The sequence below is a fragment of the Oncorhynchus masou genome, chromosome 2 (assembly GCF_036934945.1).
Source record: "Oncorhynchus masou masou isolate Uvic2021 chromosome 2, UVic_Omas_1.1, whole genome shotgun sequence".
Classification (NCBI taxonomy): Eukaryota; Metazoa; Chordata; class Actinopteri; order Salmoniformes; family Salmonidae; genus Oncorhynchus; species Oncorhynchus masou.
In genome coordinates this window covers 9,317,900-9,389,988 of record NC_088213.1, presented here as the reverse complement: position 1 = coordinate 9,389,988, position 72,089 = coordinate 9,317,900, and the positions used below count along the sequence as shown (strand labels likewise).

The 72,089-nt window shown below is 46.2% G+C and overlaps 1 protein-coding gene and 1 pseudogene across 1 annotated transcript; both read right to left on the bottom strand.

Moving 5' to 3' along the window:
• LOC135555014 (high affinity cAMP-specific and IBMX-insensitive 3',5'-cyclic phosphodiesterase 8A-like) overlaps positions 1 to 15,044 on the bottom strand; it is a 164,622-nt pseudogene extending 149,578 nt beyond the window's left edge.
• A 42,459-nt stretch (positions 15,045 to 57,503) lies between these two features.
• Positions 57,504 to 69,564, bottom strand: LOC135555004 (glycine amidinotransferase, mitochondrial-like). Its single transcript, XM_064987382.1, is given in 10 exon segments — positions 57,504 to 57,815; positions 58,268 to 58,388; positions 58,562 to 58,625; positions 59,273 to 59,393; positions 59,395 to 59,435; positions 61,597 to 61,734; positions 66,754 to 66,944; positions 67,115 to 67,310; positions 67,553 to 67,774; positions 69,141 to 69,564. Coding segments are annotated over 10 exon segments (1,275 nt in total). The 5' UTR covers positions 69,210 to 69,564; the 3' UTR covers positions 57,504 to 57,703.
• Between the last annotated feature and the right edge of the window lie 2,525 nt (positions 69,565 to 72,089).

Genomic DNA, 72,089 nt, shown 5'->3' with positions numbered 1-72,089 from the left:
GGCTCGGCAGGCAAATAGAAAAAGTAGCCCGTAAAAGATTAAGTAAATTATCGGAAAATAACACTGATCCGCGTTTGGTGTGTTTACAGTGTTAGTTTCATCAGCTGTTGTATAATATATAAAACATAGGGGGACGACAAAACATTTGACAGCATGGACCTTTAAAAGAATCCTGTAAGAGTCTGCTGACTTCCACAGGCTTCAAGCTTCCTTTTACGAGGCCCTTTCCTCAGTAATACAGGTACGACTGAAGCAGGTGTTAAACATGGGCCCTTTCCTCAGTAATACAGGTGCGATTGAAGCAGGTGTTAAACATGGGCCCTTTCCTCAGTAATACAGGTACGATTGAAGCAGGTGTTAAACATGGGCCCTTTCCTCAGTAATACAGGTGCGATTGAAGCAGGTGTTAAACATGGTCCCTTTACTCAGTAATACAGGTACGACTGAAGCAGGTGTTAAACATGGGCCCTTTCCTCAGTAATACAGGTACGATTGAAGCAGGTGTTAAACATGGGCCCTTTCCTCAGTAATATAGGTACGATTGAAGCAGGTGTTAAACATGGGCCCTTTCCTCAGTAATACAGGTGCGATTGAAGCAGGTGTTAAACATGGGCCCTTTCCTCGGTAATACAGGTACGATTGAAGCAGGTGTTAAACATGGGCCCTTTCCTCAGTAATACAGGTACGATTGAAGCAGGTGTTAAACATGGGCCCTTTCCTCAGTAATACAGGTACGATTGAAGCAGGTGTTAAACATGGGCCCTTTACTCAGTAATACAGGTGCGATTGAAGCAGGTGTTAAACATGGGCCCTTTCCTCAGTAATACAGGTGCGATTGAAGCAGGTGTTAAACATGGCCCCTTTCCTCAGTAATACAGGTGCGATTGAAGCAGGTGTTAAACATGGGCCCTTTCCTCAGTAATACAGGTACGATTGAAGCAGGTGTTAAACATGGGCCCTTTCCTCAGTAATATAGGTACGATTGAAGCAGGTGTTAAACATGGGCCCTTTCCTCAGTAATACAGGTGCGATTGAAGCAGGTGTTAAACATGGGCCCTTTCCTCGGTAATACAGGTGCGATTGAAGCAGGTGTTAAACATGGGCCCTTTCCTCAGTAATACAGGTACGATTGAAGCAGGTGTTAAACATGGGCCCTTTCCTCAGTAATACAGGTGCGATTGAAGCAGGTGTTAAACATGGTCCCTTTCCTCAGTAATACAGGTGCGATTGAAGCAGGTGTTAAACATGGTCCCTTTACTCAGTAATACAGGTGCGATTGAAGCAGGTGTTAAACATGGGCCCTTTCCTCAGTAATACAGGTACGATTGAAGCAGGTGTTAAACATGGTCCCTTTCCTCAGTAATACAGGTGCGATTGAAGCAGGTGTTAAACATGGTCCCTTTCCTCAGTAATACAGGTACGATTGAAGCAGGTGTTAAACATGGTCCCTTTCCTCAGTAATACAGGTGCGATTGAAGCAGGTGTTAAACATGGTCCCTTTCCTCAGTAATACAGGTACGATTGAAGCAGGTGTTAAACATGGGCCCTTTCCTCAGTAATACAGGTACGATTGAAGCAGGTGTTAAACATGGGCCCTTTCCTCAGTAATACAGGTACGATTGAAGCAGGTGTGAAACATGGTCCCTTTACTCAGTAATACAGGTACGATTGAAGCAGGTGTGAAACATGGTCCCTTTACTCAGTAATACAGGTACGATTGAAGCAGGTGTGAAACATGGTCCCTTTACTCAGTAATACAGGTGCGATTGAAGCAGGTGTTAAACATGGTCCCTTTCCTCAGTAATACAGGTACGATTGAAGCAGGTGTTAAACATGGTCCCTTTCCTCAGTAATACAGGTGCGATTGAAGCAGGTGTTAAACATGGGCCCTTTCCTCAGTAATACAGGTACGATTGAAGCAGGTGTTAAACATGGGCCCTTTCCTCAGTAATACAGGTACGATTGAAGCAGGTGTTAAACATGGCCCCTTTACTCAGTAATACAGGTACGATTGAAGCAGGTGTGAAACATGGTCCCTTTACTCAGTAATACAGGTACGATTGAAGCAGGTGTTAAACATGGGCCCTTTCCTCAGTAATACAGGTACGATTGAAGCAGGTGTGAAACATGGTCCCTTTACTCAGTAATACAGGTACGATTGAAGCAGGTGTTAAACATGGCCCCTTTCCTCAGTAATACAGGTGCGATTGAAGCAGGTGTTAAACATGGCCCCTTTACTCAGTAATACAGGTACGATTGAAGCAGGTGTGAAACATGGTCCCTTTACTCAGTAATACAGGTACGATTGAAGCAGGTGTTAAACATGGTCCCTTTCCTCAGTAATGCAGGTGCGATTGAAGCAGGTGTTAAACATGGCCCCTTTACTCAGTAATACAGGTACGATTGAAGCAGGTGTGAAACATGGTCCCTTTACTCAGTAATACAGGTGCGATTGAAGCAGGTGTTAAACATGGTCCCTTTCCTCAGTAATACAGGTACGATTGAAGCAGGTGTTAAACATGGTCCCTTTCCTCAGTAATACAGGTACGATTGAAGCAGGTGTTAAACATGGTCCCTTTCCTCAGTAATACAGGTACGATTGATGCAGGTGTTAAACATGGTCCCTTTACTCAGTAATACAGGTGCGACTGAAGCAGGTGTTAAACATGGCCCCTTTACTCAGTAATACAGGCGGCAGGGTAGCCTAGTGGTTAGAGCGTTGGACTAGTAACCGGAAGGTTGCAAGTTCAAACCCCCGAGCTGTCATTCTGCCCCTGAACAGGCAGTTAACCCACTGTTCCTCGGCCGTCATTGAAAATAAGAATTTGTTCTTAACTGACTTGTATTTCTACTGGCCCGGACATTAATGTATTGGGGTCATGCAGGGCCTACAGGTTGACATGCTGTCTCTCTATATATAGAGTGAGGAGGAGTCTACCATGTATAGAAGAGACTTCCCCATTCAGTTTCTGTATTCAGGGTTCAATCAAACATCGTTTTAAGCCTTGTTATACTATTGATAGTTACAGCTGACTATGGTCTATGGACTATAGAGGAGGTCTATCGTAGACTTCAAGACTGACTATGAAGATGTGAACTCTAGTCAGGTCTCTAGACTAGACCAACTCTTTCAGTTGATGGCACCAGTATGATTTGGTCACACCAATAATGGCCTTGCCTCTGCTTTCCATCCAGAACCAGGCTAATAAATGACTAGCCATCTTTTAAATTAGCATTCCTTTACAGGGCTTTTGACATTCAGGTACATTTGCCAGTGGAAAGCGGGTGATGAACTCATCATTTAAAATGTTGCCATCTTTAATTTGTACCCTTCATAAACAAATAGTTACAATTTAATTTGACAATGTCATATTTACATTGATTGTTGGGAGGGGGGATTTTTTTTTCTCAAAAAAGGTTGTTATTGTTAGTGATTTTGAACAGTCACTAAAGGAGTAGGGCCCTATAAAATCTGTCACTAAAGGAGTAGGGCCCTATAAAATCTGTTACTAAAGGTGCAGGGCCCTATAAAATCTGTCACTAAAGGTGCAGGGCCCTATAAAATCCGTCACTAAAGGAGTAGGGCCCTAAAAAATCTGTCACTGAAGGAGTAGGGCCCTAAAAAATATGTTACTAAAGGTGCAGGGCCCTATAAAATCTGTTACTAAAGGAGTAGGGCCCTATAAAATCAGTTACTAAAGGAGTAGGGCCCTAAAAAATCTGTTACTAAAGGTGCAGGGCCCTATAAAATCTGTTACTAAAGGAGTAGGGCCCTATAAAATCAGTTACTAAAGGTGCAGGGCCCTATAAAATCAGTTACTAAAGGTGCAGGGCCCTATAAAATCAGTTACTAAAGGTGCAGGGCCCTATAAAATCAGTTACTAAAGGTGCAGGGCCCTATAAAATCTGTCACTAAAGGTGCAGGGCCCTATAAAATCTGTTACTAAAGGAGTAGGGCCCTATAAAATCAGTTACTAAAGGTGCAGGGCCCTATAAAATCTGTCACTAAAGGTGCAGGGCCCTATAAAATCAGTTACTAAAGGTGCAGGGCCCTATAAAATCTGTCACTAAAGGTGCAGGGCCCTATAAAATCTGTTACTAAAGGAGTAGGGCCCTATAAAATCATTTAAAATCCCTTTTCCACGTTTCATTTTTCACAGTTTCTTAGTTCCTAGTATCAACTTTTTACTCAAAAATTTTTTTTTTTAATAGAACATCCATCTAGTTTTTCAAAGTCCACAACCATGCTTAAAGCACATCAGGAGACTACATCTGGGAAATAAATCAATAATAATTGGACGGTGTACTTGCTCTGTTAAAAACGGTGTACTTGCTCTGACCCTCTCTGGTGCCATTTTCTAAATGACGCATAATATTGTATATTACCCTCACAAAGTACAATTCAGTTTCAAAACGAAATCCTACAAACACATACGTAGTACTGTTAGAAAGGTAAGAGCTGAGGGGTTCTGATAAAGGTTGCAGAAACAATGTGACTTATGGAAATAAGGTATTTCTATTTGCTATTGTTTTTTTTATACATTTGCACAAATATTTTTTTGTTTTTTTTTGTTGACTTTGTTATTACAGGGTAGTGTGTAGATTGATGAGAATTTTTTTATTGTTTAATCCATTTTAGAATAAGGATGTAACGTAACAAAATACGAAAAAAGTCAAAAGGTTTTTGAATAATTTCCGAATGCACTGGAGGCCGACTTTGGAGTCGATATTTAAAATTGGGCAAATTTTTTGGGGGAAAGCTTTTATCAATTTTCACACAACAGTGCATGATGACTGAATTGCGTGTCACAAAAAAGATTCAAACAGGACTTCGGACCAACTTTTTGAATATCTGGGTTGCATACCCATTGCTGTTCGAATAAATCTTGATAATAAAAAAGCTCAAATGTGAACCAGAGACTAACGTGACCCAAGCAACAAATGTAAAAAAAAAATTGGTGTTGTACTGTCAAGTCATGGGGTCGCAAATGCAAGTGTTTTGGTCGCAGTTTTGAGCCCCGATAGAACAGGTTCAAGGAAAGAAAGAGAGCGAGACGAACACCGTGCAACTGGACAGGATATAGACCTTTAATCGCTGATCATCACCCAGCTTTCCAGCTAGCCAAGTGGCAGGGCTGCTTTGTTGTTGTTGGTTGTTTGTTTTTTTTTAATTCAGGAGTGGGCCTTTAGAGGGGAAAAGGAGAGGCCTGGCACGTACTGAGAACCACAAGAGGATTCAGAGCTGTATTGCTTATCATTTACCTCAGCCGTTCAAACCATATCCGTGCCCCAATAGGCACCCTATTCCCTATTTAGTGCACTACTTTTGACAAGGCCCCATAGTGCTCTGGTCAAACGTAGTGCACTACATAGGGTGCCATGTAGGACTGAAGCCATGACTGGGGAGGAGTTTACGCTCCTAGGCCCCAACATAGCCTAACAAGTTTCTCTGTCAGCTGCTCACAAGTCACAATGTCTACAGGGTCCCCCCCTGGAGTTTCTCCCTCCTGACCATGTGAGACCTGCAGGAAACACTCCAGACCCGACTCGTGACTGTGCTCTGTGCCTACAGAAAACCTACAAGCCTTTCATGTTGGGACGAGTCTTACCTTAGGCTAAAGGCACTTGATAGTGTACAGATCAATACATTCATTGTTAACTACGTGATCACGCTTAGTGCACGGTGTTTTGTCGCCTGTGAGCCCTGTGCACCCTGCTTCTTTAAAACACAAAGTTCCTAGAAGCAGTCAGAAGTGTACACGGGAAGCCCCACAGTTAAAGGGATAGTACGACATTTTGGCAATAAACATTTTTAAAAAGCTAGCATGCTAGCTGTTCCTGTAAACTTCCAGTCATTGTGCTAACACTAGTTAGCAATGGCTCCAGAAACTACCTTCAACTTCCATGAGTTAATCCCCCTTTCTACTTACCCAGTCAGATTAAAACTTCAAAAATCCCTTTAATATTACAACGGCTGCATAATGCAAGAATACGCCTGGATGTCACAGGGGGACTGGGGTGGTTCTGCCGTCTGGTCTGACTGGGGTGGTTCTGCCGTCTGACTGGGGTGGTTCTGCCGTCTGACTGGGGTGGTTCTGCCATCTGACTGGGGTGGTTCTGCCGTCTGACTGGGGTGGTTCTGCCGTCTGACTGGGGTGGTTCTGCCGTCTGACTGGGGTGGTTCTGCCGTCTGACTGGGGTGGTTCTGCAGTCTGGTCTGACTGGGGTGGTTCTGCCGTCTGACTGGGGTGGTTCTGCCGTCTGGTCTGACTGGGGTGGTTCTGCCGTCTGGTCTGACTGGGGTGGTTCTGCCGTCTGACTGGGGTGGTTCTGCCATTCTGACTGGGGTGGTTCTGCCGTCTGACTGGGGTGGTTCTGCAGTCTGGTCTGACTGGGGTGGTTCTGCCGTCTGACTGGGGTGGTTCTGCAGTCTGGTCTGACTGGGGTGGTTCTGCCGTCTGACTGGGGTGGTTCTGCCGTCTGGTCTGACTGGGGTGGTTCTGCCGTCTCGTCTGACTGGGGTGGTTCTGCCGTCTCGTCTGACTGGGGTGGTTCTGCCGTCTCGTCTGACTGGGGTGGTTCTGCCGTCTCGTCTGACTGGGTGGTTCTGCCGTCTCGTCTGACTGGGGTGGTTCTGCCGTCTCGTCTGACTGGGGTGGTTCTGCCGTCTCGTCTGACTGGGTGGTTCTGCCGTCTCGTCTGACTGGGTGGTTCTGCCGTCTGACTGGGGTGGTTCTGCCGTCTGGTCTGACTGGGGTGGTTCTGCCGTCTGGTCTGACTGGGGTGGTTCTGCCGTCTGACTGGGGTGGTTCTGCCGTCTGACTGGGGTGGTTCTGCCGTCTGACTGGGGTGGTTCTGCCGTCTGACTGGGGTGGTTCTGCCGTCTGACTGGGGTGGTTCTACTGTCTGACTGGGTGGTTCTGCTGTCTGGTCTGGTCTGATGACCTGGGTCTTCTTCACTAGTCACCAAGCTTCAAGTTCCGTTCAGTTGCAAAGCGTTTAGCTACGGTGCGCACTAATGAACAGCACCCAGGCCTGGGTGGGAGGGCTAGAGAGGCAGGCAGGGAGAGTTGTGCCTGGGACATGGTGCACTTCAGGTCCTCTGAACGATCACAAAGAAGATGTATAAAGTAGCACACTGTGTCCCACAGGAGGTTGGTGTCACCTTAATCAGGGAGGACGGGCTCGTGGTAATGACTGGAGCGGAATCAGTGGAACGGTATCAAACACCTGTTTGGTGCCGTTCCATTTCCTCTGTTCCATGACATTATTATGATATATAGTCATATTATCACACATAAAAATAAAGATAAACATATAACATTATTACACCACTACATATCTACAAAACAAAATGTATAATATCACCATATAATATCACATATGATATCACCATACAACAATATATATTTTTTAAATTTTACCTTTATTTAACCAGGCAAGTCAGTTAAGAACAAATTCTTATTTTCAATGACGGCCTAGGAACAGTGGGTTAACTGCCTGTTCAGGGGCAGTACGACAGATTTGTACCTTGTCAGCTCGGGGGTTTGAACTCGCAACCTTCTGGTTACTAGTCCAACGCTCTAACCACTAGGCTACCCTGCCTCCCTACGTACTGCCCAGTACTAGGTCAGGCCTCCCTACGTACTGCCCAGTAGTAGGTCAGGCCTCCCTAATATGACAACGTACTACAGTATACGTGTGTGTAGAGTGCGTTTGCTAGCGTTTGTCTGTACTAGCACTAGAGGCATTGTACGTTAGAGTGTTATTATAGCATTCATCCACAGGAGGTTGGTGGCACCTTAATCAGGGAGGACGGGCTCGTGGTAATGACTGGAGCGGAATCAGTGGAACGGTATCAAACACATCAGAACACATGGTTTCCATATGGTTGATGCCATTCGCTACGTTCCAACTGCTGTGCTCATGTTCATGTGCAGAGCACATGGGACCGCTTGAAATGGCCCAGTGACGTCCGGGTTTGGCCGATGAAGGCCGTCATTGTAAATAAACTTGTAAAAAAGAATTTGTTCTTACCTAACTTGCCTAGTTCAATGAAGTTTAAATAAAATAATTAAATATGATCAATGCCATTATTCTCTGGTGTTAAAACTGTCTGTATGTCTGCTGCTGTGGTTGTGTCCCCGGTATTACATACGGCCCAGTACCAGGTCAGGCCTCCCTACGTACAGCCCAGTACCAGGTCAGGCCTCCCTACGTACGGCCCGGTACCAGGTCAGGCCTCCCTACGTACGGCCCGGTACCAGGTCAGGCCTCCCTACGTACGGCCCGGTACCAGGTCAGGCCTCCCTACGTACTGCCCGGTACCAGGTCAGGCCTCCCTACGTACTGCCCGGTACCAGGTCAGGCCTCCCTACGTACGGCCCGGTACCAGGTCAGGCCTCCCTACGTACGGCCCGGTACCAGGTCAGGCCTCCCTACGTACGGCCCGGTACCAGGTCAGGCCTCCCTACGTACGGCCCGGTACCAGGTCAGGCCTCCCCACGTACGGCCCGGTACCAGGTCAGGCCTCCCTACGTACGGCCCGGTACCAGGTCAGGCCTCCCTACGTACGGCCCGGTACCAGGTCAGGCCTCCCTACGTACTGCCCGGTACCAGGTCAGGCCTCCCTACGTACGGCCCGGTACCAGGTCAGGCCTCCCTACGTACGGCCCGGTACCAGGTCAGGCCTCCCTACGTACGGCCCGGTACCAGGTCAGGCCTCCCTACGTACGGCCCGGTACCAGGTCAGGCCTCCCTACGTACGGCCCGGTACCAGGTCAGGCCTCCTACGTACGGCCCGGTACCAGGTCAGGCCTCCCTACGTACGGCCCGGTACCAGGTCAGGCCTCCCTACGTACGGCCCGGTACCAGGTCAGGCCTCCCTACGTACGGCCCGGTACCAGGTCAGGCCTCCCTACGTACGGCCCGGTACCAGGTCAGGCCTCCCTACGTACGGCCCGGTACCAGGTCAGGCCTCCCTACGTACGGCCCGGTACCAGGTCAGGCCTCCCTACGTACTGCCCGGTACCAGGTCAGGCCTCCCTACGTACTGCCCGGTACCAGGTCAGGCCTCCCTACGTACTGCCCGGTACCAGGTCAGGCCTCCCTACGTACTGCCCGGTACCAGGTCAGGCCTCCCTACGTACTGCCCGGTACCAGGTCAGGCCTCCCTACGTACTTCCCGGTACCAGGTCAGGCCTCCCTACGTACGGCCCGGTACCAGGTCAGGCCTCCCTACGTACTGCCCGGTACCAGGTCAGGCCTCCCTACGTACTGCCCGGTACCAGGTCAGGCCTCCCTACGTACTGCCCGGTACCAGGTCAGGCCTCCCTACGTACTGCCCGGTACCAGGTCAGGCCTCCCTACGTACTTCCCGGTACCAGGTCAGGCCTCCCTACGTACTGCCCGGTACCAGGTCAGGCCTCCCTACGTACTGCCCGGTACCAGGTCAGGCCTCCCTACGTACTGCCCGGTACCAGGTCAGGCCTCCCTACGTACTGCCCGGTACCAGGTCAGGCCTCCCTACGTACGGCCCGGTACCAGGTCAGGCCTCCCTACGTACGGCCCGGTACCAGGTCAGGCCTCCCTACGTACTGCCCGGTACCAGGTCAGGCCTCCCTACGTACTGCCCGGTACCAGGTCAGGCCTCCCTACGTACTGCCCGGTACCAGGTCAGGCCTCCCTACGTACGGCCCGGTACCAGGTCAGGCCTCCTACGTACTGCCCGGTACCAGGTCAGGCCTCCCTACGTACTGCCCGGTACCAGGTCAGGCATCCCTACGTACGTCCCGGTACCAGGTCAGGCCTCCCTACGTACTGCCCGGTACCAGGTCAGGCCTCCCTACGTACTGCCCGGTACCAGGTCAGGCCTCCCTACGTACTGCCCGGTACCAGGTCAGGCCTCCCTACGTACGGCCCGGTACCAGGTCAGGCCTCCCTAGGTACTGCCCGGTACCAGGTCAGGCCTCCCTAGGTACGGCCCGGTACCAGGTCAGGCCTCCCTAGGTACGGCCCGGTACCAGGTCAGGCCTCCCTAGGTACGGCACGGTACCAGGTCAGGCCTGCCTCCCTACGTACGGCCCGGTACCAGGTCAGGCCTGCCTCCCTACGTACGGCCCGGTACCAGGTCAGGCATCCCTAGGTACGGCCCGGTACCAGGTCAGGCCTCCCTACGTACTGCCCGGTACCAGGTCAGGCCTCCCTACGTACGGCCCGGTACCAGGTCAGGCCTCCCTACGTACTGCCCGGTACCAGGTCAGGCCTCCCCTACGTACTGCCCGGTACCAGGTCAGGCCTCCCTACGTACTGCCCGGTACCAGGTCAGGCGTCCCTAGGTACGGCCCGGTACCAGGTCAGGCGTCCCTAGGTACTGCCCGGTACCAGGTCAGGCCTCCCTAGGTACGGCCCGGTACCAGGTCAGGCGTCCCTACGTACGGCCCGGTACCAGGTCAGGCCTCCCTAGGTACGGCCCGGTACCAGGTCAGGCCTGCCTCCCTACGTACGGCCCGGTACCAGGTCAGGCCTGCCTCCCTACGTACGGCCCGGTACCAGGTCAGGCCTGCCTCCCTACGTACGGCCCGGTACCAGGTCAGGCCTCCCTCCCTACGTACGGCCAAGTACCAGGTCAGGCCTCCCTCCCTACGTACGGCCCAGTACCAGGTCAGGCCTCCCCATGTACGATATACTATCACTGTATATTTATACTGTATATCCACTGGTCCTCCCACGATATACTATCACTGTATATTTATACTGTATATCCACTGGTCCTCCCACGATATACTATCACTGTATATTTACACTGTATATCCACTGGTCCTCCCACGATATACTATCACTGTATATTTATACTGTATATCCACTGGTCCTCCCACGATATACTATCACTGTATATTTATACTGTATATCCACTGGTCCTCCCACGATATACTATCACTGTATATTTATACTGTATATCCACTGGTCCTCCCACGATATACTATCACTGTATATTTATACTGTATACCCACTGGTGCTGAACTCCTCTGGTGTTGATGTTTTAACTGTGACTGCCTCCACGCGTGCTGCCTCCACGCGTGCTGCCTCCACGCGTGCTGCCTCCACGCGTGCTGCCTCCACGCGTGCTGCCTCCACGGCAGCCACGCGTGGTCTGCCTCCACGCGTGCTGCCTCCACGCGTGCTGCCTCCACGCGTGCTGCCTCCACGCGTGCTGCCTCCACGCGTGCTGCCTCCACGCGTGCTGCCTCCACACGAGCTGCCTCCACACGTGCTGTGGTTGGACATACTGCCTCCACACGTGCTGCCTCCACACGTGCTGCCTCCACACGTGCTGCCTCCACACGTGCTGCCTCCACACGTGCTGTGGTTGGACATACTGCCTCCACACGTGCTGCCTCCACACGTGCTGCCTCCACACGTGCTGCCTCCACACGTGCTGTGGTTGGACAGGTCTACATACTGCCTCTACACCTGCTGTGGTTGAACAGGTCTACATACTGCCTCTACACCTGCTGTGGTTGGACAGGCCTACATACTGCCTCTACACCCGCTGTGATTGGACAGGCCTACATACTGCCTCTACACCCGCTGTGATTGGACAGGCCTACATACTGCTGTGGTTGGACAGGCCTACATACTGCTGTGATTGGACAGGCCTACATACTGCTGTGGTTGGACAGGCCTACATACTGCTGTGGTTGGACAGGCCTACATACTGCTGTGGTTGGACAGGCCTACATACTGCTGTGGTTGGACAGGCCTACATACTGCTGTGATTGGACAGGTCTACATACTGCTGTGATTGGACAGGTCTACATACTGCTGTGATTGGACAGGTCTACATACTGCTGTGATTGGACAGGCCTACATACTGCTGTGGTTGGACAGGTCTACATACTGCTGTGATTGGACAGGCCTACATACTGCTGTGGTTGGACAGGCCTACATACTGCCTCTACACCTGCTGTGGTTGGACAGGCCTACATACTGCCTCTACACCTGCTGTGATTGAACAGGCCTACATACTGCTGTGGTTGGACAGGCCTACACACTGCCTCTACACCTGCTGTGGTTGGACAGGTCTACATACTGCCTCTACACCTGCTGTGGTTGAACAGGTCTACATACTGCCTCTACACCTGCTGTGGTTGGACAGGCCTACATACTGCTGTGGTTGGACAGGCCTACATACTGTTGTGATTGGACAGGCCTACATACTGCTGTGGTTGGACAGGCCTACATACTGTACTATATGCTAGATAAAAGATGACATTGTGACGTGATTAAAGTCCATGACGTGATTTTGATCACATTAAATGACATGTCTGTATCAACATTGTGAGTTGGATGTACTCTATGCCCAGATCAAACTGTGTTTGGGCAGAAATGTCCTGCTAGATTTCAATCAGTACCACATTAGATGACATGTCACTGTTTGTTGGTTTTATGGCCCAACAGACCGATGACGTGGCTTTACCATCCTGGACGTGTAGTAAACAACATGAATGTCAGAGTGAATACGTTCTACACTACAGCTCCAACAGCCACGTCCACATGCATTAACGTGAATGAACACGACGGTCCAATGATGACATCAGGGAATATTCAATCAAACCACGGCCACGTTCACTGTATCTTCATTTACACAACTACAATACTGCCAAGCACTGTGCGCTCGCTCGCACACACACACTGTATCGTCATTTACACACACACACACTGTATCGTCATTTACACACACACACACTATCGTCATTTACACACACACACACACACACTGTATCTTCATTTACACACACACACTGTATCTTCATTTACACACACACACACACAGGAAGTGTAGGTGTCCTACATTTGACAGGAGTCCCACCTGTTCATTTTTACAGAGTTCAAATAACATTCTGCTATTTTATTTTTAAAAATTATACGTTTAAATACTGTAGGCCCAATATGCGTCAGTATGCAACTGTACAAATTCTGTACTGCTTGTTAGATTGAATTTCAACTACTCCCACACACAGAGTTGGCTGGATATGCAATAACCACAAGCTGTAAACAAATGCCATCTATTCATGAGAGAAAATAGCCGGGGAAACTGTGACGTGGTTGGAGATGTATGTCCTCCACGCTGCCTGCCTGGCTAGGGCTTATGTCCTCCACGCTGCCTGCCTGGCTAGGCCTTATGTCCTCCACGCTGCCTGCCTGGCTAGGCCTTATGTCCTCCACGCTGCCTGCCTGGCTAGGCCTTATGTCCTCCACGCTGCCTGCCTGGCTAGGCCTTATGTCCTCCACGCTGCCTGCCTGGCTAGGCCTTATGTCCTCCACGCTGCCTGCCTGGCTAGGCCTTATGTCCTCCACGCTGCCTGCCTGGCTAGGCCTTATGTCCTCCACGCTGCCTGCCTGGCTAGGCCTTATGTCCTCCACGCTGCCTGCCTGGCTAGGCCTTATGTCCTCCACGCTGCCTGCCTGGCTAGGCCTTATGTCCTCCACGCTGCCTGCCTGGCTAGGCCTTATGTCCTCCACGCTGCCTGCCTGGCTAGGCCTTATGTCCTCCACGCTGCCTGCCTGGCTAGGCCTTATGTCCTCCACGCTGCCTGCCTGGCTAGGCCTTACGTCCTCCACGCTGCCTGCCTGGCTGGCTAGGCCTTACGTCCTCCACGCTGCCTGCCTGGCTAGGCCTTATGCCCTCCACGCTGCCTGCCTGGCTAGGCCTTATGTCCTCCACACTGCCTGCCTGGCTAGACCTTATTGTCTATATAGTGTTATGGAAGACTGAACAATACTCTCTGTATGACCCCCCCACGACCTGCTCTGTGTGGAGGGAGGGGGGCGTGGGTCACCGAGGTCATACATTTGGACTGACGCCTAATCCACTTCTCCTTCTCCGAAAGTAAAAGAAGACAGAAGAGGAGGTTGATGCTGAACATTACAAGGTTTGATGGCCATATTAATGCCGTACAGCACCCGTTTCAACATCCTCACATCACTCAATCATAAATACATTGGATGGTCAGGCCTCGCTACGTACTGCCCAGTGTAGAAGGAAGTATGTGACATTCAGACATAACACATAAGGAGAAACTCTGTCTGTGTGTGTGTGTGTGTGTGTGTGTGTGTGTGTGTGTGTGTGTGTGTGTGTGTGTGTGTGTGTCTGTATGTGTATCTGTGAGTGTGTGTCTGTGAGTGTGTGTCTGTGAGTGTGTGTCTGTGTGTCAATCATAAATACATTGGATGGTCAGGCCTCGCTACGTACTGCCCAGTGTAGAAGGAAGTATGTGACATTCAGACATAACACATAAGGAGAAACTCTGTGTGTGTGTGTGTGTGTGTGTGTGTGTGTGTGTGTGTGTGTGTGTGTGTGTGTGTGTGTGTGTGTGTGTGTGTGTGTCTGTATGTGTATCTGTGAGTGTGTGTCTGTGAGTGTGTGTCTGTGTGTCAATCATAAATACATTGGATGGTCAGGCCTCCCTACGTACTGCCCAGTGTAGAAGGAAGTATGTGACATTCAGACCATAACACATAAGGAGAAACTCTGTGTGTGTGTGTGTGTGTGTGTGTGTGTGTGTGTGTGTGTGTGTGTGTGTGTGTGTGTGTGTGTGTGTGTGTGTGTGTGTGTGTGTGTGTGTGTGTGTGTGTGTGTGAGTGTGTGTGTCTGTGAGTGTGTGTCTGTGAGTGTGTGTCTGTGTGTGTGTGTGGCTCTTCTCCAAGAAGAGTGGCCTGTGTGTGTCTCACCTTGATAGTGCTGGGTTTGATCAGAAGTCCTGGGGCAGGAGTGGCATTGGTCTGCTGGGAATCGTCTGATTCCTTTCCACTTTGATAGACCACCCTATCGGAGATATGAATGCTTGAAGCACAGCCCATGCTTCAACCCCACTTCAGACAATCCCTCTCGCTCAAGTGCTTTACCAATACCTGGACGACTGTCATTCGGTATCCCTCCACTGATATCTTCTGGGGGGGTCTTTTTCTCCCTCTTGATAAATCGTAATGCTAAACGCTCTCTCCGGTTTCCCTAACACTAAGCATGAATAATAGATGTTCCTTCCCCCCACCCACCCACCCCCCTAACCAGGAAACAGATTTCCTCTCTCTGCTTTTTAATTTTTTTTACATGAAGAAATTTGGAGAGATTTTCTACACGCGTCGTTTTATTATTGCTAACACGAATCCCGTTATTATAGAACGCCGCTGTTCTGTGGTTCTATTCCAGGGCCGATTTATCCTTCATGACACCGCTTCCCCGCCTCGGATTCGTACATCACTTGCTCTCTCGCTCTCTTTCTGAATGTATGTATTTTTTTTAAACTTTACTATTTTCAAGTAAACGTCAGTCTTCTGGTTGAATTCAAGCAGAAGTTTTATCCATGTTCGTCCAATAAGCGTTCTGCTGAAACCGTGCTCCCCACCCAAAACCATCCAATTCCATTGGACAACTGTTTTTCTTTGACTATCTGGTTAGCCACTTCATTTCAAGACATTGGCCACAATCCGGTTCTCACGACAGTTTGTTCCAGCCTCATATACCCCATCATCAACAGGCTACAATATTCACACTGCATGGTGCTCCCCTCGACTGTCGCTCCAATCTCAAGACTTCCCCTTGCAACAAAATGCAATTTAGTCCGACAAAACATGCCATTTATCTGCCAAAAAATACCAATTAGTCGAAACAGAAATATTTTGATGGAATCTTCATTCAGACATCCACTGACAGCTTGATGACGACCCGACAGAGATAGAAAACTGGGTAAAAATGAGTTGCAATTTTTTCCTCTTTCTGAAAAAAATATGAAGAGTGCTGTCAAATTATCTGTTGAAGAGGTACCTCCTCTGGATCAGACCAATCGCATAAAAACAGACCGCTGCGCGTCCCCAAGTTTCGGTTTTCAGTAAGGAAGATGGGTGATTATTCTTTATAAACGCAAGACACAGAAATTCGCTACATAATGGTGAATTATTTAAGTATTTTTCTCTGCCTTTCGAGCGTTTGCCCTTCCAATTCTTCGGCACTGCTTGACAGCAGCACGTCCAATAAAAGCTGCCGCAAGGATTGACCTACAGCCTTTACTGACGTCAATGCAAATGAGCCTCAGCGGGCTAATCAGAGCGCGTCTCCAGCCAGCTGGGCGGATCCAGCGCTCAGAGGGAACTTTGAAATGGACCAGAGAACGTTCACACACTGCCTCTATTCGAATGGGTTCTGAGCCGAACGTCACCCCAAACCAGATGACAATATGTTCAGGGTGAAAATGTGTATCTTACACGGGTGTATGCCTGTATTTATTTTTAAAGCTGTAGGAGATCTTATGGACACAGCTGTTGTCATGTACTCTATGATCAGTGATTAAATCAATATTACATCATACATTTTCATTAATTTGTAAAAAAATTTAAATAATCAACTGCATACATTATCAATATTAATATTGTGTTATTGTCAATGGACCCTATACTGTTCAATAACCAAAAATGCAAAAATATGTATTATAAAATGGGTTATAGCCTACTACTGATAAATAGTCTTGTTTAGGCCTACCTCTAAACTTCAACCAATAAATATCACAAAGTGGGATATATTTCAAATGTTTTATGGTAATTTGATGGTATTTGTCTCTGATACACTGTTGCTGGCTTCACGTGCTCGTGAGAAATAGGACACTGGGAAGTGATAAGTCTGACATGATTGTGTTCCAGTGCTTTTGAAGTCATAACAATTATTCAACCAATAATATTTTAGCTAGCTTGATAAGCTTAGCGAACATTGCTAACATTAAAAACTTAGCTAGCCTGTATACTATACAGACTCACCCGGCCTGCACAGCTGAGTAAGGGAAACAGCTTGATTCACACAAAAGTTATTATAACCTTGTGCATGAAGTTCAGAATGACAATGTCATGTGTTCAACATCTAAAGACCTGCATCACGATACTGAGAGTGTTTCCAAAAGGACATATTTGGGTGTTTTTGGAGCCTTTGTTCATGTTTTTCAGGGCCCCAAACTGCAGAACAAGGACGAGGAAGTGATTTGCAGTAAAGAATAAAAAAAATAGAAAAAATAACAAGTGAAGTGATATCACAAAAAAAAGGGTGTCTGGACCCTTCTAGAACATGCCATTTACATTTTTTTTAAATAGATTTGGATGTAAAAAAAACAAAACTTTCCTGTATTTTTGAGTAGAATGTCCTTTTAAAAAGTCAACCAAAAAAGTAACCTTCTCACATTCGTTCTACAAAAAATAAAATAAAAATCACCGCAAATCTAATGGCAACACCTTCAAATCTGTACATTAACAAATCACCTTCAATTCTTTACATTTTTATCTCTCTTATCAAAATTACTCAATAAAATTATATTTTTCAAAAACATTTGTATTATTGTCCCATACAATAACATGAAATCTTGACTTTTTTTTATTTCAACAAAAATTCTAATAAATATTTTGATATAGTTTGGCAACCCCACTGCAATTCCCCCATGACTCATCCAGGATTCCCGACCCCCACTTTGAATGTCACTGTACTAGGGTATGACTAGGGTATGAACAGGGTATGACCAGGGTATGACCAGGGTATGACCAGGGTATGACCAGGGTATGACTTGGGTATGACTAGGGTATGACTAGGGTATGACTAGGGTATGACCAGGGTATGACTAGGGTATGACCAGGGTATGACCTGGGTATGACTAGGGTATGACTAGGGTATGACTAGGGTATGACTTGGGTATGACCAGGGTATGACCAGGGTATGACTAGGGTATGACCAGGGTATGACTTGGGTATGACTAGGGTATGACTAGGGTATGACCAGGGTATGACTAGGGTATGACTAGGGTATGACTAGGGTATGACTAGGGTATGACTAGGGTATGACCAGGGTATGACTTGGGTATGACTAGGGTATGACTAGGGTATGACTAGGGTATGACTAGGGTATGACCAGGGTATGACTAGGGTATGACTAGGGTATGACCAGGGTATGACCAGGGTATGACTATGGTATGACTAGGGTATGACTAGGGTATGACCAGGGTATGACTTGGGTATGACTAGGGTATGACTAGGGTATGACTAGGGTATGACTAGGGTATGACTAGGGTATGACCAGGGTATGACTAGGGTATGACCAGGGTATGACTAGGGTATGACTAGGGTATGACCAGGGTATGACCAGGGTATGACTAGGGTATGACTTGGGTATGACAAGGGTATGACCAGGGTATGACTAGGGTATGACTTGGGTATGACTAGGGTATGACAAGGGTATGACAAGGGTATGACCAGGGTATGACTTGGGTATGACTAGGGTATGACAAGGGTATGACCAGGGTATGACTAGGGTATGACCAGGGTATGACCAGGGTATGACTAGGGTATGACCAGGGTATGACTAGGGTATGACTATGGTATGACCAGGGTATGACTTGGGTATGACTTGGGTATGACCAGGGTATGACTAGGGTATGACTATGGTATGACTTGGGAATGACTAGGGTATGACTAGGGTATGACCAGGGTATGACTAGGGTATGACCAGGGTATGACTAGGGTATGACCAGGGTATGACTAGGGTATGACTAGGGTATGACTAGGGTATGACCAGGGTATGACTAGGGTATGACTAGGGTATGACTAGGGTATGACCAGGGTATGACCAGGGTATGACTAGGGTATGCAACACCTTCATCAAAGAGTTTATTGTATAGAGAGCACAGATGTCAAACAGGACATTTTTTTAAATTTCTATATTCTTATTTCAAATGCATGTATCCCTGTCCTTCACCTGTTCATGTCTATTAATGTTCTGTATTATGTCATGTTTTATGTTCTGAGTGGACCCCAGGAAGAGCAACTGCTGCAATAGCTATTCTATACATTTTGCATTGAGACTGAGAGAACATGCTGCAGTTTAAAATTCCTGCAATTCTTTTGTCATGGCTTATGACGTGCTCATATGCAATCTGGAGGGGCCCGACCTCTAGGGGGCCCCAACCAACGTGTTCATATGCTATCTGGGGGGGGACACCTTCAGGGGGCCCACAACCGACGTGTTCATAATATGCTATCTGGGGGGGACCTCAGGGGGCCCCCAACCGAAGTGTTCATGATATGCTATCTGGGGGGACCTCTAGGGGGCCCCCAACCGACGTGTTCATGATATGCTATCTGGGGGGGGACCCTCAGGGGGCCCCCAACCGACATGTTCATAATATGCTATCTGAGTGGGGGGGGGGGGGCCCGACCTCCAGGGTGCCCCCAACCCTGCGTGCCCGTTCGGTAATCCGGCCTTGATAATGGGGATCCTGATGAAATAACAAATAACAGAAATGTGAGATCAATGTCCTGACTAGCTGGTACACACCCTGTACTGATCAATGTCCTGACTAGCTGGTACACACCCTGTACTGATCAATGTCCTGACTAGTTGGTACACACCCTGTACTGATCAATGTCCTGACTAGCTGGTACACACCCTGTACTGATCAAGGTCCTGACTAGCTGGTACACACCCTGTACTGATCAAGGTCCTGACTAGCTGGTACACACCCTGTACTGATCAAGGTCCTGACTAGCTGGTACACCCCCTGTACTGATCAAGGTCCTGACTAGCTGGTACACACCCTGTACTGATCAAGGTCCTGACTAGCTGGTACACACCCTGTACTGATCAATGTCCTGACTAGCTGGTACACACCCTGTACTGATCAATGTCCTGACTAGCTGGTACACACCCTGTACTGATCAAGGTCCTGACTAGCAGATACACACCCTGTTCTGATCAATGTCCTGACTAGCTGGTACACACCCTGTACTGATCAAGGTCCTGACTAGCAGATACACACACTGTACTGATCAAGGTCCTGACTAGCTGGTACACACCCTGTACTGATCAAGGTCCTGACTAGCAGATACACACCCTGTACTGATCAAGGTCCTGACTAGCTGGTACACACCCTGTACTGATCAAGGTCCTGACTAGCAGATACACACCCTGTACTGATCAATGTCCTGACTAGCAGATACACACCCTGTTCTGATCAAGGTCCTGACTAGCTGGTACACACCCTGTACTGATCAAGGTCCTGACTAGCAGATACACACCCTGTTCTGATCAATGTCCTGACTAGCTGGTACACACCCTGTACTGATCAATGTCCTGACTAGCTGGTACACACCCTGTACTGATCAATGTCCTGACTAGCTGGTACACACCCTGTACTGATCAATGTCCTGACTAGCAGATACACACCCTGTACTGATCAAGGTCCTGACTAGCTGGTACACACCCTGTACTGATCAAGGTCCTGACTAGTTGGTACACACCCTGTACTGATCAATGTCCTGACTAGCAGATACACACCCTGTACTGATCAATGTCCTGACTAGCTGGTACACACCCTGTACTGATCAATGTCCTGACTAGCTGGTACACACCCTGTACTGATCAAGGTCCTGACTAGCTGGTACACATCCTGTACTGATCAAGGTCCTGACTAGCTGGTACACACCCTGTACTGATCAATGTCCTGACTAGCTGGTACACACCCTGTTCTGATCAATGTCCTGACTAGCTGGTACACACCCTGTTCTGATCAATGTCCTGACTAGCTGGTACACACCCTGTACTGATCAAGGTCCTGACTAGTTGGTACACACCCTGTCCTGATCAAGGTCCTGACTAGTTGGTACACACCCTGTACTGATCAATGTCCTGACTAGCTGGTACACACCCTGTACTGATCAATGTCCTGACTAGCTGGTACACACCCTGTACTGATCAATGTCCTGACTAGCAGATACACACCCTGTACTGATCAAGGTCCTGACTAGCTGGTACACACCCTGTACTGATCAAGGTCCTGACTAGTTGGTACACACCCTGTACTGATCAATGTCCTGACTAGCAGATACACACCCTGTACTGATCAATGTCCTGACTAGCTGGTATACACCCTGTACTGATCAATGTCCTGACTAGCTGGTACACACCCTGTACTGATCAATGTCCTGACTAGCTGGTACACACCCTGTACTGATCAAGGTCCTGACTAGCAGATACACACCCTGTACTGATCAAGGTCCTGACTAGCTGGTACACACCCTGTACTGATCAAGGTCCTGACTAGCAGATACACACCCTGTACTGATCAAGGTCCTGACTAGCTGGTACACACCCTGTACTGATCAAGGTCCTGACTAGCAGATACACACCCTGTACTGATCAATGTCCTGACTAGCAGATACACACCCTGTTCTGATCAAGGTCCTGACTAGCTGGTACACACCCTGTACTGATCAAGGTCCTGACTAGCAGATACACACCCTGTTCTGATCAATGTCCTGACTAGCTGGTACACACCCTGTATTGATCAAGGTCCTGACTAGCTGGTACACACCCTGTTCTGATCAATGTCCTGACTAGCAGATACACACCCTGTTCTGATCAATGTCCTGACTAGCTGGTACACACCCTGTTCTGATCAATGTCCTGACTAGCTGGTACACACCCTGTACTGATCAATGTCCTGACTAGCAGATACACACCCTGTTCTGATCAATGTCCTGACTAGCTGGTACACACCCTGTTCTGATCAATGTCCTGACTAGCAGATACACACCCTGTACTGATCAATGTCCTGACTAGCAGATACACACCCTGTACTGATCAAGGTCCTGACTAGCTGGTACACACCCTGTACTGATCAATGTCCTGACTAGCAGGTACACACCCTGTACTGATCAATGTCCTGACTAGCTGGTACACACCCTGTTCTGATCAAGGTCCTGACTAGCTGGTACACACCCTGTACTGATCAATGTCCTGACTAGCTGGTACACACCCTGTTCTGATCAATGTCCTGACTAGCAGGTACACACCCTGTACTGATCAATGTCCTGACTAGCTGGTACACACCCTGTTCTGATCAAGGTCCTGACTAGCAGGTACACACCCTGTACTGATCAATGTCCTGACTAGCTGGTACACACCCTGTACTGATCAATGTCCTGACTAGCAGGTACACACCCTGTACTGATCAATGTCCTGACTAGCTGGTACACACCCTGTACTGATCAATGTCCTGACTAGCAGATACACACCCTGTACAGATCAATGTCCTGACTAGCTGGTACACACCCTGTACTGATCAAGGTCCTGACTAGCTGGTACACACCCTGTACTGATCAATGTCCTGACTAGCTGGTACACACCCTGTACTGATCAATGTCCTGACTAGCTGGTACACACCCTGTACTGATCAAGGTCCTGACTAGCTGGTACACACCCTGTACTGATCAATGTCCTGACTAGCTGGTACACACCCTGTACTGATCAAGGTCCTGACTAGCAGATACACACCCTGTACTGATCAAGGTCCTGACTAGCAGGTACACACCCTGTACTGATCAAGGTCCTGACTAGCAGATACACACCCTGTACTGATCAAGGTCCTGACTAGCAGGTACACACCCTGTTCTGATCAATGTCCTGACTAGCAGATACACACCCTGTACTGATCAAGGTCCTGACTAGCTGGTACACACCCTGTACTGATCAAGGTCCTGACTAGTTGGTACACACCCTGTCCTGATCAAGGTCCTGACTAGTTGGTACACACCCTGTACTGATCAATGTCCTGACTAGCTGGTACACACCCTGTACTGATCAATGTCCTGACTAGCTGGTACACACCCTGTACTGATCAATGTCCTGACTAGCAGATACACACCCTGTACTGATCAAGGTCCTGACTAGCTGGTACACACCCTGTACTGATCAAGGTCCTGACTAGTTGGTACACACCCTGTACTGATCAATGTCCTGACTAGCAGATACACACCCTGTACTGATCAATGTCCTGACTAGCTGGTACACACCCTGTACTGATCAAGGTCCTGACTAGCTGGTACACACCCTGTACTGATCAAGGTCCTGACTAGCTGGTACACACCCTGTACTGATCAATGTCCTGACTAGCTGGTACACACCCTGTTCTGATCAATGTCCTGACTAGCTGGTACACACCCTGTTCTGATCAATGTCCTGACTAGCTGGTACACACCCTGTACTGATCAAGGTCCTGACTAGTTGGTACACACCCTGTCCTGATCAAGGTCCTGACTAGTTGGTACACACCCTGTACTGATCAATGTCCTGACTAGCTGGTACACACCCTGTACTGATCAATGTCCTGACTAGCTGGTACACACCCTGTACTGATCAATGTCCTGACTAGCAGATACACACCCTGTACTGATCAAGGTCCTGACTAGCTGGTACACACCCTGTACTGATCAAGGTCCTGACTAGTTGGTACACACCCTGTACTGATCAATGTCCTGACTAGCAGATACACACCCTGTACTGATCAATGTCCTGACTAGCTGGTATACACCCTGTACTGATCAATGTCCTGACTAGCTGGTACACACCCTGTACTGATCAATGTCCTGACTAGCTGGTACACACCCTGTACTGATCAATGTCCTGACTAGCAGATACACACCCTGTACTGATCAAGGTCCTGACTAGCTGGTACACACCCTGTACTGATCAAGGTCCTGACTAGCAGATACACACCCTGTACTGATCAAGGTCCTGACTAGCTGGTACACACCCTGTACTGATCAAGGTCCTGACTAGCAGATACACACCCTGTACTGATCAATGTCCTGACTAGCAGATACACACCCTGTTCTGATCAAGGTCCTGACTAGCTGGTACACACCCTGTACTGATCAAGGTCCTGACTAGCAGATACACACCCTGTTCTGATCAATGTCCTGACTAGCTGGTACACACCCTGTACTGATCAATGTCCTGACTAGCTGGTACACACCCTGTTCTGATCAATGTCCTGACTAGCTGGTACACACCCTGTTCTGATCAATGTCCTGACTAGCTGGTACACACCCTGTTCTGATCAATGTCCTGACTAGCTGGTATACACCCTGTACTGATCAAGGTCCTGACTAGCTGGTACACACCCTGTTCTGATCAATGTCCTGACTAGCTGGTACACACCCTGTTCTGATCAAGGTCCTGACTAGCTGGTACACACCCTGTTCTGATCAATGTCCTGACTAGCTGGTACACACCCTGTTCTGATCAATGTCCTGACTAGCAGGTACACACCCTGTTCTGATCAAGGTCCTGACTAGCTGGTACACACCCTGTACTGATCAAGGTCCTGACTAGCTGGTACACACCCTGTTCTGATCAATGTCCTGACTAGCTGGTACACACCCTGTACTGATCAATGTCCTGACTAGCTGGTACACACCCTGTACTGATCAATGTCCTGACTAGCTGGTACACACCCTGTACTGATCAATGTCCTGACTAGCTGGTACACACCCTGTACTGATCAATGTCCTGACTAGCTGGTACACACCCTGTACTGATCAAGGTCCTGACTAGCTGGTACACACCCTGTACTGATCAATGTCCTGACTAGCTGGTACACACCCTGTTCTGATCAATGTCCTGACTAGCTGGTACACACCCTGTTCTGATCAATGTCCTGACTAGCTGGTACACACCCTGTACTGATCAATGTCCTGACTAGCTGGTACACACCCTGTACTGATCAATGTCCTGACTAGCTGGTACACACCCTGTACTGATCAAGATCCTGACTAGCTGGTACACACCCTGTTCTGATCAATGTCCTGACTAGCTGGTACACACCCTGTATTGATCAAGGTCCTGACTAGCTGGTACACACCCTGTTCTGATCAATGTCCTGACTAGCAGATACACACCCTGTTCTGATCAATGTCCTGACTAGCTGGTACACACCCTGTTCTGATCAATGTCCTGACTAGCTGGTACACACCCTGTACTGATCAATGTCCTGACTAGCAGATACACACCCTGTTCTGATCAATGTCCTGACTAGCTGGTACACACCCTGTTCTGATCAATGTCCTGACTAGCAGATACACACCCTGTACTGATCAATGTCCTGACTAGCAGATACACACCCTGTACTGATCAAGGTCCTGACTAGCTGGTACACACCCTGTACTGATCAATGTCCTGACTAGCAGGTACACACCCTGTACTGATCAATGTCCTGACTAGCTGGTACACACCCTGTTCTGATCAAGGTCCTGACTAGCTGGTACACACCCTGTACTGATCAATGTCCTGACTAGCTGGTACACACCCTGTTCTGATCAATGTCCTGACTAGCAGGTACACACCCTGTACTGATCAATGTCCTGACTAGCTGGTACACACCCTGTTCTGATCAAGGTCCTGACTAGCAGGTACACACCCTGTACTGATCAATGTCCTGACTAGCTGGTACACACCCTGTACTGATCAAGGTCCTGACTAGCTGGTACACACCCTGTACTGATCAATGTCCTGACTAGCTGGTACACACCCTGTACTGATCAAGGTCCTGACTAGCAGATACACACCCTGTACTGATCAAGGTCCTGACTAGCAGGTACACACCCTGTACTGATCAAGGTCCTGACTAGCAGATACACACCCTGTACTGATCAAGGTCCTGACTAGCAGGTACACACCCTGTTCTGATCAATGTCCTGACTAGCAGATACACACCCTGTACTGATCAAGGTCCTGACTAGCTGGTACACACCCTGTACTGATCAAGGTCCTGACTAGTTGGTACACACCCTGTCCTGATCAAGGTCCTGACTAGTTGGTACACACCCTGTACTGATCAATGTCCTGACTAGCTGGTACACACCCTGTACTGATCAATGTCCTGACTAGCTGGTACACACCCTGTACTGATCAATGTCCTGACTAGCAGATACACACCCTGTACTGATCAAGGTCCTGACTAGCTGGTACACACCCTGTACTGATCAAGGTCCTGACTAGTTGGTACACACCCTGTACTGATCAATGTCCTGACTAGCAGATACACACCCTGTACTGATCAATGTCCTGACTAGCTGGTATACACCCTGTACTGATCAATGTCCTGACTAGCTGGTACACACCCTGTACTGATCAATGTCCTGACTAGCTGGTACACACCCTGTACTGATCAATGTCCTGACTAGCTGGTACACACCCTGTACTGATCAATGTCCTGACTAGCTGGTACACACCCTGTACTGATCAATGTCCTGACTAGCTGGTACACACCCTGTACTGATCAAGGTCCTGACTAGCAGATACACACCCTGTACTGATCAAGGTCCTGACTAGCAGGTACACACCCTGTACTGATCAAGGTCCTGACTAGCAGATACACACCCTGTACTGATCAAGGTCCTGACTAGCAGGTACACACCCTGTTCTGATCAATGTCCTGACTAGCAGATACACACCCTGTACTGATCAAGGTCCTGACTAGCTGGTACACACCCTGTACTGATCAAGGTCCTGACTAGTTGGTACACACCCTGTACTGATCAATGTCCTGACTAGCTGGTACACACCCTGTACTGATCAAGGTCCTGACTAGCTGGTACACACCCTGTACTGATCAAGGTCCTGACTAGCTGGTACACACCCTGTACTGATCAATGTCCTGACTAGCTGGTACACACCCTGTACTGATCAATGTCCTGACTAGCAGATACACACACTGTACTGATCAAGGTCCTGACTAGCTGGTACACACCCTGTACTGATCAAGGTCCTGACTAGCTGGTACACACCCTGTACTGATCAATGTCCTGACTAGCAGATACACACCCTGTACTGATCAAGGTCCTGACTAGCAGTTGATCAGTAGAATAAAGACCTGTTGGTAGACACCCTGTACTGATCAAGGTCCTGACTAGCAGTTGATCAGTAGAATAAAGACCTGTTGGTAGACACCCTGTACTGATCAAGGTCCTGACTAGCAGCTGATCAGTAGAATAAAGGCCTGCTAGTAGGAGGAGGGCTGGCGATCCCAGAGCCTGTATTCATAAAGTGTCTCAGAGTAGGAGTGCCGATCTAAGATCAGGTCCCCGCTGTCCATAGAATCATATTCATTATGATATAAAAGGCTAAACTGATTCTAGATCACCACTCCTACTCTTGAGTTGCTTTGTCAATCAAACTATTAGTGACACAGGACTGACTGTTTCTTGAAAATAAAAAAAAGAGTACATTTTCCATGTTAAATTTTATCGTTCAACTGAAAACGATTCATTCTGTTAATTTGGGCTTGTTGATGTCGTCTCAAGTGGCACCCTATTCCCTTATACACTGAGTGTACAAAACGTTAAGAACATCTTTCCCATATTGAGTTGTACACTCCGTGTATAGTACACTACTGTCGGCCATCTGGTCATCTGATGCTGTATGCAGTGATCAGGGCAGGTATATGGATATACACTCCGTGTATAGTACACTACTGTCGGCCATCTGGTCATCTGATGCTGTATGCAGTGATCAGGGCAGGTATATGGATATACACTCCGTGTATAGTACACTACTGTCGGCCATCTGGTCATCTGATGCTGTATGCAGTGATCAGAGCAGGTATATGGATATACACTCCGTGTATAGTACACTACTGTCGGCCATCTGGTCATCTGATGCTGTATGCAGTGATCAGAGCAGGTATATGGATATACACTCCGTGTATAGTACACTACTGTCGGCCATCTGGTCATCTGATGCTGTATGCAGTGATCAGGGCAGGTATATAGATATACACTCCGTGTATAGTACACTACTGTCGGCCATCTGGTCATCTGATGCTGTATGCAGTGATCAGGGCAGGTATATGGATATACACTCCGTGTATAGTACACTACTGTCGGCCATCTGGTCATCTGATGCTGTATGCAGTGATCAGGGCAGGTATATGGATATACACTCCGTGTATAGTACACTACTGTCGGCCACCTGGTCATCTGATGCTGTATGCAGTGATCAGGGCAGGTATATGGATATACACTCCGTGTATAGTACACTACTGTCGGCCATCTGGTCATCTGATGCTGTATGCAGTGATCAGGGCAGGTATATGGATATACACTCCGTGTATAGTACACTACTGTCGGCCATCTGGTCATCTGATGCTGTATGCAGTGATCAGGGCAGGTATATAGATATACACTCCGTGTATAGTACACTACTGTCGGCCACCTGGTCATCTGATGCTGTATGCAGTGATCAGGGCAGGTATATGGATATACACTCCGTGTATAGTACACTACTGTCGGCCATCTGGTCATCTGATGCTGTATGCAGTGATCAGGGCAGGTATATGGATATACACTCCGTGTATAGTACACTACTGTCGGCCACCTGGTCATCTGATGCTGTATGCAGTGATCAGGGCAGGTATATGGATATACACTCCGTGTATAGTACACTACTGTCGGCCATCTGGTCATCTGATGCTGTATGCAGTGATCAGGGCAGGTATATGGATATACACTCCGTGTATAGTACACTACTGTCGGCCATCTGGTCATCTGATGCTGTATGCAGTGATCAGGGCAGGTATATGGATATACACTCCGTGTATAGTACACTACTGACGGCCATCTGGTCATCTGATGCTGTATGCAGTGATCAGGGCAGGTATATGGATATACACTCCGTGTATAGTACACTACTGTCGGCCATCTGGTCATCTGATGCTGTATGCAGTGATCAGGGCAGGTATATGGATATACACTCCGTGTATAGTACACTACTGTCGGCCATCTGGTCATCTGATGCTGTATGCAGTGATCAGGGCAGGTATATGGATATACACTCCGTGTATAGTACACTACTGTCGGCCATCTGGTCATCTGATGCTGTATGCAGTGATCAGGGCAGGTATATGGATATACACTCCGTGTATAGTACACTACTGTCGGCCATCTGGTCATCTGATGCTGTATGCAGTGATCAGGGCAGGTATATGGATATACACTCCGTGTATAGTACACTACTGTCGGCCATCTGGTCATCTGATGCTGTATGCAGTGATCAGAGCAGGTATATGGATATACACCTTTCAGCAAATTTCTTTTTAACCAAATTGAGATTGAGATTTTACTTGGAATTTAGATCAAAACACTTGGGTGAACTGTTGGGATCATAGAAATACAATGAGTGTTCTGATTCTATGGTTGAAAACAACAGGTACAGTAGAAGTTGTTGTGACAAGCTAGGAACCAAGGTGTTGGTCAGAGTTTCCCAGGGGACCCTTATTACATTTGAACTTAAAAAAAAAAATCTAAATATTGCAATTGTGATTAAAATTTGATTCATTGTGCAGCCTTAGTTTGAAACAGGTGCTTAATTATCACAGGGTTACACATCATCATTGCACATGTACAACTGCTGCTGTCATTATTACCATGACATATCCTAAATGGCTCCATATTCCCTATATAGAGCACTACTTTTGACCAGACTAGCCTTTTAGTCTTTTCTCTCAGCCAAGAGACTAGCATTAACATAGTATTTTATCTCAGCCAAGGGACTAGCATAGTATTTTCTCACAGCCAAGGGACTAGCATTAACATAGTCTTTTCTCTCAGCCAAGAGACTAGCATTAGCATAGTCTTTTCTCACAGCCAAGGGACAAGCATTAGCATAGTATTTTCTCTCAGCCAAGAGACTAGCATTAGCATAGTCTTTTCTCACAGCCAAGGGACAAGCATTAGCATAGTATTTTTGCTCAGCCAAGGGACTAGCATTACCATAGTATTTTCTCTCAGCCAAGAGACTAGCATTAGCATAGTCTTTTCTCACAGCCAAGGGACAAGAATTAGCATAGTATTTTCGCTCAGCCAAGGGACTAGCATTAGCATAGTTCTTTCTCACAGCCAAGAGAAGAGCATAGGCATAGTATTTTCTCACAGCCAAGAGACTAGCATTAGCATAGTCTTTTCTCTCAACCAAGAGACTAGCATTAGCATAGTCTTTTCTCACAGCCAAGGGGACGAACATAGTATTTTCTCACAGCCAAGGGACTAGCATAGTCTTTTCTCTCAACCAAGAGACTAGCTTTAGCATTGTCTTTTCTCACAGCCAAGAGACGAGCATTAGCATAGTATTTTCTCACAGACAAGGGACAAGCATTAGTATGGTCTTCTCACAGCCAAGGGACTAGCATAGTATTTTCTCACAGCCAAGCGACTAGCATAGTATTTTCTCACAGCCAAGGGACTAGCGTTAGCATAGTTGTTTTCTCTCTCACAGCCAAGAGACTAGCATTAGCATAGTATTTTCTCACAGCCAAGAGGCTAGCATTAGCATAATCTTTTCTCTCAACCAAGAGACTAGCATTAGCATTGTTTTTTCTCACAGCCAAGAGACTAGCATAGTATTTTCTCACAGCCAAGGGACTAGCATAGTATTTTCTCACAGCCAAGGGACTAGCGTTAGCATAGTTTTTTTCTCTCTCACAGCCAAGAGACTAGCGTTAGCATAGTCTTTTCTCACAGCAAAGAGACTAGCATTTGCACAATTCAATTAACTTCCATTTAGAATTTACATTTACATTTACATTTAAGTCATTTAGCAGACGCTCTTATCCAGAGCGACTTACAAATTGGTGAATTCACCTTCTGACATCCAGTGGAACAGCCACTTTACAATAGTGCATCTAAATCATTTAAGGGGGGGGGGTGAGAAGGATTACTTATCCTATCCTAGGTATTCCTTGAAGAGGTGGGGTTTCAGGTGTCTCCGGAAGGTGGTGATTGACTCCGCTGTCCTGAAGTTCACACAAATAAAGTTCCCTCCGGGAAGAAGTGTAGATCCAACAATTGGTGTGTTTGGGTTGTGTATTCTTGAACATTACTATACTTATCAAAGATCTAGTTACGAGATGTGGTGCTCCAATGCAGAAATGGCAGATATGAGCAGCATGCAGGTTTTCTTTCAGGGTGCCATGTCCCTATTCCACCAGGAGATGTCAGGAGAGTACAGGTATTAAAGATAATAGGATCTCTCTCTCTCTCTCTCTCTCTCTCTCTCTCTCTCTCTCTCTCTCTCTCTCTCTCTCTCTCTCTCTCTCTCTCTCTCTCTCTCTCTCTCTCTCTCTCTCTCTCTCTCTCTCTCTCTCTCTCTCTCTCTCTCTCTCTCTCTCTCTATAACAAAAGTCTAATGATTATTAATACTCTGACAGTATCACCCTCTGATCCATCAAATCTACATGACATATCAAACTATTTACAATAGAAGCAGAAGACCTGAGTCAAATACATTAAAGGTCAAATACATTCCAATGTGTCATTTTGTAATTTGGGTGAACTCTCCCTTTAAATGAACTTGCCCAATACAATGGAACCAACGGAATAGTCCCAAAAGTACATCCTGCACTCACCCTGCTGAATCAAGCTCACCCTATCTGCCCTGGTCAAAAGTAGTGCACTACATAGGGAATAGGGCACTGGTCTAAAGTAGTGCACCCACATAGGGAATAGGCTGCTATTTGGGCCGGAGCCCTAATGTAATTGACATACTGTATTAGACCCAGGTCTGACAACATGGAGCAGGGAACAATAAGGCTAATAGAATGCGAGGGATTTACCAGCCTAGTGAAGAGCAGCAGTAAGTACACTGTTGGCCTAGGCTAGGGGTCTGTAGGCTAGAGGTCTGTAGGCTAGAGGTCTGTAGGCTAGAGGTCTGTAGGCTAGGGGTCTGTAGGCTAGGTGTCTGTAGGCTAGGGGTCTGTAGGCTAGGGGTCTGTAGGCTAGGTGTCTGTAGGCTAGAGGTCTGTAGGCTAGGGGTCTGTAGGCTAGGGGTCTGTAGGCTAGGGGTCTATAGGCTAGAGGTCTGTAGGCTAGAGGTCTGTAGGCTAGGTGTCTGTAGGCTAGGTGTCTATAGGCTAGGTGTCTGTAGGCTAGGTGTCTGTAGGCTAGAGGTCTGTAGGCTAGGGGTCTATAGGCTAGGTGTCTGTAGGCTAGGTGTCTGTAGGCTAGGTGTCTATAGGCTAGGTGTCTGTAGGCTAGAGGTCTGTAGGCTAGAGGTCTGTAGGCTAGGGGTCTATAGGCTAGGTGTCTGTAGGCTAGGTGTCTGTAGGCTAGGTGTCTGTAGGCTAGGTGTCTGTAGGCTAGAGGTCTGTAGGCTAGGTGTCTGTAGGCTAGAGGTCTGTAGGCTAGAGGTCTGTAGGCTAGGTGTCTGTAGACTAGGTGTCTGTAGGCTAGAGGTCTGTAGGCTAGGTGTCTGTAGGCTAGGTGTCTGTAGGCTAGGTGTCTGTAGGCTAGAGGTCTGTAGGCTAGAGGTCTGTAGGCTAGGGGTCTGTAGGCTAGGTGTCTGTAGGCTAGAGGTCTGTAGGCTAGAGGTCTGTAGGCTAGGTGTCTGTAGGCTAGGGGTCTGTAGACTAGGTGTCTGTAGGCTAGGTTTCTGTAGGCTAGGGGTCTGTAGACTAGGTGTCTGTAGGCTAGAGGTCTGTAGGCTAGGTGTCTGTAGGCTAGGTGTCTGTAGGCTAGGTGTCTGTAGGCTAGAGGTCTGTAGGCTAGAGGTCTGTAGGCTAGGGGTCTGTAGGCTAGGTGTCTGTAGGCTAGAGGTCTGTAGGCTAGAGGTCTGTAGGCTAGGTGTCTGTAGGCTAGGGGTCTGTAGACTAGGTGTCTGTAGGCTAGGTTTCTGTAGGCTAGGGGTCTGTAGGCTAGGTGTCTGTAGGCTAGGTGTCTGTAGGCTAGGGGTCTGTAGGCTAGGTGTCTGTAGGCTAGGGGTCTGTAGGCTAGGGGTCTATAGGCTAGGGGTCTATAGGCTAGGTGTCTGTAGGCTAGGTGTCTGTAGGCTAGGGGTCTGTAGGCTAGGTGTCTATAGGCTAGGTGTCTGTAGGCTAGGGTCTGTAGGCTAGGTGTCTGTAGGCTAGGGGTCTGTATGCAAGGTGTCTGTAGGCTAGGTGTCTGTAGGCTAGGTGTCTGTAGGCTAGAGGTCTGTAGGCTAGGGGTCTGTAGGCTAGGGGTCTGTAGGCTAGAGGTCTGTAGGCTAGGTGTCTGTAGGCTAGGTGTCTGTAGGCTAGGTGTCTGTAGGCTAGGGGTCTGTAGGCTAGGTGTCTGTAGGCTAGGGGTCTGTAGGCTAGGTGTCTGTAGGCTAGAGGTCTGTAGGCTAGGTGTCTGTAGGCTAGGTGTCTGTAGGCTAGGTGTCTGTAGGCTAGGTGTCTGTAGGCTAGGGGTCTGTAGGCTAGAGGTCTGTAGGCTAGAGGTCTGTAGGCTAGGTGTCTGTAGACTAGGTGTCTGTAGGCTAGGGGTCTATAGGCTAGGGGTCTGTAGGCTAGGGGTCTGTAGACTAGGTGTCTGTAGGCTAGAGGTCTGTAGGCTAGGGGTCTGTAGGCTAGGGGTCTGTAGGCTAGGGGTCTATAGGCTAGGGGTCTATAGGCTAGGGGTCTATAGGCTAGGTGTCTGTAGACTAGGTGTCTGTAGGCTAGGGGTCTGTAGGCTAGAGGTCTGTAGGCTAGGGGTCTATAGGCTAGGTGTCTGTAGACTAGGTGTCTGTAGGCTAGGTGTCTGTAGGCTAGGGGTCTGTAGGCTAGAGGTCTGTAGGCTAGAGGTCTGTAGGCTAGGGGTCTGTAGGCTAGGTGTCTGTAGGCTAGGGGTCTGTAGGCTAGAGGTCTGTAGGCTAGAGGTCTGTAGGCTAGGGGTCTGTAGGCTAGGGGTCTGTAGCCTAGGTGTCTGTAGCCTAGGTGTCTGTAGGCTAGGTGTCTGTAGGCTAGGGGTCTGTAGCCTAGGTGTCTGTAGCCTAGGTGTCTGTAGCCTAGGTGTCTGTAGCCTAGGGGTCTGTAGGCTAGGGGTCTGTAGGCTAGGGGTCTGTAGGCTAGGGGTCTGTAGGCTAGAGGTCTGTAGGCTAGAGGTCTGTAGGCTAGGGGTCTGTAGGCTAGGGGTCTGTAGGCTAGGTGTCTGTAGACTAGGGGTCTGTAGGCTAGGGGTCTGTAGGCTAGAGGTCTGTAGGCTAGAGGTCTGTAGGCTAGGTGTCTGTAGGCTAGGTGTCTGTAGGCTAGGTGTCTGTAGGCTAGGTGTCTGTAGGCTAGGTGTCTGTAGGCTAGGTGTCTGTAGGCTAGGTGTCTGTAGGCTAGGTGTCTGTAGGCTAGGTGTCTGTAGGCTAGGTGTCTGTAGGCTAGGGGTCTGTAGGCTAGGGGTCTGTAGGCTAGGGGTCTGTAGGCTAGGGGTCTGTAGGCTAGGGGTCTGTAGGCTAGGGGTCTGTAGGCTAGGGGTCTGTAGGCTAGGGGTCTGTAGGCTAGGGGTCTGTAGGCTAGGGGTCTGTAGGCTAGGGGTCTGTAGGCTAGGGGTCTATAGGCTAGGGGTCTATAGGCTAGGGGTCTGTAGGCTAGGTGTCTGTAGGCTAGGTGTCTGTAGGCTAGGTGTCTGTAGGCTAGGGGTCTGTAGGCTAGGGGTCTGTAGGCTAGGGGTCTGTAGGCTAGGGGTCTGTAGGCTAGGGGTCTGTAGGCTAGGTGTCTGTAGGCTAGGTGTCTGCTTCCTGCCCTGTACGTCACACACACACACATTTGTTTTACTATTTTTAGTAAAATTAAAATTCATCATTTTCCCTAACCCTAACTCTAACTCTTACCACTAACCCTAACCCTAACTCTTACCCCTAACCCTAACTCTTACCCCTAATCCTAATCCTAATTGTAACCCCAACCCTAACTCTTACCACTATCCCTAACCCTAACTCTTACCCCTGGTCCTCCAGGTTGAGTGGAGCAGGTTGGAGCTGGTCCTCCTGGTTGAATGGAGCAGGTTAGAGTTGGTCCTCCTGGTTGAGTGGAGCAGGTTAGAGCTGGTCCTCCTGGTTGAGTGGAGCAGGTTAGAGTTGGTCCTCCTGGTTGAGTGGAGCAGGTTAGAGCTGGTCCTCCTGGTTGAGTGGAGCTGGTCCTCCTGGTTGAGTGGAGCCGGTTAGAGCTGGTCCTTCTGGTTGAGTGGAGCAGGTTGGAGCTGGTCCTCCTGGTTGAGTGGAACAGCTTGGAGATGGTCCTCCTGGTTGAGTGGAGCAGGTTGGAGATGGTCCTCCTGGTTGAGTGGAGCAGGTTAGAGATGGTCCTCCTGGTTGAGTGGAGCAGGTCCTCCTGGTTGAGTGGAGCAGGTTAGAGCTGGTCCTCCTGGTTGAGTGGAGCTGGTCCTCCTGGTTGAGTGGAGAAGGTTAGAGTTGGTCCTCCTGGTTGAGTGGAGCTGGTCCTCCTGGTTGAGTGGAGCAGGTCCTCCTGGTTGAGTGGAGCTGGTCCTCCTGGTTGAGTGGAGCAGGTTAGAGTTGGTCCTCCTGGTTGAGTGGAGCTGGTCCACCTGGTTGAGTGGAGCAGGTTAGAGCTGGTCCTCCTGGTTGAGTGGAGCAGGTTGGAGCTGGTCCTCCTGGTTGAGTGGAGCAGGTTAGAGTTGGTCCTCCTGGTTGAGTGGAGCAGGTTGGAGCTGGTCCTCCTGGTTGAGTGGAGCAGGTTAGAGCTGGTCCTCCTGGTTGAGTGGAGCAGGTTAGAGTTGGTCCTCCTGGTTGAGCGGAGCTGGTTAGAGTTGGTCCTCCTGGTTGAGCGGAGCTGGTCCTCCTGGTTGAGTGGGTGTGTGAGGTCGGTAGCAATCCTTACAACCGTTCGCACTCTTCTCTCCAAGAACAGTGCTTCCATCATGTTCACAAGACTATAACCCACTGATTTTACTTGCCAGCTTTACCATTTTGTGTCGTTGTTTTTTTGTTTGAGATAGATAGTTGATTGTACCAGGCTTGGAAAACAGAATGTCAGACCACTGAATGGATGTGTACAATATGGTTGATCTTTTTTATTGACCTGATGTTTATCTCCTCATGAATTATAGTCGTTGTTATATGTAAGGGATTTCTTCCATTGACGGAGAGGCGGACCAAAGCATGGTTACTTTGATTCATGTTTTAATAAATCACTTAACATGAACAAACTTACAAAAACAAGAAATTTGAAAACCCCAAACCGTCCTATCTGGTGCAGACACAGAGACAGGAACAATCACCCACAAACACACAGTGAAACCCAGGCTACCTAAGTATGATTCTCAATCAGAGACAACTAATGACACCTGCCTCTGATTGAGAACCATACTAGGCCGAAACATAGAAATACCCCAAAACATAGAAAAACAAACATAGACTGCCCACCCAACTCACGCCCTGACCATACTAAATAATGACAAAACAAAGGAAATAAAGGTCAGAACGTGACATTATATCTGACCTTTGATCTTTTATCAATTTAGTTTCTCCCCTCCTGAACTGGTATTTCAGAAACTGGGAGTTGTTGTGAGGGAACAGCTAAATGATTGGTTATGTGTTGTGTTGGGAGGACTACAGGAATGGTTAGGCGACCACTAGGATTAGCGATCCATTGAGCCTTAGCCCTGTACAGGCGCCTCAGCCTGGCCCAGATTGGACAATCCTCCTGGGGTTGGCCCGCTGGATTAAGGCCTGTTATGGAGCATCCTGGTCTGGGCTAGAGGAGGAATAATAATAATATCTCTACCTGTACATGACCATTTATCAATCCAGTGTTAATCTGCAATATTGTAATTATTCGCCTACCTCCTCATGCCTTTTGCACTCATTGTATATAGACTCCCCCTTTTTTTTTCTACTGTGTTATTGACTTGTTAATTGTTTACTCCATGTGTAACTCTGTGTTGTCTGTTCACACTGCTATGCTTTATCTTGGCCAGGTCGCAGTTGTAAATGAGAACTTGTTCTCAACTAGCCTACCTGGTTAAATAAAGGTGTTCTCAACTAGCCTACCTGGTTAAATAAAGGTGTTCTCAACTAGCCTACCTGGTTAAATAAAGGTGTTCTCAACTAGCCTACCTGGTTAAATAAAGGTGTTCTCAACTAGCCTACCTGGTTAAATAAAGGTGTTCTCAACTAGCCTACCTGGTTAAATAAAGGTGAAATAATATTGCTCAAATATGGAATATAAGGAGTCGGTTGGCTGCACTACATACACCAATAAACAGCATTATGACATCGTAATCCGTCTTGGAATTATAGACCCTGTAAACACAGAGATCCAATAGGCTGAAATAGCAACTACGAATATTGATGATGAATGTATACTTTGCTTTTTGGCAGCTGATTAATAGACAACTTTTACAAGTCAGTTAACATTTGCTCTCGTTCAGTGCTGTCTGGTACATCAATCCATACAGTGACACATGTTGTTTTTGTTTAAATGTTGTGTCTACAGTAATCTGCCACAGCATATTTAGCTTCTATGTGTTAATGCTATGTGTATAATTTTTTTAAATGTTTTTTTAAATTTAAATTGAACCTTTATTTAACTAGGCAAGTCAGTTAAGAACGAATTCTTATTTACAATGTATATGGATTTGTGGGTATATATTTTGTGTATATACACCGTGTATAGGCTTGTCTCCCAAATTGTGTGTATCTAGATTGTATATAGTCACGTGTATCCTCTGTCACAGGAGGAGGACAGCGGCTATGGAAACATAAGTCACCAAATCTCTGGGACAAAATGACATTCGTCCTTCCACTTTAACTGCCTCCTCCAGTTTATTTTCTGTGAAGAAGAAGGATACAGGTTTACACCTGTGCATTGACTATGGAGGTTTACACCTGTGCATTGACTATAGAGGTTTACACCTGTGCATTGACTATAGAGGTTTACACCTGTGCATTGACTATAGAGGTTTACACCTGTGCATTGACTATGGAGGTTTACACCTGTGCATTGACTATAGAGGTTTACACCTGTGCATTGACTATAGAGGTTTACACCTGTGCATTGACTATAGAGGTTTACACCTGTGCATTGACTATAGAGGTTTACACCTGTGCATTGACTATAGAGGTTTACACCTGTGCATTGACTATAGAGGTTTACACCTGTGCATTGACTATAGAGGTTTACACCTGTGCATTGACTATAGAGGTTTACACCTGTGCATTGACTATGGAGGTTTACACCTGTGCATTGACTATAGAGGTTTACACCTGTGCATTGACTATAGAGGTTTACACCTGTGCATTGACTATAGAGGTTTACACCTGTGCATTGACTATAGAGGTTTACACCTGTGCATTGACTATAGAGGTTTACACCTGTGCATTGACTATAGAGGTTTACACCTGTGCATTGACTATAGAGGTTTACGCCTGTGCATTGACTATAGAGGTTTAAACCTGTGCATTGACTATAGAGGTTTACACCTGTGCATTGACTATAGAGGTTTACACCTGTGCATTGACTATAGAGGTTTACACCTGTGCATTGACTATAGAGGTTTACACCTGTGCATTGACTATACACCTGTGCATTGAGAGGTTTACACCTGTGCATTGACTATAGAGGTTTACGCCTGTGCATTGACTATAGAGGTTTACACCTGTGCATTGACTATAGAGGTTTACACCTGTGCATTGACTATAGAGGTTTACGCCTGTGCATTGACTATAGAGGTTTACGCCTGTGCATTGACTATAGAGGTTTACACCTGTGCATTCACTATAGAGGTTTACACCTGTGCATTGACTATAGAGGTTTACGCCTGTGCACTGACTATAGAGGTTTACACCTGTGCACTGACTGACATTGACTAGAGGTTTACACCTGTGCATTGACTATAGAGGTTTACGCCTGTGCATTGACTATAGAGGTTTACGCCTGTGCACTGACTATAGAGGTTTACACCTGTGCATTGACTATAGAGGTTTACACCTGTGCATTGACTATAGAGGTTTACACTTGTACACTGACTATAGAGGTTTACGCCTGTGCATTGACTATAGAGGTTTACACCTGTGCACTGACTATAGAGGTTTACGCCTGTGCATTGACTATAGAGGTTTACACCTGTGCATTGACTATAGAGGTTTACGCCTGTGCACTGACTATAGAGGTTTACACCTGTGCACTGACTATAGAGGTTTACACCTGTGCATTGACTATAGAGGTTTACACCTGTGCATTGACTATAGAGGTTTACACTTGTACACTGACTATAGAGGTTTACGCCTGTGCATTGACTATAGAGGTTTACGCCTGTGCATTGACTATAGAGGTTTACGCCTGTGCACTGACTATAGAGGTTTACACCTGTGCATTGACTATAGAGGTTTACACCTGTGCATTGACTATAGAGGTTTACGCCTGTGCATTGACTATAGAGGTTTACGCCTGTGCACTGACTATAGAGGTTACACCTGTGCATTGACTATAGAGGTTTACACCTGTGCATTGACTATAGAGGTTTACACTTGTACACTGACTATAGAGGTTTACGCCTGTGCATTGACTATAGAGGTTTACACCTGTGCACTGACTATAGAGGTTTACGCCTGTGCATTGACTATAGAGGTTTACACCTGTGCATTGACTATAGAGGTTTACACCTGTGCATTGACTATAGAGGTTTACACTTGTACACTGACTATAGAGGTTTACGCCTGTGCATTGACTATAGAGGTTTACACCTGTGCACTGACTATAGAGGTTTACGCCTGTGCACTGACTATAGAGGTTTACGCCTGTGCATTGACTATAGAGGTTTACACCTGTGCACTGACTATAGAGGTTTACGCCTGTGCATTGACTATAGAGGTTTACACCTGTGCATTGACTATAGAGGTTTACACCTGTGCATTGACTATAGAGGTTTACACTTGTACACTGACTATAGAGGTTTACGCCTGTGCATTGACTATAGAGGTTTACACCTGTTCACTGACTATAGAGGTTTACGCCTGTGCATTGACTATAGAGGTTTACACCTGTGCATTGACTATAGAGGTTTACGCCTGTGCACTGACTATAGAGGTTTACACCTGTGCACTGACTATAGAGGTTTACACCTGTGCATTGACTATAGAGGTTTACACCTGTGCATTGACTACAGAGGTTTACGCCTGTGCATTGACTATAGAGGTTTACGCCTGTGCATTGACTATAGAGGTTTACACCTGTGCATTGACTATAGAGGTTTACGCCTGTGCATTGACTATAGAGGTTTACACCTGTGCACTGACTATAGAGGTTTACACCTGTGCATTGACTATAGAGGTTTACGCCTGTGCATTGACTATAGAGGTTTACACCTGTGCATTGACTATAGAGGTTTACACCTGTGCATTAACTATAGAGGTTTACACCTGTGCATTAACTATAGAGGTTTACACCTGTGCATTAACTATAGAGGTTTACGCCTGTGCATAGACTATAGAGGTTTACACTTGTACACTGACTATAGAGGTTTACACCTCTGCATTGACTATAGAGGTTTACACCTGTGCATTGACTATAGAGGTTTACACCTGTGCATTGACTATAGAGGTTTACGCCTGTGCATTGACTATAGAGGTATACACTTGTACACTGACTATAGAGGTTTACGCCTGTGCATTGACTATAGAGGTTTACGCCTGTGCATTGACTATAGAGGTTTACACCTGTGCATTGACTATAGAGGTTAACACCTGTGCATTGACTATAGAGGTTTACACCTGTGCATTGACTATAGAGGTTTACACCTGTGCATTGACTATAGAGGTTTACACCTGTGCATTGACTATAGAGGTTTACACCTGTGCATTGACTATAGAGGTTTACACTTGTGCATTGACTATAGAGGTTTACACCTGTGCACTGACTATAGAGGTTTACACCTGTGCACTGACTATAGAGGTTTACGCCTGTGCACTGACTATAGAGGTTTACACCTGTGCATTGACTATAGAGGTTTACACCTGTGCACTGACTATAGAGGTTTACACCTGTGCATTGACTATAGAGGTTTACACCTGTGCATTGACTATAGAGGTTTACACCTGTGCATTGACTATAGAGGTTTACGCCTCTGCATTGACTATAGAGGTTTACGCCTGTGCATTGACTATAGAGGTTTACACCTGTGCATTGACTATAGAGGTTTACGCCTGTGCATTGACTATAGAGGTTTACGCCTGTGCATTGACTATAGAGGTTTACACCTGTGCATTGACTATAGAGGTTTACGCCTGTGCATTGACTATAGAGGTTTACGCCTGTGCACTGACTATAGAGGTTTACACCTGTGCATTGACTATAGAGGTTTACACCTGTGCATTGACTATAGAGGTTTACACCTGTGCACTGACTATAGAGGTTTATGCCTGTGCATTGACTATAGAGGTTTACACCTGTGCATTGACTATAGAGGTTTACGCCTGTGCATTGACTATAGAGGTTTACACCTGTGCATTGTCTATAGAGGTTTACACCTGTGCATTGACTATAGAGGTTTACACCTGTGCATTGACTATAGAGGTTTACGCCTGTGCACTGACTATAGAGGTTTACACCTGTGCATTGACTATAGAGGTTTACGCCTGTGCACTGACTATGGAGGTTTACACCTGTGCATTGACTATAGAGGTTTACACCTGTGCATTGACTATAGAGGTTTACACTTGTGCATTGACTATAGAGGTTTACACCTGTGCATTGACTATGGAGGTTTACACCTGTGCATTGACTATAGAGGTTTACACCTGTGCATTGACTATAGAGGTTTACACCTGTGCATTGACTATAGAGGTTTACACCTGTGCATTGACTATAGAGGTTTACGCCTGTGCATTGACTATAGAGGTTTAAACCTGTGCATTGACTATAGAGGTGTACACCTGTGCATTGACTATAGATGTTTACACCTGTGCATTGACTATAGAGGTTTACACCTGTGCATTGACTATAGAGGTTTACACCTGTGCATTGACTATGGAGGTTTACACCTGTGCATTGACTATAGAGGTTTACACCTGTGCATTGACTATAGAGGTTTACACCTGTGCATTGACTATAGAGGTTTACACCTCTGCATTGACTATAGAGGTTTACACCTGTGCATTGACTATAGAGGTTTACGCCTGTGCATTGACTATAGAGGTTTACGCCTGTGCACTGACTATAGAGGTTTACACCTGTGCATTGACTATAGAGGTTTACACCTGTGCATTGACTATAGAGGTTTACGCCTGTGCATTGACTATAGAGGTTTACGCCTGTGCACTGACTATAGAGGTTTACACCTGTGCATTGACTATAGAGGTTTACACCTGTGCATTGACTATAGAGGTTTACGCCTGTGCATTGACTATAGAGGTTTACGCCTGTGCACTGACTATAGAGGTTTACACCTGTGCATTGACTATAGAGGTTTACACCTGTGCATTGACTATAGAGGTTTACACTTGTACACTGACTATAGAGGTTTACGCCTGTGCATTGACTATAGAGGTTTACACCTGTGCACTGACTATAGAGGTTTACGCCTGTGCATTGACTATAGAGGTTTACACCTGTGCATTGACTATAGAGGTTTACACCTGTGCATTGACTATAGAGGTTTACACTTGTACACTGACTATAGAGGTTTACGCCTGTGCATTGACTATAGAGGTTTACACCTGTGCACTGACTATAGAGGTTTACGCCTGTGCATTGACTATAGAGGTTTACACCTGTGCATTGACTATAGAGGTTTACGCCTGTGCACTGACTATAGAGGTTTACACCTGTGCACTGACTATAGAGGTTTACACCTGTGCATTGACTATAGAGGTTTACACCTGTGCATTGACTATAGAGGTTTACGCCTGTGCATTGACTATAGAGGTTTACGCCTGTGCATTGACTATAGAGGTTTACACCTGTGCATTGACTATAGAGGTTTACGCCTGTGCATTGACTATAGAGGTTTACACCTGTGCACTGACTATAGAGGTTTACACCTGTGCATTGACTATAGAGGTTTACGCCTGTGCATTGACTATAGAGGTTTACACCTGTGCATTGACTATAGAGGTTTACACCTGTGCCTTCACTATAGAGGTTTACACCTGTGCATTAACTATAGAGGTTTACACCTGTGCATTAACTATAGAGGTTTACGCCTGTGCATAGACTATAGAGGTTTACACTTGTACACTGACTATAGAGGTTTACACCTCTGCATTGACTATAGAGGTTTACACCTGTGCATTGACTATAGAGGTTTACACCTGTGCATTGACTATAGAGGTTTACGCCTGTGCATTGACTATAGAGGTATACACTTGTACACTGACTATAGAGGTTTACGCCTGTGCATTGACTATAGAGGTTTACGCCTGTGCATTGACTATAGAGGTTTACACCTGTGCATTGACTATAGAGGTTAACACCTGTGCATTGACTATAGAGGTTTACACCTGTGCACTGACTATAGAGGTTTACACCTGTGCATTGACTATAGAGGTTTACACCTGTGCATTGACTATAGAGGTTTACACCTGTGCATTGACTATAGAGGTTTACACTTGTGCATTGACTATAGAGGTTTACACCTGTGCACTGACTATAGAGGTTTACACCTGTGCACTGACTATAGAGGTTTACGCCTGTGCACTGACTATAGAGGTTTACACCTGTGCATTGACTATAGAGGTTTACACCTGTGCACTGACTATAGAGGTTTACACCTGTGCATTGACTATAGAGGTTTACACCTGTGCATTGACTATAGAGGTTTACACCTGTGCATTGACTATAGAGGTTTACGCCTCTGCATTGACTATAGAGGTTTACGCCTGTGCATTGACTATAGAGGTTTACACCTGTGCATTGACTATAGAGGTTTACGCCTGTGCATTGACTATAGAGGTTTACGCCTGTGCATTGACTATAGAGGTTTACACCTGTGCATTGACTATAGAGGTTTACGCCTGTGCATTGACTATAGAGGTTTACGCCTGTGCACTGACTATAGAGGTTTACACCTGTGCATTGACTATAGAGGTTTACGCCTGTGCATTGACTATAGAGGTTTACGCCTGTGCATTGACCATAGAGGTTTACACCTGTGCACTGACTATAGAGGTTTACACCTGTGCATTGACTATAGAGGTTTACACCTGTGCATTGACTATAGAGGTTTACACCTGTGCATTGACTATAGAGGTTTACACTTGTACACTGACTATAGAGGTTTACGCCTGTGCATTGACTATAGAGGTTTACACCTGTGCACTGACTATAGAGGTTTACACCTGTGCATTGACTATAGAGGTTTACGCCTGTGCACTGACTATAGAGGTTTACGCCTGTGCACTGACTATAGAGGTTTACACCTGTGCATTGACTATAGAGGTTTACACCTGTGCATTGACTATAGAGGTTTACGCCTGTGCATTGACTATAGAGGTTTACGCCTGTGCATTGACCATAGAGGTTTACACCTGTGCACTGACTATAGAGGTTTACACCTGTGCATTGACTATAGAGGTTTACACCTGTGCATTGACTATAGAGGTTTACACCTGTGCATTGACTATAGAGGTTTACACTTGTACACTGACTATAGAGGTTTACGCCTGTGCATTGACTATAGAGGTTTACACCTGTGCACTGACTATAGAGGTTTACGCCTGTGCATTGACTATAGAGGTTTACACCTGTGCATTGACTATAGAGGTTTACGCCTGTGCACTGACTATAGAGGTTTACACCTGTGCACTGACTATAGAGGTTTACACCTGTGCATTGACTATAGAGGTTTACACCTGTGTATTGACTATAGAGGTTTACGCCTGTGCATTGACTATAGAGGTTTACGCCTGTGCATTGACTATAGAGGTTTACACCTGTGCATTGACTATAGAGGTTTACGCCTGTGCATTGACTATAGAGGTTTACACCTGTGCACTGACTATAGAGGTTTACACCTGTGCATTGACTATAGAGGTTTACGCCTGTGCATTGACTATAGAGGTTTACACCTGTGCATTGACTATAGAGGTTTACACCTGTGCCTTCACTATAGAGGTTTACACCTGTGCATTAACTATAGAGGTTTACACCTGTGCATTAACTATAGAGGTTTACGCCTGTGCATAGACTATAGAGGTTTACACTTGTACACTGACTATAGAGGTTTACACCTCTGCATTGACTATAGAGGTTTACACCTGTGCATTGACTATAGAGGTTTACACCTGTGCATTGACTATAGAGGTTTACGCCTGTGCATTGACTATAGAGGTATACACTTGTACACTGACTATAGAGGTTTACGCTGTGCATTGACTATAGAGGTTTACGCCTGTGCATTGACTATAGAGGTTTACACCTGTGCATTGACTATAGAGGTTAACACCTGTGCATTGACTATAGAGGTTTACACCTGTGCATTGACTATAGAGGTTTACACCTGTGCATTGACTATAGAGGTTTACACCTGTGCACTGACTATAGAGGTTTACACCTGTGCACTGACTATAGAGGTTTACGTCTGTGCACTGACTATAGAGGTTTACACCTGTGCATTGACTATAGAGGTTTACACCTGTGCACTGACTATAGAGGTTTACACCTGTGCATTGACTATAGAGGTTTACACCTGTGCATTGACTATAGAGGTTTACACCTGTGCATTGACTATAGAGGTTTACGCCTCTGCATTGACTATAGAGGTTTACGCCTGTGCATTGACTATAGAGGTTTACACCTGTGCATTGACTATAGAGGTTTACGCCTGTGCATTGACTATAGAGGTTTACGCCTGTGCATTGACTATAGAGGTTTACACCTGTGCATTGACTATAGAGGTTTACGCCTGTGCATTGACTATAGAGGTTTACGCCTGTGCACTGACTATAGAGGTTTACACCTGTGCATTGACTATAGAGGTTTACACCTGTGCATTGACTATAGAGGTTTACACCTGTGCACTGACTATAGAGGTTTATGCCTGTGCATTGACTATAGAGGTTTACACCTGTGCATTGACTATAGAGGTTTACGCCTGTGCATTGACTATAGAGGTTTACACCTGTGCATTGACTATAGAGGTTTACACCTGTGCATTGACTATAGAGGTTTACACCTGTGCATTGACTATAGAGGTTTACGCCTGTGCACTGACTATAGAGGTTTACACCTGTGCATTGACTATAGAGGTTTACGCCTGTGCACTGACTATAGAGGTTTACGCCTGTGCACTGACTATAGAGGTTTACACCTGTGCATTGACTATAGAGGTTTACACCTGTGCATTGACTATAGAGGTTTACGCCTGTGCATTGACTATAGAGGTTTACGCCTGTGCATTGACCATAGAGGTTTACACCTGTGCACTGACTATAGAGGTTTACACCTGTGCATTGACTATAGAGGTTTACACCTGTGCATTGACTATAGAGGTTTACACTTGTACACTGACTATAGAGGTTTACGCCTGTGCATTGACTATAGAGGTTTACGCCTGTGCATTGACTATAGAGGTTTACGCCTGTGCACTGACTATAGAGGTTTACACCTGTGCATTGACTATAGAGGTTTACACCTGTGCATTGACTATAGAGGTTTACGCCTGTGCATTGACTATAGAGGTTTACGCCTGTGCACTGACTATAGAGGTTTACACCTGTGCATTGACTATAGAGGTTTACACCTGTGCATTGACTATAGAGGTTTACACTTGTACACTGACTATAGAGGTTTACGCCTGTGCATTGACTATAGAGGTTTACACCTGTGCACTGACTATAGAGGTTTACGCCTGTGCATTGACTATAGAGGTTTACACCTGTGCATTGACTATAGAGGTTTACACCTGTGCATTGACTATAGAGGTTTACACTTGTACACTGACTATAGAGGTTTACGCCTGTGCATTGACTATAGAGGTTTACACCTGTGCACTGACTATAGAGGTTTACGCCTGTGCATTGACTATAGAGGTTTACACCTGTGCATTGACTATAGAGGTTTACGCCTGTGCACTGACTATAGAGGTTTACACCTGTGCACTGACTATAGAGGTTTACACCTGTGCATTGACTATAGAGGTTTACACCTGTGCATTGACTATAGAGGTTTACGCCTGTGCATTGACTATAGAGGTTTACGCCTGTGCATTGACTATAGAGGTTTACACCTGTGCATTGACTATAGAGGTTTACGCCTGTGCATTGACTATAGAGGTTTACACCTGTGCACTGACTATAGAGGTTTACACCTGTGCATTGACTATAGAGGTTTACACCTGTGCATTGACTATAGAGGTTTACACCTGTGCATTGACTATAGAGGTTTACACCTGTGCCTTAACTATAGAGGTTTACACCTGTGCATTAACTATAGAGGTTTACACCTGTGCATTAACTATAGAGGTTTACGCCTGTGCATAGACTATAGAGGTTTACACTTGTACACTGACTATAGAGGTTTACACCTCTGCATTGACTATAGAGGTTTACACCTGTGCATTGACTATAGAGGTTTACACCTGTGCATTGACTATAGAGGTTTACGCCTGTGCATTGACTATAGAGGTATACACTTGTACACTGACTATAGAGGTTTACGTCTGTGCATTGACTATAGAGGTTTACGCCTGTGCATTGACTATAGAGGTTTACACCTGTGCATTGACTATAGAGGTTAACACCTGTGCATTGACTATAGAGGTTTACACCTGTGCATTGACTATAGAGGTTTACACCTGTGCATTGACTATAGAGGTTTACACCTGTGCATTGACTATAGAGGTTTACACCTGTGCATTGACTATAGAGGTTTACACTTGTGCATTGACTATAGAGGTTTACACCTGTGCACTGACTATAGAGGTTTACACCTGTGCACTGACTATAGAGGTTTACGCCTGTGCACTGACTATAGAGGTTTACACCTGTGCATTGACTATAGAGGTTTACACCTGTGCACTGACTATAGAGGTTTACACCTGTGCATTGACTATAGAGGTTTACACCTGTGCATTGACTATAGAGGTTTACACCTGTGCATTGACTATAGAGGTTTACGCCTCTATAGCATTGACTATAGAGGTTTACGCCTGTGCATTGACTATAGAGGTTTACACCTGTGCATTGACTATAGAGGTTTACGCCTGTGCATTGACTATAGAGGTTTACGCCTGTGCATTGACTATAGAGGTTTACACCTGTGCATTGACTATAGAGGTTTACGCCTGTGCATTGACTATAGAGGTTTACACCTGTGCATTGACTATAGAGGTTTACACCTGTGCATTGACTATAGAGGTTTACACCTGTGCATTGACTATAGAGGTTTACACCTGTGCATTGACTATAGAGGTTTGCCTGTGCATTGACTATAGAGGTTTACACCTGTGCATTGACTATAGAGGTTTACGCCATTGACTATAGCACACCTGTGCATTGTCTATAGAGGTTTACACCTGTGCATTGACTATAGAGGTTTACACCTGTGTTGACTATAGAGGTTTACGCCTGTGCACTGACTATAGAGGTTTACACCTGTGCATTGACTATAGAGGTTTACGCCTGTGCATTGACTATAGAGGTTTACTGACTATAGAGGTTTACACTGTGCATTGACTATAGTGCATTGACTATAGAGGTTTACACCTGTGCATTGACTATAGAGGTTTATTGACTATAGAGGTTTACACCTGTGCATTGACTATAGAGGTTTACACCTGTGCATTGACTATAGAGGTTTACGCCTGTGCATTGACTATAGAGGTTTACACCTGTGCATTGACTATAGAGGTTTACACCTGTGCATTACTATAGAGGTTTACCTGTGCATTGACTATAGAGGTTTACACCTGTGCATTGACTATAGAGGTTTACACCTGTGCATTGACTATAGAGGTTTACACCTGTGCACTGACTTGAGTTTTACGCAACTATAGAGGTTTACGCCTGTGCACTGACTATAGAGGTTTACACCTGTGCATTGACTATAGAGGTTTACACCTGTGCATTGACTATAGAGGTTTACGCCTGTGCATTGACTATAGAGGTTTACGCCTGTGCATTGACCATAGAGGTTTACACCTGTGCATTGACTATAGAGGTTTACACCTGTGCATTGACTATAGAGGTTTACGCCTGTGCATTGACTATAGAGGTTTACACCTGTGCATTCACTATAGAGGTTTAAGCCTGTGCATTCACTATAGAGGTATACACCTGTGCATTCACTATAGAGGTTTACACCTGTGCATTGACTATAGAGGTTTACACCTGTGCATTGACTATAGAGGTTTACGCCTGTGCATTCACTATAGAGGTTTACGCCTGTGCATTGACTATAGAGATTAACTCCTGTGCATTGACTATTGAGGTTAACACCTGTGCATTGACTATAGAGGTTTACGCCTGTGCATTGACTATAGAGGTTTACACCTGTGCATTCACTATAGAGGTTTACACCTGTGCATTGACTATCGAGGTATAAATCAGATCACGGTGAAGTACAGTTACCCACTGCCTCTCATAGCCAGTGTGACCGAGTCATTGCATGGGGCTCGCTTCTTCACCAAATTGGATCTCAGGAGTGCTTACAACCTGGTGCGTATCCCGGGAGGGGGACGAGTGGAAGACGGCATTTAGTACCACCTCAGGGCACTATAAGTACCTCGTCATGCCGTACGGGTTGATGAATGCTCCATCAGTCTTCCAATCTTTTGTTGAGGAGATTTTCAGGGACCTGCACAGGCAGGGTGTCGTGGTGTATAACAGATGACATTCTGATATACTCCGCTGATATACTACGCGCCGTGCATGTATCTCTGGTGCGCAAGGTGCTTGGTCGACTGTTGGAGCATGACCTGTACGTCAAGGCTGAGAAATGTCTGTTCTTCCAACAGTCCGTCTCCTTCCTAGGGTATCGCCTGTCAGAGTCAGGGTTGGAGATGGAGAATGGCCTGTACGTCAAGGCTGAGAAATGTCTGTTCTTCCAACAGTCCGTCTCCTTCCTAGGGTATCGCCTGTCAGAGTCAGGGGTGGAGATGGAGAATGACCTGTACGTCAAGGCTGAGAAATGTCTGTTCTTCCAACAGTCCGTCTCCTTCCTAGGGTATCGCCTGTCCGTGTCAGGGGTGGAGATGGAGAATGACCTGTACGTCAAGGCTGAGAAATGTCTGTTCTTCCAACAGTCCGTCTCCTTCCTAGGGTATCGCCTGTCCGTGTCAGGGGTGGAGATGGAGAATGACCTGTACGTCAAGGCTGAGAAATGTCTGTTCTTCCAACAGTCCGTCTCCTTCCTAGGGTATCAGCCTGTCCGTGTCAGGGTGGAGATGGAGAATGACCTGTACGTCAAGGCTGAGAAATGTCTGTTCTTCCAACAGTCCGTCTCCTTCCTAGGGTATCGCCTGTCAGAGTCAGGGGTGGAGATGGAGAATGACCTGTACGTCAAGGCTGAGAAATGTCTGTTCTTCCAACAGTCCGTCCCTTCCTAGGGTATCGCCTGTCAGAGTCAGGGGTGGAGATGGAGAATGACCTGTACGTCAAGGCTGAGAAATGTCTGTTCTTCCAACAGTCCGTCTCCTTCCTAGGGTATCGCCTGTCAGAGTCAGGGGTGGAGATGGAGAATGACCTGTACGTCAAGGCTGAGAAATGTCTGTTCTTCCAACAGTCCGTCTCCTTCCTAGGGTATCGCCTGTCAGAGTCAGGGGTGGAGATGGAGAATGACCTGTACGTCAAGGCTGAGAAATGTCTGTTCTTCCAACAGTCCGTCTCCTTCCTAGGGTATCGCCTGTCCGTGTCAGGGGTGGAGATGGAGAATGACCTGTACGTCAAGGCTGAGAAATGTCTGTTCTTCCAACAGTCCGTCTCCTTCCTAGGGTATCGCCTGTCAGAGTCAGGGTGGAGATGGAGAATGACCTGTACGTCAAGGCTGAGAAATGTCTGTTCTTCCAACAGTCCGTCTCCTTCCTAGGGTATCCCTGTCCGTGTCAGGGGTGGAGATGGAGAATGACCTGTCGTCCAAGGCTGAGAAATGTCTGTTCTTCCAACAGTCCGTCTCCTTCCTAGGGGCGCCTGTCCGTGTCAGGGGTGGAGATGGAGAATGACCTGTACGTCAAGGCTGAGAAATGTCTGTTCTTCCAACAGTCCGTCTCCTTCCTAGGGTATCGCCTGTCAGAGTCAGGGGTGGAGATGGAGAATGACCTGTACGTCAAGGCTGAGAAATGTCTGTTCTTCCAACAGTCCGTCTCCTTCCTAGGGTAGCCTGTCAGAGTCAGGGGTGGAGATGGAGAATGACCTGGTCAAGGCTGAGAAATGTCTGTTCTTCCAACAGTCCGTCTCCTTCCTAGGGTATCGCCTGTCAGAGTCAGGGGTGGAGATGGAGAATGACCTGTACGTCAAGGCTGAGAAATGTCTGTTCTTCCAACAGTCCGTCTCCTTCCTAGGTATCGCCTGTCCGTGTCAGGGGTGGAGATGGAGAATGACCGCATTTCAGCCGTGTGTACCGACTCCAACCACGGTAAAGGAGGTGCAGCGGTTCTTAGGGTTTGCCAACTACTACCGGAGTTTTACAGGTAGCTGCTCCCATTACCTCCTTGCTGAAGGGGGGACCGGTGTGACTGCAGTGGTCAGCTGGGGTCGGACAGGGCTTTTAGTCACCTGAAGGCTCTGTTTACCTCGGCTCCTGTGCTGGCTCATCCCGATCCCTCCTTAGCGTTCATAGTAGTGGGCACATGTCCGAGGCTGGGATAGGAGCTGTGATGTCTCAGTGCTTGGGTACGCCACTAAAGCTCTGCCCCCTTTCGAAGAAGCTCAGCCCGGCGGAGCGAAACTATGATGTGGGGGACCGAGAGCTGTTGGCTGTTGTCAAGGCTCTGAAGACATGGAGGCATTGGCTTGAGGGGGCTAAACACCCTTTTCTCATTTGGACTGACCACCGCAATCTGGAGTACATCCGGGCGGCGAGGAGAATGAATCCTCGCCAGGCAAGGTGGGCCATGTTTTTCACCCATTTTGTTTTCACCCTATCCTACAGACCAGGTTCTCAGAACGCTAAGGCAGATGCACTGTCCCGGATGTATGACACAGAGATCCCACTCCCATACTTGGCTTCTTGCCTGGAATACCTAGGATAGGAGGTTGATCGCACATCGAGAGGGGCGTTCGAGAGGGCGTACAGAGCCCACTCCCATACTTCCAGTGGTATGGGAGGTTGACGCGGACATCGAGAGGGCGTTACGTACAGAGCCCACTCCCATACTTCCAGTGGTATGGGAGGTTGACGCGGACATCGAGAGGGCGTTACGTACAGAGCCCACTCCCATACTTCCAGTGGTATGGGAGGTTGACTCGGACATCGAGAGGGCGTTACGTAAATGAGCCCACTCCCATACTTCCAGTGGTAAAGGTGTAGAATGAGCCCACTCCCATACTTCCAGTGGTATGGGAGGTTGACGCGGACATCGAGAGGGCGTTACGCCAGGCCCACTCCCATACTTCCAGTGGTATGGGAGGTTGACGCGGACATCGAGAGGGCGTTTCACCCACTCCCATACTTCCAGTGGTATGGGAGGTTGATCCTTACACTTCCAGATGGGAGGTTGACCCAGAGGGCGTTACGCTAAGAGCCCACTCCATACTTCCAGTCGGGATGTATTGACACAGAGGAGCGTTACCACAGAGCCCACTCCCATACTTCCAGTGGTATGGGAGGTTGACGCGGATATTGAGAGGGCGTTACGTACAGAGCCCACTCCCATACTTCCAGTGGTATGGGAGGTTGACGCGGACATCGAGAGGGTATTACGTACAGAGCCCACAACCACCCAGGGTCCAGTTGGACGTAAGTACGTTCCGTCTGCTGTTCGTGATCGTTTGACCTGTTGGGCTCACAACATCAACCTCCTCTGGTCATCCTGGCATCGGGCGGACAGTGCGCTGTCTTACTGGGAAGTACTGGTGGCCCACTTTAGCTAAGGACGTGAGGGTTTATGTTTCCGCCTGCTTGGTGTGCGCCCAGTGCAAGGCACCTAGACACTTGCACAGAGGGAAATTACAACCCCTACCCGTTCCACAGCGGCCGTGGTCACACCTATCGGTGGATTTCGTGACGGATCTTCCTCCGTCACAAGGAAACACCACGATTCTGGTTGTTATGGATCGGTTTTCTAAGTCCTGCCGTCTCCTTCCTTTGCCCGGTCTCCCTCCTAACGACTGCGGAGGCCCTGTTTGCACACGTCTTCCGGCACTACGGGGTGCCTGAGGATATAGTGTCTGATCAGGGTCCCCAGTTCACGTCGAGGGTTTGGAGGGCGTTCATGGAACGTCTGTGGGTCTCGGAAAGCCTTACCTCAGCATTTCACCCCGAAAGTAATGAGCAGGTGGAGAGCGTTAACCAGGATGCGGGTAGATTTCTGCGGTCTTGTTGCCAGGACTGGCAGGGGGAGTGGGCGGCTTTCATCCCCTGGGCAGAGATGGCCCAAAACTCCCTCCGTCACTCCTCCGTCACTAACCTCCGTTTCAGTGTGTTCTAGGTTATCAGCCGGTCCTGGCACCATGGCAACAGAGCCAGATCGAATGAATGGTTTTGGCGCTCGGAGGAGACCTGGGGCGCTGCCCAAGTGCGCCTGCAACGGGCCATCCGGTGACAGAAGGCGAGCGCCGACCGCCACCGCAGTGAGGCCCCGGTGTATGCACCAGGAGACCGGGTCTGGCTCTCGACCCGAAACCTGCCCCTTCGCCTATTATTTCCCTATTTAACCCTCCGGTTCCCACAATGTTTTGTGCGTGTTTGTTCCTTGTCTCGTGTTATAAACCTCTGTGTGAGGGTGTGTTTTTCCCTGCGTGGATATTATGGTTGGTTCTTTTTTTGAGTAAGTACGTTATTTTACTCAGTTCTGTGTCCTGCGCCTGACTCCGTCCTCACCGCTGCACACTGACATTTGACAATGGATGGATAGATGGATGGATAGATGGATGGATATGTACAGTGCCTTGAGAAAGTATTCGGCCCCCTTGAACTTTGCACTGTGCTAGCGATAATATTGAAATGGAAGGAGTATCAGACCACTGCAAATCTACCAAGACCTGGCCGTCCCTCTAAACTTTCAGCTCATACAAGGAGAAGACTGATCAGAGATGCAGCCAAGAGGCCCATGATCACTCTGGATGAACTGCAGAGATCTACAGCTGAGGTGGGAGACTCTGTCCATAGGACAACAATCAGTCGTATATTGCACAAATCTGGCCTTTGTGGAAGAGTGGCAAGAAGAAAGCCATTTCTTAAAGATATCCATAAAAAGTGTCGTTTAAAGTTTGCCACAAGCCACCTGGGAGACACACCAAACATGTGGAAGAAGGTGCTCTGGTCAGATGAAACCAAAATTGAACTTTTTGGCAACAATGCAAAATGTTATGTTTGGCGTAAAAGCAACACAGCTCATCACCCTGACCACACCATCCCCACTGTCAAACATGGTGGTGGCAGCATCATGGTTTGGGCCTGCTTTTCTTCAGCAGGGACAGGGAAGATGGTTAAAATTGATGGGAAGATGGATGGAGCCAAATACAGGACCATTCTGGAAGAAAACCTGATGGAGTCTGCAAAAGACCTGAGACTGGGACGGAGATTTGTCTTCCAACAAGACAATGATCCAAAATAGAAAGCAAAATCTACAATGGAATGGTTAAAATATAAACATATCCAGGTGTTAGAATGGCCAAGTCAAAGTCCAGACCTGAATCCAATCGAGAATCTGTGGAAAGAACTGAAAACTGCTGTTCACAAATGCTCTCCATCCAACCTCACTGAGCTCGAGCTGTTTTGCAAGGAGGAATGGGAAAACATTTCAGTCTCTCGATGTGCAAAACTGATAGAGACATACCCCAAGCGACTTACAGCTGTAATCGCAGCAAAAGGTGGCACTACAAAGTATTAACTTAAGGGGGCTGAATAATTTTGCACGCCCAATTTTTCAGTTTTTGATTTGTTAAAAAAGTTTGAAATATCCAATAAATGTCGCTCCACTTCATGATTGTGTCCCACTTGTTGTTGATTCTTCACAAAAAAATACAGTTTTATATCTTTATGTTTGAAGCCTGAAATGTGGCAAAAGGTCGCAAAGTTCAAGGGGGCCGAATACTTTCGCAAGGCACTGTATGTATATGTATGTATATGTATGTATGTATGTATGTATGTATGTATGTATGTATGTATGTATGTATGTATGTATGTATGTATGTATGTATGTATGTATGTATGTATGTATGTATGTATGTATGTGTATTATTTTACTGAAAAGCTAGTTGGCTTCAGCTTTTCAAACACAACAGAAACATTTGGCAGTGACACTCGAAGGTCTAGTTATACCAAGAGCTGCATGAAACCCTTTTGAAGACACAAAAATACAATACAAAATAAACCAGTGCAATTTATATGCATGTGAAGGTATTTGAGTGCAATAATGTCGGCCAGTTCTTATTTCCAATGACGGCCTAGGAACAGTGGGTTACCTGCCTTGTTCAGGGGCAGAACAACAGATTATTACTTTACTTATACCTAGTTTGTTCATTCATTCTTTATTTATTTGATTTCACCTTTATTTAACCAGGTAGGCTAGTTGAGAACAAGTTCTCATTTACAACTGCGACCTGGCCAAGATAAAGCAAAGCAGTGTGACACAAACAACAACTGTGACGACTGCGGCTGACGACTGCGGCTGAGTCATCACAGATCCATGTTTCCTTTTTCCTTTTGTTTTGTCTTGACCTCTTCCCTGGTTACCTTTCTGTTCTGTCTTGACGGCGTTCGGTGTCACCAGCTTTCTAGTCATCACAGATCCATGTTTCCTTTTTCCTTTTGTTTTGTCTTGACTACGCTGATTTCTTCCCTTATGTTCCTTATTTAACCTCTCGTCTACCTTTCTGTATTGTCTTGACTACACACACCTGATTTCTATTCCATTATGTTCCTTGTTTAACCTCTCGTCTACCTTTCTGTTCTGTCTTGACTACGCACACCTGATTTCTATTCCCTTATGTTCCTTATTTAACCTCTCGTCTACCTTTCTGTATTGTCTTGACTACACACACCTGATTTCTATTCCCTTATGTTCCTTATTTAACCTCTCGTCTACCTTTCTGTTTGGTCCGTGATTGTTTTGTGTTACTGTGTGTGTTGGAGGGTTTTCTCATTACGTGATGTTTCCTTGTTGGAGATATTCCGGGTTTTGTATTAATATTTTGACTAAAGACTTGTGTTTTTCCTCAAACCTGTGTCCTGCCCCTGACTCAGACAACGAACCCAGCACATTGTTACAACAACACAGAGTTACGCATGGAATAAACAAACGTATAGTCAATAACATTACAGGAACTGGGTTGTTATAACTAGGTTGCTTAAACCACTATGGGACTTTGTCAGCTGAGACAGATAGTTTTATTCAATGTGAATAAGCTCATTGAGTTATTTGATATAAACATTTATTGACTCAGTCCCCGTGGTTGGGTTGACAGACAGACAGACAGACAGACAGACAGACAGACAGACAGACAGACAGACAGACAGACAGACAGACAGACAGACAGACAGACAGATCAAATATAACAATAATTATATAATGTAAAAATAATGAAATATTTCTCCCAAAATGTTTATTTATTTATTTTTTAAATCATTTAAATTGCATCCTTGAGCCATCTTCAATGCTTTGGAACAATCGAATATCAATTCAAGATCCAAAACACTTGATCTCCAAGAGTACATTACATGTGCATCAAGGACAAAAAACTACTACGAACGTAAACTAGGGTTGTAATGACGTAAACACACTGTGTGTCCCGAATGGTACCCTATTCCATATATAATACACTACTTTATGCACTATACAGGGATTAGGGTGCCATTTGGGACGCAGCCAGTGACCTCCCGAACCCTATTGGTCATTTGACCATGCAAACATAGAAGCAGCTTAGCAGTGTAATGAAATGTAATAGATCTGGCTCTGTTGCTATTGCAGAAGACAGCAGAGGAATAAGGTATCAGACCGGGACAAATACATAGTGTAAAATACTTCTGTAAAATACTTGAAAAAAATACATGTACTTGAAAGTATTTGAGTTTGTACTTCTGGGACCATATTACATTGGTTGTTCTACATTGGTTGTTCTATGTTCTACTGGTCCAAACTAAATTAAGTGCAGTATTTGAAAGTATTTGAAAGTATTTGATATTTGACCCAGGTCTGCAAGGTATCACAATATCTGATATGGACCTCATTCTCCTTTTAAGAAAATATATAAAAGGCTAATTTCTGGAAACAATGAAAAATGTATGAGCCCAAATAAAATACATATATATATATATATATAGTATAATATAGTATACATTTGTCTCAATTGATTCATTCTTTTCTCATTTTTTTTTTACAAAATAAAAATACCTGAGTTAATAAATCCCATAATTTAATAATAATGATGTACTATAAAACAGGTTTGACACGTTCTTTTAGATAGAAAACAAATCGTATAAAAAAAATAAATCATATGGCAGCATCAATTGATAATCGATATAAATGTCTTTTTTTTTTCTGAGTTCTCAAAAGGAAGTAGTATAACGAACATCCACTCAGGGCTCTGGTCAAAAGAAGTGCACTACATAGGGAATAGGGTGCCATTTCAGACACAGAACCAAGTGTGATGTCATCGTTATCATACCCATAAAGTAACCTACCCTGTCCTCTTTACAAACGACTCGTTTTTGATGTGACTCAGAGTCGTTCAGATGGTACGACGTTGCTTCACAATAGCCTAGCCAGAAATACAGTATGTATTGAGAATATTGACTTACTTATCTTTTTTAAATCAAGTTTAAAAAAAACAAACTTTTGTTGTTGTTGAGCGTTAAAATGAACTCATAACCAAGCGTTTTTGCAAAAGGCACTGTCATGCACATAACTGTTTACTTTAAATCAACACGTGGTTTTCATTTTTTGAAATTGAGAAATCAACTGCAGATTGTTGATTGGGACTTTAACCTTACTTAAGCTCAATAAAAACTGTCTGCTTCTGGCACGGCTAGTGGAAGTAGGACTCGAGGGAACCACGGCGACGCACGTCGGTAGTCCAGCAGTGGAAGCCTCCTCCCAGGGAGTTGGCGTGGCGGATGTTCACTTTGATGGTTTGATACCTGGAGAACGGAGGGAGGGAGGGAGGGGGGAGGGGGGGAGCGAGGGAGAGAGAGAGAGGGAGGGAGGGAGGGAGGGAGGGAGGGAGAGGAGAGAGAGAGAGAGAGAGAGAGAGGAGGGAGGGAGGAGAGAGAGAGAGAGAGGGAGAGAGAGAGAGAGAGAGAGAGAGAGAGAGAGAGGGAGGGAGGGGGGAGAGGGAGGGATAGAGAGAGAGAGAGAGAGAGAGAGAGAGAGAGAGAGGGAGGGAGAGAGGGAGGGAGGGAGGGAGTCAGAAAGACCAGAGGAATGGCAGTTGTCAAAAGGTCTGTCTTGGAACTTTATCTGAACTAACTTAGACAAACAAATAAAAACTATCAATCGCTAAATAAAGATAAAAGGTCAAGAACTAAATGGTCGAATAAAATAGGGATTATAATGAATAGGTCATAGGTCATACACGAAGGTCATCTTCTACTCACCAAGGTTCTCAAACATCTTGTGGATGGTGTGCTCGTTAGCATCACACATGACCCGTTTGGGGTCCAGCATCAAGACATTCATGGACAGCCACTTAGAGGACATCCACAGAGGGTGGTCTGATGGGAGAACAGGTACATTTACTAACCAGACACTCATAGATATCATAACACTATGAAAAGACCACACCGACAGTGCTGAGTATGAGTTTTCTATCAACAAATAAGGAAGTGCTAGAAATGGTGTTGTCTTTTGTTGATTGAATTCCCAAACAACAACAACAACAACATACCATCTGGAATCAGAGGGGTTGGAGGCTTCACCACGGTCCAGCCGGCCTTCTCAAACATCTCCACCTGAAGGAGAGAAATCAGAGATGCTGTTGGTCAGACAGAGAGGTCTGTTCCCATGTCGCGTTTTATCAGTTACAGCACCGCTCCACTAGAGGACACTGCAGGAATGTATATACAGGGGGAAAGGGCAAACTGGTCAGGAGGGTAATCTCTTGTTTCTCTCTCCCCTCTCTCTTTCTCTTTCTCTCTCTCTCTCTCTCTCTCTCTCTCTCTACCCCTCTCTCTCCACCCCTTTCTCTCCACCCCTCTCTCTCCCGTCTCCCCTCTCTCTCCTACTACCGTCTCTCTCTCTCTCATTCTCTCTTCACCCATCCCTCTCTCTGCACCCCCCCCACCCCCTCTCTCTTTCTCCTCCTCTCATTCTCTCTTCACTCCATCCCTCTCTCTGCACCCCCCACCCCTCTCTCTCTTTCTCTCTCCTCTCATTCTCTCTTCACTCCATCCCTCTCTCTGCACCCCCCACCCCCTCTCTCTCTTTCTCTCTCCTCTCATTCTCTCTTCACTCCATCCCTCTCTCTGCACCCCCCCCCCCCTCTCTCTCTCTTTCTCTCTCTACCCGTCTCTCTCTCCTCTCATTCTCTCTTCATCCATCCCCTCTCTGCACCCCCCCCCCCCCCCTCTCTCTTTCTCTCTCCCTCCATCTGACTGACCTGACGACAGGGACGATCAGGGTTGGACAGCACCAGTCCCGGCCCGATGATGTTGAAGGTGGCGTCAATGTGCATGGGGTTGGGGTCCTTGAATGAGATGATGTGGACCTTGTATTCGGGCGAGATGGCGACGCATCCACTCAATCCCCATGTAGTTTGTAACCTGGAAATATTGAAGTAATGACTGGAATCAATCGACAATAAATTGTTTACACTTTTTTATGTAACAGTTCTCCATTATTTACATATTATCCATTTAGGAATGACGTGTTTAAATGACACCTAATAACTGCTTAGTGATATCTAGCACTAATAATTATACACCATTTGGTACCAGGTATTTACCAATTGTGTTGAATTCTTCAACAGCAAGTTACAGAAAGCAGCTATTGATATCATATCATTTGCTGGTGAATACCACCAGGTAAACACTTCCTGAGACATGAAAGAAAGTGTTGCATTACCCAATTCATTACCTTCACTAGTTAACACCATGGTCCTACAGAGCACCCAATTCATTACCTTCACTAGTTAACACTGTGGTCCTACAGAGCACCCAATTCATTACCTTCACTAGTTAACACTGTGGTCCTACAGAGCACCCAATTCATTACCTTCACTAGTTAACACTGTGGTCCTACAGAGCACCCAATTCATTACCTTCACTAGTTAACACCGTGGTCCTACAGAGCATCCAATTCATTACCTTCACTAGTTAACACCGTGGTCCTACAGAGCTGGTCTGTACGTAGGCCTCTAGGCCTCTATGTAATTGTGTTAATTAGTGGCTCTGAACTCAGTCATTGACAAACTATAAAAAAGCCTCAAAGGGACTCAATGTGTTCCGTGACCCAGGGATCCGTCTGTACACCAGTTGTCTGTTCTGTCGGCTTCTTTGCTCCAGACTGGGGATGTAATTGCAGCCAGGCAGTGTAGGGCTTCTGTTGGGGCAAGTTCTGCATCCCTATTACTATTTTGTCTCTTTATTAGGTGAACTGTAGCTACGCTATTAAGGCCAAATCAACGACACCTGGTCGTCCAACATCTCATTCCAAATTCATGGGCATTAAAATGGAGTTGGTCCCTCCTTTGCTGCTATAACAGCCTCCACTCTTCTGGGAAGGCTTTCCACTAGATGTTGGAACATTGCTGCTGTAACATCGTCCACTCTTCTGGGAAGGCTTCCCACTTGTTGTTGGAACATTGCTGCAGGGGACTTGCTTTCATTCAGCCAGAAGAGCATTAGTGAGGTCGGGCACTGATGTTGGGCGATTAGGCCTGGCTCGCAGTCAGTGTTCAAATCCCAAAGGTGTTCAATGGGGTTGAGGTCAGGGCTCTGTGCAGGCCAGTCAAGTTCTTCCACACCGATCTCAACAAACCATTTCTGTATGGGCCTCGCTTTGTGCACGGGGATATTGTCATGCTGAAACAGGAAAGGGCCTTCCCCAAACTGTTGCCACAAAGTTGGAAGCACAGAATCATTTAGAAAGTCATTGTATGCTGTAGTGTTAAGATTTCCCTTCACTGGAACTAAGGGAGGTGAACCATGAAAAACAGCCCCATACCATTATTCCTCCACCAAACTTTACAATTGGCACTATGCATTCGGACAGGTAGTGTTCTCCTGGCATCCGCCAAATCCAGATTGGTCCGTCGGACTGCCAGATGGTGAAGCGTGAGCCATCACTCCAGAGAAACCGTTTCCTGCTCCAGGGTCCAATGGCGGCGAGCTTTACACCCTCCAGCCTGACGCTCGGCATTGCACATGGTGATCTTAGGTTTGTGTGCAGCTGCTCGGCCATGGAAACCCATTTCATGAAGCTCCTGACGAACAGTTCTTGTGCTGACGTTGCTTCCAGAGGCAGTTTGAAACTTAGTAGTGAGTGTTGCAACTGAGGACAGATGATTTTTTAAACACTACGCACTTCAGCAGTTGGTAGTCACGTTCTGTGAGCTTGTATGGCCTACCACTTAGCGGCTGAGCCGTTGTTGCTCCTAGATGTTTCCACTTCACAATAACAGCACTCACAGTTGTTCGGGGCAGCTCTAGCGGGGCAGACATTTTACGAACGGACTTGTTGTAAAGGTGGCATCCTATGACGGTGCCACGTTGAAAATCACTGACCTCTTCAGTAAGGCCCATTCTACTGCCAATGTTTGTCTATGGAGATTGCATGTCTGTGTGCTCGATTTTAATACACCTGTCAGCAACGGGTGTGGCTGAAATCCACTAATTTGAAGGGCTGCCCACATACTTTTTTTCAGATTAAGGAGTGAACACAGTGTGACTCTATAAAAGACATGTGGCATTGGGCCGTCCATACCTGACTCCTCTGGACGAACAGATCCCTGCCAGCTCTGATGAAGTCAGCGGCGTCGAAGCACGGCTCGTGTTCGGTGGTGACAAACTTTCCCTGGGCAGCCAGCTTGTGTCTGTCCTCCACCGTGCGGATAGGGTAGTCCTGGAGGAGGGCAGAGAGAGAGACAGATTAGAGAGACAGACAGGTTAGTGCTGGAGGGGGGCAGAGAGAGAGACAGATTAGAGAGACAGACAGGTTAGTCCTGGAGGGGGGCAGAGAGAGAGACAGGTTAGTCCTGGAGGAGGGCAGAGAGAGAGACAGATTAGAGAGACAGACAGGTTAGTGCTGGAGGGGGGCAGAGAGAGAGACAGATTAGAGAGACAGACAGGTTAGTCCTGGAGGGGGGCAGAGAGAGAGACAGATTAGAGAGACAGACAGGTTAGTCCTGGAGGGGGCAGAGAGAGAGACAGATTAGAGAGACAGACAGGTTAGTGCTGGAGGGGGAGAGACGAGAGAGAGACAGATTAGAGAGACAGACAGGTTAGTGCTGGAGGGGGGCAGAGAGAGAGACAGATTAGAGAGACAGACAGGTTAGGAGGGGGCAGAGAGACATTAGAGAGACAGACAGGTTAGTGCTGGAGGGGCAGAGAGGATTAGAGAGACAGACAGGTTAGTCCTGGAGGGGGCAGAGAGAGACAGATTAGAGAGACAGACAGGTTAGTCCTGGAGGGGGCAGAGAGAGAGACAGATTAGAGAGACAGGTTAGAGAGGGGGGCAGAGGAGAGACAGATTAGAGAGACAGACAGGTTAGTCCTGGAGGGGGGCAGAGAGAGAGACAGAGAGACAGACAGGTTAGAGGAGGGGCAGACAGATTAGAGAGACAGACAGGTTAGTGCTGGAGGGGGCAGAGAGAGAGACAGATTAGAGAGACAGATTAGAGAGACAGACAGGTTAGTGCTGGAGGAGAGAGACAGGTTAGTCCTGGAGGAGGGCAGAGAGAGAGACAGATTAGAGAGACAGACAGGTTAGTGCTGGACAGAGAGGAGACAGATTAGAGAGACAGACAGGTTAGTGCTGGAGGGGGCAGAGAGAGAGACAGATTAGAGAGACAGACAGGTTAGTCCTGGAGGGGGCAGAGAGAGAGACAGATTAGAGAGACAGACAGGTTAGTGCTGGAGGGGGGCAGAGAGAGAGACAGATTAGAGAGACAGATTAGAGAGACAGACAGGTTAGTCCTGGAGGGGGGCAGAGAGAGAGACAGATTAGAGAGACAGATTAGAGAGACAGATTAGAGAGACAGACAGGTTAGTCCTGGAGGGGGCAGAGAGAGAGACAGATTAGAGAGACAGACAGGTTAGTCTTGGAGGGGGCAGAGAGACAGACAGGGCAGAGAGACAGACAGGTTAGTCCTGGAGGGGGCAGAGAGAGAGACAGATTAGAGAGACAGATTAGAGAGACAGATTAGAGAGACAGACAGGTTAGTCCTGGAGGGGGCAGAGAGAGAGACAGATTAGAGAGACAGACAGGTTAGTCAGAGAGAGACAGACAGGTTAGTCCTGGAGGGGGCAGAGAGAGAGACAGATTAGAGAGACAGATTAGAGAGACAGACAGGTTAGTCCTGGGCGGGCAGAGAGAGAAACAGATTAGAGAGACAGATTAGAGAGACAGACAGGGCAGAGAGAGAGACAGGTTAGTCCTGGGGGGGGGCAGAGAGAGAAACAGATTAGAGAGACAGATTAGAGAGACAGATTAGAGAGACAGACAGGTTAGTCCTGGGGGGGCAGAGAGAGACAGATTAGTCCAGATTAGAGAGACAGACAGGGCAGAGAGAGGGCAGGTTAGTCCTGGGGGGGGCAGAGTGAGAGACAGATTGGAGAGACAAACAGGTTAGTTGGAGGGGGCAGAGAGAGAGAGACAGATGAGAGACAGACAGGTTAGTCCTGGAGGGGGCAGAGAGAGAGAGACAGGTTAGAGAGACAAACAGGGCAGAGAGAGACAGGTTAGTCATGGACAGACAGATTAGAGAGACAGACAGGTTAGTCCTGGAGGGGGGCAGAAACAGAGACAGATTAGAGAGATAGACAGGGCAGAGAGAGAGACAAGTTAGTCCTGGAGGGGGTCAGAGAGAGAGACAGATTAGAGAGGCAGACAGGTTAGTCCTGGAGGGGGCAGAGAGAGACAGATTAGAGCAACAGACAGGTTAGTCCTGAGAGGGCAGAAAGAGAGACAGATTAGGAGACAGACAGGGCAGAGAGAGAGACAAGTTAGTCCTGGAGGGGGTCAGAGAGAGAGACAGATTAGAGAGGCAGACAGGTTAGTCCTGGAGGGGCAGAGAGAGAGACAGATTAGAGCAACAGACAGGTTAGTCCTGGAGGGGGGCAAAGAGAGAGACAGATTAGAGAGACAGACAGTGCAGAGAGAGAGAGAGAGACAGGTTAGTCCTAGAGTGGGGACAGAGCAAGAGACAGATTAGAGAGACAGACAGGGCAGAGAGAGAAAGACAGGTTAGTCCTGGAGGGGGTCAGAGAGAGAGACAGATTAGAGAGACAGCAGGGCAGAGAGAGAGACAGGTTAGTCCTAGGTGGGGACAGAGCAAGAGACAGATTAGAGAGACAGACAGGGCAGAGAGAGACAGGTTAGTCCTGGAGGGGGCAGAGAGAGAGACAGATTAGAGAGACAGACAGGGCAGAGAGAGAGACAGGTTAGTCCTGGAGGGGACAGAGCAAGAGACAGATTAGAGAGACAGACAGGGCAGAGAGAGAAAGACAGGTTAGTCCTGGAGGGGGACAGAGAGAGAGACAGATTAGAGAGACAGACAGGGCAGAGAGAGAAAGACAGGTTAGTCCTAGAGTGGGGACAGAGCAAGAGACAGATTAGAGAGACAGACAGGGCAGAGAGAGACAGACAGGTTAGTCCTGGAGGGGGGACAGAGAGAGAGACAGATTAGAGAGACAGACAGTGCAGAGAGAGAGAGACAGGTTAGTCCTGGAGGGGGACAGAGAGAGAGACAGATTAGAGAGACAGACAGTGCAGAGAGAGAGACAGGTTAGTCCTGGAGGGGGGAGGGGGGGTCAGACAGAGGTCAGAGACTGACTGGTTTAAACGTAGACTCAGTGATAAACAAAGTAAACATCAGTATCGGAACGATTTCCGCAACAGAGAGTTGAAGCACGAGGCTAAACTTCACCGTTTTTGGCAGGCTGCAGCCATCACCCTGCAGCAGAGTGATGTGTGCCCGTGCAGATACTCTGTGAGAGTGCATCTTCTTGCATCACACTCATATGAAATATCTTTGGTCAACCCTGCTGCTCGTGGCAATGTCACGTCGCTGAGTCTCAGTTTAAGGAGAGGTCAGAGAAATGGACAGGTTGGAGCGGGAGGGGGTTGATTATCTACAGCCATTAAGTTATGAGTCTCAGGTTAAGGAGAGATCAGAGAAACGGACAGGTTGGAGCGGGAGGGGGTTGATTATCTACAGCCATTAAGTTATGAGTCTCAGGTTAAGGAGAGGTCAGAGAAACGGACAGGTTGGAGCGGGAGGGGGTTGATTATCTACAGCCATTAAGTTATGAGTCTCAGGTTAAGGAGAGGTCAGAGAAACGGACAGGTTGGAGCGGGAGGGGGTTGATTATCTACAGCCATTAATAAGTTATGAGTCTCAGTTTAAGGAGAGGTCAGAGAAACGGACAGGTTGGAGCGGGAGGGGGTTGATTATCTACAGCCATTAATAAGTTATGAGTCTCAGTTTAAGGAGAGGTCAGAGAAACGGACAGGTTGGAGCGGGAGGGGTTGATTATCTACAGCCATTAATAAGTTATGAGTCTCAGTTTAAGGAGAGGTCAGAGAAACGGACAGGTTGGAGCGGGAGGGGGTTGATTATCTACAGCCATTAATAAGTTATGAGTCTCAGTTTAAGGAGAGGTCAGAGAAACGGACAGGTTGGAGCGGGAGGGGGTTGATTATCTACAGCCATTAATAAGTTATGAGTCTCAGTTTAAGGAGAGGTCAGAGAAACGGACAGGTTGGAGCGGGAGGGGTTGATTATCTACAGCCATTAATAAGTTATGAGTCGCAGTTTAAGGAGAGGTCAGAGAAACGGACAGGTTGGAGCGGGAGGGGTTGATTATCTACAGCCATTAATAAGTTATGAGTCTCAGGTTAAGGAGAGGTCAGAGAAACGGACAGGTTGGAGCGGGAGGGGGTTGATTATCTACAGCCATTAAGTTATGAGTCTCAGGTTAAGGAGAGGTCAGAGAAACGGACAGGTTGGAGCGGGAGGGGTTGATTATCTACAGCCATTAAGTTATGAGTCTCAGTTTAAGGAGAGGTCAGAGAAACGGACAGGTTGGAGCGGGAGGGGGTTGATTATCTACAGCCATTAAGTTATGAGTCTCAGTTTAAGGAGAGGTCAGAGAAACTGACATGTATGAACTGTGTATCTTTAAATGGCCCCTTGCCACATGAGTAAAATACACACCCTGTTCTTGGGCCTAATCTCATTGGTAATACAAACATACCAAATTTGGGCCAAATCTCGTGAGTAATACAAACACACTAAATTTGGGCCTGATCTCATGGGTAATACAAACACCATGTGTTTGGGCCTAATCTCATGGTTAATACAAACACACTAAATTTGGGCCTAATCTCATTGGTAATATAAACACCATGTGTTTGGGCCTAATCTCATTGGTAATATAAACACCATGTGTTTGGGCCTAATCTCATTGGTAATATAAACACCATGTGTTTGGGCCTAATCTCATGGGTAATACAAACACCATGTGTTTGGGCCTAATCTCATGGTTAATACAAACACACTAAATTTGGGCCTAATCTCATTGGTAATATAAACACCATGTGTTTGGGCCTAATCTCATTGGTAATATAAACACCATGTGTTTGGGCCTAATCTCATTGGTAATATAAACACCATGTGTTTGGGCCTGATCTCATTGGTAATATAAACACCATGTGTTTGGGCCTAATCTCATTGGTAATATGTCACTTATAGCTATATGAGATACGGCCAAAGAACAGAGTAATCTATGCCACGTATAGTAGACGCTTCTATTCAAAGCGCTTTTACATAACAGTGAATGCATGTATAGTATGTGATCCCTGCAGGAACAGAGACTCTGAAGTGAGTAGAGCACCTCTCGGGGGTCATCTAGCACCTACCTGATCGTACAGCTCATCAGACATGGTGGGTTTTGGGGGGGTGGTCCACTTGGCACCCTTTCTGAAGTACTCCTTGATGAGGGGTCTGTAGGCCCGGTACTCAAAGAAGCGGGACCTCCAGGCCATGGGAGCCTCGATAATCTCATTCCCCACCACCATGAGGATGTCTCTGGGCATGGCAGCATACATGCCTGGGTGGAGGAGAGGAGAGGAGACATGCTAGAGACACACAGGTTGTTGTTTTTTTACTCAATGCTCAGGTGGTGAATTTTCTATCAAACAATCAATAATTCAACCAACCGAACCAACCAACCAACCAATCAATGAACCAACCAATCCCGTAGCGCTGCCCTCTGCCTACCAGTAGAGGTGAAGTCTGGAGTGCTGTACTCATAGGACCAGTCCATGGGTTCAGGTCTCTGAACTGTAACTCCCTCCATGCGGAGAATATTGCACATTTCTTCAATCTCAGCAACGGCTTTCTTCAAGTGGTCCTCAGGAAAGCTTTGGCCCCCATACTTCTGGTAGAAGGGCCAATGCTTCTCATATGTGTTAGCCTGTTGGAAACAAGTTGAATACATCAATATGGGTTCTTCATTCATTCATTAATTTGAATGATTTATATTTTATTTGAGCAGGTGAGTCCCATTAAATATTTGAATGTATTTGGCAAGGAAGCTGTTGCTATTTGCAATAGGCTTAATTGCAATAATAATCTATTTATGGTTCATTGCATCTTAGTTTAAACATAGTGTAGATTTGTTCTACATAATTGTGATTTCTGATTTGATGACCTCACCTTGACCTCTACTGTGAAAGGAGGGACGCGCGCGTTCTCGGCGCGGCCTACGATCACCTCCTCGAGGGGGTCCCATTCGTTGTAGGCGCAGACAGGACACTCCTGTCGCTCAGGCTCAGTGACAGCGTTCTCCTCCAGGGCGCGTTGCGGCTGCGCGGCAGCAGCGGAACTCGAGTAGCTCTGGAACGCGCCCTGCACCCAGCCTGTCATGGCGCGGCCGAGCTGCGGGAAGATGAACAGCTGCGTCAGTATCAACTGCTCACATGTCACGGTGTGGTCACACATTACATGTAATGTTTAGAATGACAGGAAATGAGCTGTAACACTGAAACATTTTCTCTCGGTCTCATGGCAAAATGTGTACAATAGCATCATATTAGCTATAAAACTGCAAATGTTTATCTTTGCCCCATAACAGAATGTGTAGCATTGTAGAAAGTTAGTTGTCCCCCCGCCCCTCAAAAAAAAAAATCCTTCCTTATGTTTCGCTCAGACCTTGCGGGGCGCGAAACTGCGGTATGCCTCTGGGTCACACTGTTGGCTCCGCAACGCAACACACATGATTACAGGGCCATTCATAGGGTTACCATATAACATTATATTATAATCAAATCGATTAAGATGTTAACCTTCCAACAAATGTGGATTTGTTTTTATATATTTCTCCAATCAGTAGTTGAACTGAGGTGATTCTTCAAGTCCTGACCATGGTAACTGTGGTTTAAAGATAAGTCGACCAAGGACTAACCTGTTAGCTTAATCTCTTGCAGTAAGCCTTATCATACACATTCGACATTATACAAAGACCGATGCATTACAAGGCCAAAAGGAAAACCATTGGTCAATATAAGGTATTCAAGCCTAACGGAGGTGTGTTAGATATGGACTATTGGTTTTGAGTCAAGGTGCGCTTGATAAACGCACTTATCTCGGTTGGAGGTATGATTTCAAGGGGCCAGCGAGGGCATGCGCAGCTCTCAGTGTCAGTGGGTTCAGGGAGGGCCCGCAACAGCTGTCCACTGTCATTCACGCGCAAAAATTTGCTGCCGGACACAGGTCTCTCTCTTACACATTTCCAAATAAAGTAGAAACGTTCTCTTCCAATAAATACATGGGTTCATGTTTTAATTTCTGTAGCAATTTTTTTCCTTCTACTTCGTGCACAAGAAATTGACTTAATTCACAATTCCAGAGAACAGCATGCGAAATTCTTGAGTAACGCAGGAAATGCTGCTATATTCGTTTTATTTGAAACAAAAACTCGCCTATGTCCGGACAAAATCAATTAATGAAAGAAAATGACATGCTTTTTGATTGGTAGGCCGATATTTAATTGAGTATTTTGCTGTGAAAAGGTGTAAAAAATAGCCTATTCATTTTATTTAAAAGAATAATGTTCAAAGTAATCAGAACAAACTCAATTAATAAAAAATAATATTATAATTGTAAAAAACTAAATGAAATGTGTTCACTTTTCTGAGTGACAGCCAACAGCTGTTTGCCGCAGCTGCGCTTTCCTTGAGACTCTCCACATTTTATGATTTTGTACATTTCTGAATAAACAAAAAAACAGGAACTAAATACCAACCATAGATCCGATCAGATGGGCGGCCTCGGCCCCCCTGCTACCTCCTCTGAGACACCTGACTCGCAGCATTGTCCGACCTGATAATGGTGACGGCTATTTGGGATATTCTAGCGGCGAGCGGCTTCGCGGCAGGACAAGATCCACCTGAATGTCAGGAGTTCTGAGAATGAATGGAAGACCCTTCGCGTTCTGATGCCTCTTTATATCCGCTCGCAGGGCGCCTCGAGGCATTGGGACAAGTTGTGGGGGGGCAGTCAACGTGACCTGAGAAAAATGTTCCCTGAAATTCTACACCTTACGCCAGCACATTCTTATCAGCCGCACACCCAATCTCTCCCACACAAATGGAAGAAAGAAACGCAACTGGCCGATCCGTTTCATACATGGTTTTCAGTCACATCTGAAACGTTGCAGACAGCCTGCAACCCCCCAAAAAAAAGCAAAATTAATAACATTTGCATATCATTATTCAATGATGAGATTATTAAAACTATTGCCCGAAAAGGGATTGAGACATTTCTGAGATAATTGCAATGTTTCAAAACCTATTGCCTATTACTGTAAAATAAATCAATTCAACTATGTGATTTAGAACATGTTGATGGAACAGAGGCCATGTGTGGGACACTGCACTAGTGATAACATGATGCAGGCTATAGGAGGTTATGGATGAGTGCAGTTCACAGTTCCAGTAAGATAGCATATGGTTCTAGAATATTCAAGGTGAATGTTACTGAACGTTATTTGGGATTTGCAATATCTTGTGCATTTACGTAATATTTAAAGAGCAATATTGTACAAGGCCAAAACTGCAACAGTAGATACAAACAGTAGATACAGAGTGTAGATACATACTGTAGATACATAGTGTAGATACATACTGTAGATACATACAGTAGATACATAGTGTAGATACATACAGTAGATACATACAGTAGATACATACAGTAGATACATAGTGTAGATACATACAGTAGATAATACAGTAGATACATAGTGTAGATACATATTGTAGATACATACAGTAGATACAAACAGTAGATACATACAGTAGATACATACTGTAGATAATACAGTAGATACATACAGTAGATACATACTGTAGATACATAGTGTAGATAATACAGTAGATACATACAGTAGATACATACTGTAGATACATACAGTAGACACATACAGTAGATACAAACAGTAGATATATACAGTAGATACGTACTGTAGATACAAACAGTAGATACATACAGTAGATACAAACAGTAGATATATACTGTAGATACATAGAGTAGATACATACTGTAGATACAAACAGTAGATACATACTGTAGATACATACTGTAGATACAAACAGTAGATACATACTGTAGATACATCCTGTAGATACAAACAGTGGATACATACAGTAGATACATACAGTAGATACATACTGTAGATACAAACAGTAGATACATACAGTAGATACATACAGTAGATACATACTGTAGATACATACTGTAGATACATACAGTTGATACATACAGTAGATACATACAGTAGATACATACAGTTGATACATACTGTAGATACATACAGTAGATACATAGTGTAGATACATACTGTAGATACATACAGTAGATACATACTGTAGATACATCAGTAGATACATACTGTAGATACATCAGTAGATACATACTGTAGATACATACTGTAGATACATACTGTAGATACATACTGTAGATACATACAGTAGATACATACAGTAGATACATAGTGTAGATACATACTGTAGATACATACAGTAGATACATACTGTAGATACATCAGTAGATACATACTGTAGATACATCAGTAGATACATACTGTAGATACATACTGTAGATACATACTGTAGATACATCAGTAGATACATACTGTAGATACATCAGTAGATACATACTGTAGATACATACTGTAGATACATACTGTAGATACATACAGTTGATACATACTGTAGATACATACAGTAGATACATAGTGTAGATACATACTGTAGATACATACAGTAGATACATACTGTAGATACATCAGTAGATACATACTGTAGATACATCAGTAGATACATACAGTAGATACATACAGTTGATACATACTGTAGATACATACAGTAGATACATAGTGTAGATACATACTGTAGATACATACAGTAAATACATACTGTAGATACATCAGTAGATACATACTGTAGATACATACTGTAGATACATACTGTAGATACATACTGTAGATACATCAGTAGATACATACTGTAGATACATACTGTAGATACATACAGTAGATACATACTGTAGATACATACAGTAGATACATACTGTAGATACATCAGTAGATACATACTGTAGATACATACTGTAGATACATACTGTAGATACATACTGTAGATACATACAGTAGATACATACAGATACATACTGTAGATACATACAGTAGATACATAGTGTAGATACATACTGTAGATACATACAGTAGATACATACTGTAGATACATCAGTAGATACATACTGTAGATACATCAGTAGATACATACTGTAGATACATACTGTAGATACATCAGTAGATACATACTGTAGATACATACTGTAGATACATCAGTAGATACATACAGTAGATACATACTGTAGATACATCAGTAGATACATACTGTAGATACATCAGTAGATACATCAGTAGATACATACTGTAGATACATCAGTAGATACATACTGTAGATACATACTGTAGATACATACTGTAGATACATACTGTAGATACATACAGTAGATACATACAGTAGATACATAGTGTAGATACATACTGTAGATACATACAGTAGATACATACTGTAGATACATCAGTAGATACATACTGTAGATACATCAGTAGATACATACTGTAGATACATACTGTAGATACATACTGTAGATACATCAGTAGATACATACTGTAGATACATCAGTA